The 72089-nt window shown below is 39.2% G+C and overlaps 2 protein-coding genes across 2 annotated transcripts; one reads left to right on the top strand and one right to left on the bottom strand.

Moving 5' to 3' along the window:
* Positions 1 to 18103: 18103 nt before the first annotated feature.
* Positions 18104 to 33694, bottom strand: CDNF (cerebral dopamine neurotrophic factor). The gene is made up of 4 exons (XM_029239598.1): positions 33564 to 33694; positions 23513 to 23640; positions 22304 to 22445; positions 18104 to 18282 (listed from the first exon to the last, which is right to left on the bottom strand). The coding sequence occupies exons 1-4, from the start codon at positions 33676 to 33678 to the stop codon at positions 18104 to 18106; spliced, it is 564 nt and encodes a 187-aa protein (XP_029095431.1). The 5' UTR covers positions 33679 to 33694.
* Positions 33695 to 34077: 383 nt separating this feature from the next.
* Positions 34078 to 68431, top strand: HSPA14 (heat shock protein family A (Hsp70) member 14). Its single transcript, XM_029238821.1, has 14 exons — positions 34078 to 34226; positions 35344 to 35424; positions 35501 to 35583; positions 43771 to 43819; positions 43939 to 44044; positions 45187 to 45277; positions 46206 to 46310; positions 47398 to 47559; positions 48772 to 48927; positions 50792 to 50894; positions 64474 to 64686; positions 65102 to 65275; positions 67289 to 67359; positions 68219 to 68431. The coding sequence occupies exons 1-14, from the start codon at positions 34170 to 34172 to the stop codon at positions 68295 to 68297; spliced, it is 1530 nt and encodes a 509-aa protein (XP_029094654.1). The 5' UTR covers positions 34078 to 34169; the 3' UTR covers positions 68298 to 68431.
* The last annotated feature ends 3658 nt before the right edge of the window (positions 68432 to 72089 follow it).

Raw genomic sequence — 72089 nt, 5'->3', positions numbered from 1 at the left:
TTCCCTGGAGTCTCGAGGAGGAACAGGTTAAAGACATCTTGACTTCAACCTCCTAAGTCTCATTTTGGATCTCTGGACTCCAGAACTGTAACAGAATTCAGTTGTGTTGTTTTATACCACTAGGTTTGTAGTAATTTTACAGCATCTAATATTTTGGTTCTTACTTGCATTATTCTGATCTATATCTTTCTTACTTTTAGTCTGCTGGTTTTTTTATAAATTTCTGAGATAATAATTTTAAAACCTCTAACTCTATGTATTGATTTATATATTTTCCCCCCACACTATCAATTGCTTTTTATACTTTGAGGGTATTTTGTTAGCTGCATATATATTCAAGATGATTATATCTTCTCGCTCTATTCCTTTTGTAGGAACATCCCTCTTTTTTCCTTAATATGTTTTCATGCTTTTAATACTGTTTTATTGGATATTAAAATTGTCTCCCATGTTAAAAGTTTGGCTACCCTCACTAGAACAAATTTGAGGGAGTATCTACTTCTTTACTCCACTGCCTTCCAATTCAAACTCATACATACATACAAATATACACATACATACACACAAATAGATATAGAAATAAATACATATATGTGTGTGTATGTGTGTATATATGTATATGTTTACAATAATTCATATATATACATGAGTTAGTATAAATACAAATGTTTCTTGGCTCAGCCCCTGAGAGGACCTAGAAGTAGTGACACCCTAGTGGCAATGAGTACACCTCGTTCCAGCATCCTGGTTTCTAAGTACCATTCTCCAATAAAAGGAAACAGGGCTCTTTACAGGAGTGATTGGGGCCAAGAAAATACCAGATGAGCCTAGAGCACCTCAAGGTGCTAGAAAGTAAGGAAGTACTAAAAAGGATGGTGGCGTATCAAAAAGAACACAAAAGTCAACTTGGAAAAGCGCTCAATGGCTAAAGCTGGAATAAATTAAGCAATAAAATAAATAATGATAATGTTGGATTATAATCCAAAAATAATTAAGATTAAACTAATATAAATAACTGAATAAATAAATAGAAGGAGCAACTGTTTCTTATAGAAGAACACAAATTAATAAAGATAGAAATGAGGGAAATAGAAAATTGCCATTAGAATACCACATGGATTAAGGAGAATTACTATGGAATAAAGAATTATAATTTCCCAAAGGACAGGATTGTCCACCATAACATTTACATTTTCCCAAGGCAATATATTTTGGTTACTGTATCAATCAGGGTCTAAGCAGGCAACAGATGGTATACTCACAATGTGATATTAATGGGACTGAATGAGGGACCATGTATAGAGATGGGGGCGGGTTTAACAAGGGGAAGGCAAAGCATCCTGACCCATGGATCTGAAAGGTCAAGGGAAGGGTGCCACAGGCCAGAGATAGCTAGAGCCCTGGAAGTAGGGTTACCTGACAGCAGCTGTGAGAAATGCACCCACTGCCAGCACTGCGGTGACACAGGCAGGGAACAGGGAAGATAAATACCCGACCTCTCACTCTCCTGCCCTCTGATCTCCTGCTGGTGCCTCCCATTGGCCAAACCCAAGGCCAACAGGAAGCCCAAAGGCAGACAGACCACAGAGGCCTGCCTCCTGGGATACACGACAGGGCAAGACGCATAGAGAATGGTTCTAGGAGGACAAATGGAGAATGTTTACATAGATAAGGAAAAAAATCATGAATTTTAATTTCATTAAGATGTGTATGAGTTGAATTGTGTCCCCCCCAAAAGATACGTTGAAGTCCCACCCCACCCCCAGTACCTCAGAATGTAACTTTATTGGGAAATAGGGTCATTGCAGATATAATTAGTTAAGATGTGATCATGATGAAGTAGGGTGGTCCCTTAATCCAACATGACTGGTGTCTTTAAAAGAAAAAGGAGAAGAGACACAGAAACAGACGCACAGGGAGAATGTCACGTGACCACAGAGGCAGTGATGGGAGTGATGTATCGACAAGACGAGGAACAACAAAGATTGATGGTGAATACCAGAAGCTAGAAGAGCCAAGGAAGCGTTCTCCCCAAAAGGTTTCAAAGGGAGCATGTCCCTGCCTACACCTTGATTTTGGACTTCTAGCCTCCAGAACTGTGAGACAATACATTTCTGTTGTATTTAAGCCACCCAGTTGGCAGTACTTTGTGACGGCAGCCCCAGTTAAAATACAGTGTGTTTACATGAATCAGGAAAGAAATGATTTTTAATTTTGGTCACATAGAAAACTTTTCATCTAGTGAAACCCACAATTTTCCTGATAGTCTTTCTATTTCAGTCTTGGGACAGCAGCATTTGAAAAAAATAATTTCAAAGACTTCAAGGATGTATTTTGAAAGCATATTATCATCTAGGTTTTGCATGTACATCATCAAGATTGTGCAGTGAGAATTAATATTCATATTAATCTCTGTTAGAGAATCCTTTGCTTCATATAACAAATTATACTTCACATACTTCATTTACTTGTGCAGGAAATGGACCAAAAAACACATCTAAAACATCAACAGCTAAGTTTAGGATAGAACGGCTTTTTATGTTCACTCACATTTAACCAGAAAAATTTAAATTTTAAAACGATTGCCCACGAAGTTAATAACTATTATTATATCACAGCTATCCTCACTCTTTATTTGATGAGGTGTTGCTTTTACCATCCCAAGCATCTTATTATGTCTGATAGCATAGCTGGAGAGAGGACGGGACCAACCACAGGCTGCATCTGCTATCCATGGGAAATAGAGTAACAAACTATCAACTTAGAGCAGGACCAAATACGTTTTTGAGATTTCTCAGTAGATTGCCACCTGCTGGTTGGAAGATCACATCTCTGTATGAACTTGTTCGTCTTACTACACAGATGAAAAATAAAACAAGTGTGGCTGGGGCCATAGTAATGCATTTGAAACAGCAGTGGGCTATAAGTCAGAGGTCTCACAAGGGCGTCCCAAGTCTGTCTCTGCAGAGCTACTTGACCATGAACAAGTCATGAAGTCTCTGTTGGCTTTCATTTCTTCAGGTAGAAAATAAAGGTCTAAGTGCTACTTCTGCTCTGGGACCATTCTGGGAGGGTTTCTCTGTCAGAGATCAATGAATTAACGTCCATTATTAAATAATTTTAATGAATAAGATTATATCTAAATCCCTGATCTGTAAATACACTAGCCTTCAATTGTTGTGATACATGAGAAAATCAGGGAATTATGATGTGTGTGGATTTTCAGATGCTTAAGAAATGGTTCAGACTGACCAACAGACCGTGCTCTGAGCATAGGGTCACTGAGGTCGCCTTGTCGAGGACAGCTGTGAGTTTGTCCAGGAGATTCCCCTCCTTTACCTCGGAGGTTCCCAGTTCCCCCTGCCTTTAGGAACAGTCTGTGAACTGGTTAGCCTGCTTTTCTAAGATCACTTTCATATCACCTTTAAGAGTTGAGCTCAGAAAACAATAACAGAAGCACTCTTGCTTTTTTTTTCTTTTTTTTTTTTTGGATCTCAGTATCCTTGGCTTTCTCTTCTTCCACCTGAATTAATTGTACCAGAATTAATTCTGTAACCAGAAGCATATTAGGGGGGCCTTCAGGCTTCTCAAGCAGCCTGAAGCTTGCTAACAGAGACTGTAAGTGGATGCAACGAGCATCTATTAGATTTCCTCTCACATTACTGTACTTCAAAGCCCCTTCCTCCACTGCCTTTGTAAAAGTGTCTCCCCTGCACATTGAAAGGTCATTGCATCAGTTTTCATAACCATCAGTTATAATGGTTTGGGCAGCAAGAGAAAAACAACTCAAGCCAAAATGTGTGCAGCAAAATAAGGAATTTGTTGGCTCACATAGGAGAATGTAGAACTGGCTTTGGACAAGGTTATCCACAGGGAATACACAGACGCACTCCTCTCTCCCCCGGCCATTTCCAGCCACCACTTGAAAGCTCTCAAGTCATTCCCATAAAGGAAGGAGCTCAAAACCTTATGCTTTTAGGTACTCAATAGTTTTGCGCCCTTTTCTAAACTTGTCTTGGGTATCCAGGATCTAAATACACCTTATGTCTGAAAGTTACTCGTAGAGCACTTCCCTGGTTTAGCTTTTTGGATCTTGGCCAGCTTCTCACTTCTGTCAGAGTAATCTATCTTTGCTCACACATTAGCAGACCTAGCTTCAGATATTACCAATTGTGACCAAGGTTATACTGAACTCTGTGTACTGAGAACTAATATTATTAGGAGGGAAAAGAAAAATATAACCAAAGGAAGGCTAGCAGCTCCTAGCCTTATTCTCATCTATGCTAAGAATTGTATTCCGGGGGGCGGGGTGTGGGATAAATTGGGATTGACATATATACACTACTATGTATCAAATAGCTAACTAAGAAGAACCTGCTGTATAGCACAGGGAACTCCACTTTGCTGTATAGTAGAAACTAACACAACATTGTAAAACAACTATACCCCAGTAAAAAAAATTTTTTAATTAAAAAAAAATTGTATTCAAGATACCAAAAAAAACAAAACCAAAGACTCAATAAACACCAGAGCAGAGAATGGGACTAGGAGGCAATATCTATTCATTTTGTTCTCTGATCCCAAAATATCCTGAAAATAATTTTAAATATGTATTTTTGAGTTTTAAATATACATGTACCTACATATATATATATATACACACATATCTCTACATTTTTACATGCAGAGATAGAGAAAATTCTGGAATACGTGGAACCAGAACGTGTCAGACATAGAATAAGTCACCAAAGTTCCCTTGAACTATTCCCATTCCTTTGTGATGTTATGTTGCTTAAGATGTTAACGGGATAACTCAAAATAATGCTATAGGTACCTCCCACCCTAATACAGTAGCAACTTAATTACTTTCATGATGTTGCTATATAATTTATAAAAGCACTTTTGTTTCTTAGAGCTGCCTACTTTCTTAAATATTAGATATTTCTAGGAAAGTTTTAAATTATTTATTACATATTTAATGTTACACAGTCTAGGAAAACTGGTACTCAAAACATCTATAATTTCACCACCCTACAATGAATATAAATTCTAGTCATTTTATTTGAATAATTTCTCCCATATCATAGATAATATACAATTTTATAATCCTATTTTTTCACTTGTTATAGCATATATTTCACACTGCTACAAAGTCTTGACATCATTGTTTTCAGTGGCTGCCTGTTACATGTTATATAGCTACTTTCTGCTTTTCACTATAATAAATATACTGGGAGGAGAACTTTCATGAATATCGCCTTTTCTCTATATTTTAGATTACCCCAAGATAATAGCACAAAGTCAGTTAGTCAAGATATTAGCACAAAGAATATAAATATTTTCATGGTTCTTGAAGTTGTCAAATCTTCTCCAGAAAGAATGAATTTTATTTCTTTTTAACAGTAGTCAGCGGACTCCTTGGATAAGACAAAAGCACTAAGGGGAGGGTTGCAGAACAAGATTCTGTCAGCCGATAAGGCTTTTTTCTTAATGTGACTCAAATTCTAGGTTTTGAAAATATTTTCATTTTATTAAAAATAATAAAACATGTATTAGGTGTTTAAAAAATCTTTTTTATTGAAGTATAGTTGATTTACAATGTTGTGTTAATAACTGCTGTACAGCAAAGTGATTCAGTTATACACATGTATACATTCTTTTTTTTAATTCTTTTCCATTATGGTTTATCATAGGATGTTGAATATAGTTCTCTGTGCTATACAGTAGAACCTTGTTGTTTATCCATTCTATATATAACAGTTTACATCTACTAACCCCAAACTCCCACTCTATCTCTCCCCCAACCCCTTCCCTCCCCGGCAACCACCAGTCTGTTCTCTATGTCTGTGATTCTATTTCTGTTTCATAGATAGGTTCATTTGTGTCATATTTTAGATTCCACATATAAGTGATATCATCTGGTATTTGTCTTCCTCTTTCTGGCTTACTTCACTCAGTATGATAATCTCTAGGTGCATCCATATTGTTGCAAATAGAATGATTTTGTTCTTTTTAGGGCTGAGTAGTATTCCATTGTATATATGTACCACATCTTCTTTATCCATTCATCTGTTGATGGACATTTAGGTTGTTTCCATGTCTTGGCTACTGTGAATAGTGCTGCTATGAACACAGGGGTGCACTTGTCTTTTTGAACTATAGTTTTGTCTGGATATATGCCCAGGAATGGGATTGCTGAATCATATGGTAATTCTACCTTTAGTTTTCTGAGGAACCTCCATACTGTCTTCCACAGTGGCTGCACCAAGTTACATTCCCACCAACATTGTAGGAGGGTTCCCTTTTCTCCACACCCTCTCCAGCATGTTATTTGTTGACTTTTTAATGACGGCCATTCTGAGTGGTGCGAGCTGGTATCTCAGAATTTTGATTTGCATTTCTCTAATAATTAGCGATATTGAGCATATTTTCATGTCCCTATTGCCCATCTGTATGTGTTCTTTGGAGAAATGTCTATTTAGGTCTATCTGCCCATTTTTCAATTGGATTGTTTGCTTTTATTGTTGTTGAGTTGTATGAGCTGTTTGTATATTTTGGAAATTAAGCCCTTGTGGGTTGCATCATTTGCAGGTATTTTCTCCCAGTCCATAGGTTGTCTTTTTGTTTTGTTTATGGTTTCCTTTGCTGTTCAAAAGCTTGTAAGTTTGATTAGGTCCCATTTGTTTATTTTTGTTTTTATTTCTATTGCCCTGGGAGGCTGATATTAGGTGTTGGTTTTCTTTTTTTTAATTCAGAGAAATATTAAGGGAAAACAAGCAAGCAAAATTAGACCACAGTTGACCTGCTCAGATTCCTCTTGTTGACATATTTTAATAAAAGTAATATAGGTGTTCAGTTAGAAAATGCAAAACTGCATTTTAAAAACACACACAGGGATGAGCATGGACTGATTTTCGTTTTGTTTTGTAACAAAAGAGGAAGCAAAGTGTCTGCTACAAAGGCAAGGAGGTGGGTAGATTTGGTGGGGAAAATCCAGGCTGTTCTCTTGGGATCACGTCTATTTTATCAACTGGAGTCAAGGTCATCAGCTGAGAGGGTGGACCAGTGAGGAGGTGCTAGAATTTCAGGAAAGGACAGAAGATGTGAAGTGGTCTTCTCCTTCTCGTTGACTAGGGGAATGAGGTAGGGCTGTCAGGTGTGTCGAGGGCTCCCTAAGGTTTAAAAGTCAGGCCGTTTAATGTGAAATAGTCTTCACGTTTGGGGACATCTCTGCAGCCACATTCAGTTGCTCAGGTGCAGGGGGAGAGCCCGCCAGAGAGAGATTTCATCAGGGTCTTCCAAAAGAGCACTGGGCAAAGCATCGATTATAACATTGCTAAGCTTGGGGAGAAGGGAAGTAAAGACACGGGGCACAGGTGATGGATTTGAATAAAGTAATGAGCTACATCCAAATGCTTGCTAAATGATGAAACCACACGATGCTTGGCTTTAGTTCCTCCTGGGTCCCCCTCACCGCCTCCCTTGGTGTGTTCCTCCCCTCCTTCCCTCCATGTAGGCCCTACACAGAGCTCGTATCAACTAACACACAACAATGCATTCGATGAAAAAGCTCAAGGGCTATTTATGGTTTAACCAGACACTTGCTTTTTGGCCAATAAAATCTAGACACAAAGGTCTCAGATCTCTAAGGGTGAAAATTGAAAACACTAATAGATAGTGAGGAACAAGTCTGGGTCAGAATACCTAGCACAGATTAATATGTTTATTAAATGAATCAAAATATGAAGATGTCAGTGCCAGAACAGGGCCCAGACTGGTGAGTTGTGATGGACGTAACTGCTGGGAAGATCAGTGGATCCTTAGAGGAGCTGCTTGAAGGTTCTTCAAAGCCATCTTGAACTTGGACTTCATTAGTTCATTATTCATTAGTTATATGGTAAAAATTCTGAGGGAATAAACCTCGCTTTTATAGATTCTCCCCCTTTTTCTCCCCAGGCACCAATATAGTGTTAGGCAATCTTTGAGAAAATATTGACAAAATGACCAAGCGTATGGTCAGTGGACCAGCGAGACAAGCTGACACCAACATCAAAGGAAGGGCAGAAGGGATGGGAAGCCCGTGAGTCAATGTGTGCACATCTCTCAGAACGACGACCCTCCACATCTGAATCTATCCGCTTTCCCAAACACCTCAACCCAGAGAAGCTGCCACGAGGGGTAGCCCTCGAATAGAAAAGGCTTGCGCTGCTATTTCCCCTGGAATCTGGGCTGCAGGCAGCTTCCGCATTAGATAACTCATTATGATCAAAGAGTGAGAAAACCTGTTTCCTGGCCTCCTGCACCTGGGAAGGAAGACGCGCCACCACCCACCTCCTGCCCCGCCCCGCCCCGCCCCAGACCCGCCCCAGGAGGCGTGCGTGGTGCGAGGTGCCCTGGCTGCACACGTAGACCTGGCCTTCCTGCTGCCTGCTTTGTGGGGGTGTTGTACTGCTGGGTCCAGCCAGCGAGAGGCTCAGGGGTATCCGGGAATGGTCCCCAGAAGGAATCTGGTCCTCACCTCGTACAGGGAGAAGAGAAGGGAGGAGGAACTCCATAATCTTAGTACCTTACGACGATGTGCCCAGAAATAAGACTGGAGGGACATATTCCCGAGTATAAATGGTTATATTTGCCTGATGGGGTTACCAGTGATGTTAACAGTGACAGCTAATACCTTATTTTTGCTTACATTGGTTTTCTAAATTTTCTACAGTGAAAATATTTTGGATTTAAAAGGGGGTAAAGGGTGAGAAATGTTCTTTAAACATCTCCCACTTCATGCACTGGAGAACACTAGCTCAGCTGATCCTCACACAACAATTTCCTAAGATCGGGAAGCCCACAGCACCACCCTCAGTTTGCAGGTGAAGAAACTAAGGCCACGACTGGACATGATTCTGCACTGGGTTATAGTTATCCCAAGTGGATTGATGCCGTAGGCAAGCCGTCTTGATGACACTTGGTCCACCTGGCTGGTACAGCCAGCCACCCACTCCCCTGAAGCCCTCTCACATGCTCCAGCCCCGGGGCCTGCTGAAGGCTGCTCAGCGTTCAGTCAATGGCTACTGGACCAGCGAAGGCAGAAGCCTTTATTCTGAGACTCCGGATTTGTGCCCGAGTCAGCAAGAAGCAGCAGGGTGGCCTGCGCTCTCCTGCTATGGCCTGTCTTTGAAGAGAGGGATCTTAGAGCCGAGAAGAGGTTAACTACTTTGCCCAGGATCACACAGCTCTCAAGTGGCCCAGCTGTTATGTAAACCTGACATTCTGACTGTAGAGATCTCACACGTAACCACTAGATTACAGCCCCTCAGTAAAAGAGTCAAGATTCATTCAAAACCATATGGGTGAGGGACTCTCAGCTGGCATACCACCAGGGCTGCGGGGACCTCTTGGCTTTCGCCCTGCACTGGCCAATGTGAGTCAGAAGCACTGGAGATGAGGGAATTCCCTGGCGGTCCAGTGGTTAGGACTTGGCACTTTCACTGCCGAAGGCCAGGGTTCAATCCCTGGTTGGGGAACTAAGATCCCACAAACCATGCAAAAGCGTGGCCAAAAAAAAAGAATCACTGGAGATGAGTGGGAGTTACATCTGAAAGAATTAATCAGATATGTTGAGGAAAATGGGAGCCAGCTTCTCACTGTTGGAGAGGGAGGTACAAATCTGGGAAAGGAAAGACTAGAATAACTAACTCGTGTAATGTTGGATTGTAATTGGAGGCATTGGCATGAACACAGGGTTTCCAGAATACATAGGTATAGATAATGTATGTATGTGTATGTATAGCTCTACCCATAGAGAGGACATGGAAATGATGACACCCTGGTAGCATCGAGCACTTTCAATGCCTAAATCTTGATTTCTAAGTACCATTCTCAGCTAAAAATAACTAGGGCTTCTTGCAGAAATGGATGACTCCAAGGCTGGGGCAGCAAAAGTATCAGACATGCTTGGATTTCTTGTGTGAGGAATAAGGAAGTTCTCCAAGAATGATGGAGACTGTCAAAAGTCACAGGGGCTTGAAAAGGATCTCACTGGCCAAATCTGAGCCAGCTGAAGCATCATAGCAAGTGTAATAGTAATAGCAGTAGTACCAGTAATGGATGATAAATCATTCAGTAAAACAGGAATCCATGAATCCATACTGACATAGATAAATGAGAAAGCTCTACCTTGTAGTAGGATGCCAACGAATACGTATAGAAGGAATGGTAGCATATATAATTAATTACCAACCATCTTAATAATGATCGGGTCAGGTGAAAAGCATCCCTAGATGCCAGAATTAATGGATAAAGGTTTAATGAGGGATTAGATATTTACACAGTCTTAAACTATCTCGCCACAAAATACTTATTAACATTGTAATGAATACTTATCAATACTTATTAATATCCCACCACAGAATTCTTATTAACTTTACTGTGGAGAAACCCGACAGACACCATCTTAACCAAGTGAGAAAAATTAACATCACCAATAATAGGTTAAATCAACATCACGTACCTGCTGATAATACGTACTGAGAACACAGAGTCGTTTCTGAGACATTCCTGTGATACACCTGAATGTAATCATGAGAAAACATTTTGAGGGACATTCTTCAAAGTAATTAGCTTGAACACTTCAAAAATGTCAAGATCATGGAAGATAAGAGAAGACTAAATAACTGGTTCCAGACTGAAGACGACTAAACAGACACGCCAACTTCATACAATGCATGATTCTGGACATATAAAGGACATCATGGGGACAATCAGTGAAATTTGAACGGGGACCTGGGATCCCCATTGAAGATTGTACAATATCAATGTTAATTTCCTGATTTGGATGGGTGTCCTGCGGCTATGTAGGGAATGTTCTTGTTACACATTGAAGTATTTACAGGTGTAACAGAGCATCACACCTTTTGCAACTTAATTTCAAAGGGTTGAGAAGAAATAATATGTGTATATGTAGAGAGAGAGAGACAGAAAATATGGTGGAATATTAACAAATGGTGAATCTGGGGAAGGGTATATAGGATTTGTGTACTATTCTTGAAACTGAAATTTTTCTGTGTTTAAAATTATTTCAAAGTAAAACCTACCCCCTAAAGTATATGATACTGAGTCTAAAAATATTAAATCATCAATTCATCATCATTCTTACAGCTGGGGAAAAATTCCATCTGAGTAAATTGCAATGATTAGTGGAAGCATTACGTGGCCTTTTATATATATAAAATTATGTATTTTAATTTTATATATAAAATTATTTAAATTAAATATATATAATTATATATATATAATTATTTAACTTATAATAATTTACTCATAGAAGGCCTAAGTTTAAAATTAAGGTGTAAGTAGGCTTATAACCAAAGCATATTCATAAATAATCATTTATTTTCTTGAGCACTATATTACACATTTTCCCCTCTCTCCAGCAGAGAGATATATAATTTAGAGTGCGTTCCAATAGGTGTGGGTCAGATGAAAATAGTTGATATTACTGTGAAAATAGGAAAAGGATATCAACCCTTACATTTCTAACAATTTAAACAAGTGAAAAGCAACTCTTCAAAACAGAACAATAGGCTATCACATTCTGGTATATTATCTTTTTTGTCTAATAGGAAAAGGAAGGCAGATGGGAAATTTACTGAGAGTCAAACTCGTTCAAATCAAGCACAACTCACAAAGTGCTTCATTTGAGATTGCTGAGTTTCAAAAGTTTGTATAGGCTTTCTAGAGACATGCTGAGGAATAAATTTTCCAGGTGTTTCCAGAGAACTGGTAAATGTGGCTGCAATAAAAATACCCATGAACATACTCAGACTTTTTTTTTTTTTGGACAAGACAGTTGACCTATATTTTCCTGCATCCTACAAAATGCAACAGCGTCATGGAGGGGTGTAGAATTAAAGGATGCTCCAGAAATATCGAGTTACCCCAAATAAAAGAGATAGCCCACTACTGATCACAGGTGACATCCTAGACTACATTATATTCATCATTTATCGAATTCCAACCACTTTATTTGCCATCCCTTTAAGAACTCTAAGGCATGAGGTGTGAATATTCCTTCTTCCGGACGATTAAAGTCCAAGTTTCCAAATCATCAAACTCTCTTACCCCTGAGTTTCTCAGCCTAAAAGTTACGTCCAGTCCAGAAGCCGGGTGACCTGAATTCATTTCCTGGCCTCAGTAAACAAGTTGCTAAATGTCTTCTCACTTCCTCATCTTTAAAATGTCTTTACGTACAATGCTGTGACAATAAATGAAACCTTTAAAAGTGCAATTCAGATTCAACTAATATCTACTGAGGTGTCCACCCTGAGCTAGGCACTCTGTTACATCTTTTACCTATATTTTTTTCCATTTAATCCTCACAATAATGCAATTAAGTAGATAGCTGAATCCTAAGATGAAAAACAGAGGGCCAGAAAAGTTAAATGACTCTTCTCAGGTAGCACAACCAGCCATAGGTAAACCTAGAATTCAAATTCTGATTCAATACTCTTTCCATCTTATTATTTCTATCTTTGTATAGTCAAGATGCTATTAATTACAGTAATAAGATTTTCCAATAGAATGAAATTTGGGGGAACCACCAATAAACTATATTAGAGAAAGTAAAAGAAACTGCAAAGATCATTTGCAAAGTCTGGGTCTGAACTAAGCTTTTGAGCACTTACAGCCCAAGGTCTAGGTACTATGACACTGAACTTTCCAGGGAGGCCCAAACATAATTTCTTTCTGGATTTCTTTTTTGAAAGAAACAAAGAACTTACTCATTTAGGATTCAGGAAGAACAGAGGTATATGAGAAGTGAATATCTGGCTGTCAGTGGAAGACTCAGAAATAGGGAGAAATGAATTCCTGGGCCAGGCACACACATTCTTAGATAATATCAAGCAGGTGAGCAAGTTTACCACCTGCTAGAAATTGCACGGTCCAAGATCCCTCAGAATGTATTTATAGCTGCTCTGTCACGAAGGCGCCCACATCTGATCTGTTCTTTCCAAAATAGGTTTTAAAAAATTCAAAAGGAAAAAGGCAAGAGCCTGTAAACAATGTCTCCTGCAGCTGATTTTAAGACAGGACAGTGGGTTGCAAAGTCTGAGCAGACTTTCAGTCTGAGGAAAGAGAAGGGCTCTTAAGGCAGTGGGGGGCTGCAGAAAGGAGCCCAGCTGCTCCTTTCGGCTTCTTGGCTACCATGACCTGAAGAGGAGAAACCACTGCTGACCCACCTCGTTTGGAAGGAAGACAGCCCGGTGAGCACCGGTTCCTAGGTGGGTGTTTCATGCTTACCACACACCATGCTCCTGGAAGGCGTGTGACCAAAAAAGAAAGAAAGGAGGCACTAGGAGTCCTAATTTTCTGAGGCCCCCAGGTGCTTTTCAACTCCTTTCTAGAAGAAAGAAGTTCTGTCTATGGGAGACTAGTCTATGGGCGGTAGAGGTTTTATCAAAGAAGGGCTGAAGTCTTAATTCATGATTGATAAACCCTAGATTGGAGTCACCACAGAACTACAGTGCGACGCTCTCTCATCTAAGACTCAGAAATCCGAAAAGCTCTGAAAATACCAAGTTCTTTTTTGCAACTCCTTTGACAAGCAAAACCTGGCCTGATTTCTCCTAATGACAAAACCTGACCTGGGTTTATGGAAGGGCACAGCCACAAGCCCAGAGGAGATTATGAAATATTTAGTATATGCATCATATTATCTTTCCAGCATCTGAAAAATTATGAATTCCAAGAATACCTAGCTCCAAGTATTTTTGGTGATGGGTCATGGGCCTGTATTATATATTTTTATGAGTCCTTTTTGCTTTCTTCTCTTGTTCTAAATGTGGGTTGATCCATCTCTTACACAGTATAATCGACTAGGTGTCTTCAGAAGTAGGGATACATTCACAGAAAATGCACGTGCCGTACTATGTATGTTGGCTCGCAGAGTCTGCCAGCAAACTCTGGAAGAGCTGAATGCACAGGCTGAGCTTCCCACAGCAAGGAACTATCACCATGGGCTGGCAGATGTCAGAATTATGCGCAGAGAACCTAGGACAGCCTCACGGGGAAATCACCCAAGAAGCTTAAAAAATACTGCCTTAAAGTTGATCCACTTCACGGACAGCCACCGACCTTTCCTCTCTCAACAACCACATTTAAATTTTTAATTTGTTGGTCCCACGCATTAAAAATTTAATTTAAATCCTAGTGAGCTTTAGAAATTCAGCACCAGATATGCCCACACAATCCCAAATTCTCAAAACTTTTTGCCGGTGAAAAGCATACCAAACACAAACAAACAAACTTAATCATACATACTACTCATTCCCTTTCCTACTTCTCTTTTGGTGGAATTGTTTTTCTTTCAAACACACTGTGAATGAATGGGCACCTGACAATAATTTCTTCTGGATGACACTCAGGATAAAAACTCAGATATCTGCTTAGAAAAGACTCTTAAGAAGAGCTGCTCAAACCCACAGATGGGGCCTCTGGATCACAAGATGCTCTGCTTTTTTTAGGGATCTGATAATCAAATATTTTCTTGTCCTATATGGCAAGGTAACTCGTTCTAAAGCTAACACTCTTTAGTGGAATGTAGATTACAAATATCTATACTCAAATGAATAACTACAACTTTTAAGTCGTGCTCTATCTAGCCTCTCGTGTGTAGGAACCAAATTAAAGGGTCATCTGCTTGGAGTTTTTGAAATCTAGAGTAGATTAGGAATAATGTCTGCCCCAGACCACCACTGTTTAGATGAGAATTTTTAGCCCAGAGTTTTGTCACTCTTTGAAGTCAGAATGTCTGATTTCTAACTTGTGTGCTTGTAGATTTGGGGTTAAAAACACACCCCAAAAATGCGGAGTCTCAGGTCCCACCCAGCCCTACTGAGTCAGAAGCCACATTGTAACGAGATCAAAACCAGACTAAACGTCATGGATTTGAATGACTTGCTTGGCAGTGTTCTCATTACCTAGATTTATATCCTGAAAAAATGACACAGAAATATGACCTGATTTTGAGAGCAGACATCAAACATATTATTTTCAAATGACAAGTTTCTCGATAGGTTCAAAATGCACTGAAGGAAAACAAGCATAAAGGTTGTAAATAGCCTAAATTTGGACTTTTAAAAATATAATTCATAATAAAGTAGGTGCTTTACGCACAATGACCAAGCTGCCAAAATCCAGAAACAATAACCCTTTTGCCTATTTATTACACCGAAGCTTTTTTATTCTCATTTTTAAGTTACTAACCACTAATTCTCTGACAAGTTCAGTTGTATCCCAACTGCCCAGCTGGAAATGCTTTTACCTATGCGGCATTTAAAAGTGAAAATTATACTTTCCTTGTATACTTTCAGTCTGGAAATTTTCTCCTCCACACCCCAAAAGAACTCCTAGTAAGTAAATGAACTATTTTTTATTTTATTGAAATATCGTTGATTTACAATGTTGTGTTAATTACTCCTGTACAGCAAAGTGATTCAATTATACATATATATACATTCTTTTTTTAAAAATATTCTTTTCCCTTATGGTTTATCACAGGATATTGAATATAGTTCCCTGTGCTCTACAGTAGGACCTTGTTGTTTATCCATCCTATATATACTCGATGGCATCTGCTCATCCCAAACTCCCACTCCATCCCTTCCCCACCCCCCTTCCCCTTAGCGACCACAAGTGTGTTCTCTATGTCTGTGAGTCTGTTTCTGTTTCATAGATATGTTCATTTGTGCCATATTTTAGATTCCACATATAAGTGATATCATCTGGTATTTGTCTTTCTGACTTTCTTCACTTAGTATGATCATCTCTAGGTCCATCCATGTTGCTGCAAATGGCATCATTTCATTCTTTTTACGGCCGATAATGATAACCACTAGTTTGTTCTCTGTATCTGTGAGTCTGTTTCTTTTTTGTTATATTCACTAGTTTGTTTTATTTCTTAGATTCCACATATAAGTGACAGCATACAGTATTTGTCTTTCTCTGTCTGACTTATTTCACTGAGCATAACACCCTCTAGGTCCATCCATGTGGTTGCTAATGGCAAAAATGTCCTTTTTTATGGCTGAATAGTATTCCTGTGTGTGTGTGTATATGTGTGTGTGTATGTATATATATATATATATATACACCACATCTTCTTTGTTCATTCATCTGTCAATGGACATTTAGGTTGTTTCCACATCTTGGTTATTGTAAATAGTGCTGCTATGAACATAGGGATGCACGTATCTTTTCAAATTATAGTTTTGTCTGGGTATATTCCCAGGAGGGAGATATACCCAGGAGTGGGATTGCTGGATCATATGGCAACTCTAAGCAAAAGCAATTCTTAAAGAAACAAGATGTTTTGAATCAATTGATTTTACTTAATTTTCAAATAATTTTTCTACAGCAGTATTTTAGGTATAATTTACATACAATAAAATGCCCATATCTTAATTGCACTGCTGGATGAACTGGACAGTCATATTCACGCATGTAACCATCACCCCAATCAAGATTCAGGACATTCCCATCACCCCAGAACGTTCCCTCCAGCTGCCCTGCAGTCATTCCCCACCTCCACCTGCCACAGAGAGGCAGTCATGTCTACGGTGGAGTTCTTATTCTTGTGTGGCCAGAAAATGGAACCAAAAATGATTTTACAATTTAAAGCTGATAAAATAGCATTAAGAACCATAAAGCTCCATGTTGTCCACAGGTGCTCTTAATATTCTTTAACCCTCTATCAAAAGCTTGTCTAATGTGTGATAGGAAGAAGGGCAAATGACTTTGAGCTTGGTTCAGTTAATAGTGTGAGTGTGGATACAATTTCCTAAAATGTTGGCTGTACTCGTGTGGATTCTTGATCTAATCTAAGTAGGTTTAAATAGGTTTTAAAATGGTTTTCTTCACCTGGGAAACACTAATTTCAAGTAGTGCTTCCTGCCCTCCTATTTCTGATACCAAAGAGAGCTAGAAGGTAGAGTGATTTACAGTTAAAAACACAAAGTTTACTTTTAAAAGACTTTTGATTATGCCAGGTTATCATTTGGGTTGAAGTTGGGAGTTAGATAAGCTAAACATCATTTCTTTTGTCATAATCCAACTTTTTTTTTTAATTGGAGTACAGTTGATTTACAATGTTGTGTTACTTTCAGGTGTACAGCAAAGTGAATCTGTTATACATATACATATATCCATTCTTTTTTTAGATTCTTTTCCCATATAGGTCATTACAGAGTACTGTAATGTAATTTTGTTCCTTTTTATGGCTGAGAAGAGTTCCCTGTGCTATACAGTAGGTCCTCATTAGTTATCTATTTTATATATAGTAGTGTGTTTTTGTCAATCCCAATCTCCCAATTTATCCCTCCCCCCACTTACCCCCTGGTAACCATAAGTTTGTTTTCTATGTCTTTGACTCTATTTCTGTTTTGTGGATAAGTTCATTTGTACCCTTTTTTTAGATTCCACATATAAGTGATATCATATGATATTTGTCTTTCTCTAATCCAACATATTTAATTAAAAATTAGTGCACAGGGGCTTCCCTGGTGGTGCAGTGGTTGAGAGTCCGCCTGCCAATGCAGGGGACACGGGTTCGTGCCCCGGTCCGGGAAGATCCCACATGCCGCGGAGCGGCTGGGCCCGTGAGCCATGGCCGCTGAGCCTGCGCGTCCGGAGCTTGTGCTCCGCAACGGGAAAGGCCACAACAGTGAGAGGCCCGCGTACCGCAAAAAAAAAAAAAAAATTAGTGCACAGATAGGAGCCTCTGAGCACTGTCTTCCTGCTTAGAATCAATTTACTACACCGATTTTTCAGTGGTTCACTTTTCCCCGTTTTAGGAGATAGGCAATGGTAACTCACATACAAGAAAATCATGAGAAAGGCACTTGTAGGTTTTGGTACACTGCAGATTTAAGAAACCACTAATACTAGCCGTTCTACTTATAAACCCAGGTAACCAATTCTGAGGTGTAATATCAAAACAAGAAGTCTGAGACCACACACACTGCAATTCCTGGTTCCCCTCAACAAACGCGTCCGTATCCTAGAGAGGCATTTTGTCTCTAATCACAATCAGCGGTGCACCAGCTTCCGGGGGTCAGAGTTCTGTTTTGGGGTGTGTCGCTGTGTACTTGGGTGCCAGTTCTTTGATGAGATTCACATAGTCGGTTTTTTCCGCACAGGCCCTGCACTCTTCTCCCCAGCTGTACAGTATCTGTTTCAGCTCTGCTACTCTCATCTTGGACAGGTCCACTGATGCCAAATCCAATTTTTTTTCTTCATGACAGAAAGGAAAAGCACAATTTTTTAAAAACAAAACCAACTATGAAACACTTAGAAAAGCAAATAGTGTTACTTATCTTGGTGCTGACTACCCTGTGATTCAAAGTGGGGAACAGTTCCCGTGTCTATGGAAGACAGGACATACCTAAGAAAAATGTATCATATGCAAAGCTATTGGGATAACTCATGATCCGTCGGACTTTCTTTCCATGGAATTATACTCGCTTCAAAACAGGGCCTGTGTAGCTTTGCAGTCTTTGCTACCACTCCATGGCTTCTCAAGATCAACGTTCATAAAACAAATAGCACCGCATCCTAACTGCTGCTCCTAAGGTAAGAAGAACGGAATCAATAAAAGGCGGTACCTTGGGATGGCCCTGTGTGTGCGGCCAACTGAAAGCCATAGATTGTAACTAGCTAGAAAGTTACGATTCACTTTTATATGAGATATGTCTGTGGTAAAACAGATGAGCACATATATTACAAAGCACTAATACAAATGAGTTTTTAAATACAAATTTAAAGAATTTAAATACAATCTAAAGAATTTAAACTAGTTTTTAAATACAAATTTAAAGAAACCCAAACACATGAAGAAAATTAGGAGCATTATCACTGATCCTTAATTGTTTTGGATCTCTGCTTAAACTCACCTGACCCCTCCACTGGGATTCCCAAAATCATCACAGGGTTTATTTACAGACCTTTGGGGGTACAGCCACCTCTCTAATGCTGGTGCCTCGGTACCAGCCAATCTGGCTCCTAACATTCTTGCCAATAATACCTGTCACCAACATCTAACTCCTCTAGCTAGACTATTATTTCCCTGTTTACAGATTATCTGCAAAGGCTGTCAAGAACTCAGCTACTTCTCTATTGCCAAGCCCCAAAATAGAAAAATAACTAGGCTCATCTATAATATACTTGTGATTCTGATTTCCCCATGAGAAAGGGGCAATTTTTCTCTTTCGAAGGAAAGTCTCCTTCCCCCTTCCTCACCACCAGGGGTGTGCTTGAACATAGATACAGTGTTTGAGTTGACTTATTTTACAATTAGTGGCAGCCTAGGACTTTTTCAGCTTGACCTCTTGAAGCACTCCTTTTTTTCCCTACATAGTAGAACATGGCACTTAAAAGCCTTTTAATAACCTAACATAGTTGTCAAATGATTTATCAGAACTTCCAGTCAGTGTACCCTAAGTTAAAAGTTGGATTTTAGACTTAGGAATAAATTTAATCAGGAGGTAAAAGATCTATACACAGAACACTACAAGACTTTGATGAAAGAAATTGAAGAAGACACAAACAAATGGAAAGAGATCCTGTGTTTATGGTTTGGAAGAATTCGTATTGTTAAAATGTCCATACCATCCAAAGCAATCTACAGAACCAGTGCAATCCCTACCAGAATGCCAGTGGCACTTCTTACAGAGATAGAAAGAAACAAATCCTAAAATTTGTATGGAATGACAAAGGACCCTGAATTGCCAAAGCAATCCTGAAAAAGAACAGCAAAATGGTGATTATAGTTAAGAATACTGTATTATATATTTGAAAGTTGCTAAGGAGTAGATCTTAAATATTCTCATCACAAAAAAGGAAACGGTAATTATGTGATATGATGGAGCTGTTAGCTAACATGGTAATCATATTGCAAGATAGAGGTATATCAAATCAATGCATTGTACACCTTAAACCCACACACTGTTATATGTCAATTGCATCTCAGTAAAGCTGGAAATAAATAAATAAAAGTTGGATTTTAAAGGCTTTTCTATTTGGAGGGTCAGCTACACTCTGCTCCAGAGAATCCTTACATTTTTTAATAGTGATTTCCATTCTTTTAAAAAACAGAACAAAGGGCTTCCCTGGTGGTGCAGTGGTTAAGAATCCACCTGCCAATGCAGGGGACACAGCTTTGAGCCCTGGTCCAGCAAGATCCCGCAGAGCAACTAAGCCCACGCACCACAACTACTTAGCCTGTGCTCTGGAACCCGCAAGCCACAACTACTGAGCCTGTGTGCCACAACTACTGAAGCCCATGCACGTGGAGCCCGTGCTCCACAACAAGAGAAGCCACCACAATGAGAAGCCCGTGCACTGCAACGAAGAGTAGCCCCTGCTCGCCGCAACTAGAGAAAGCCCACGTGCAACAACGAAGACCCAACACAGCCAAAAATAAATAAATAAAATAAATTTATAAAAATAAAAAACAGAGCACGCGAAAACATTCTTTCAGGTCAAAAACCAAATAACACCTTCCTAATTGAAAACATAATCCAAGTCTACACTTATCTTGTCTGTTAATTTCCTGCCTGACATGACAAAATACCTTTAGGAGTAGAAACTTTTATAGCCCAAATTATTAATACTACACAGCTCAAAAGCCCCTGTTCAGTCTCAACTTTCCTGCCAAATATAAGCTGGGAAGAATTTAGAACTAGTGGTCTATTCAAGATAAATGGTTGAAGGAAGAAAATACTTTCTTGCAAGTGTTGGTAGTTTCTTCAGGTTATTCTAGAGGATTTGGCATTTGGCATTAACTTTAAAAGGGGGAAATCCTCTATAACTCCCTAAAACTACAGGGAAAAGGTCAATACCAACAGTAAATCTAGTCCATGGCTCCCCAAGGGCCTCTAGTGGCCAGCATTGCCAAAACATTAATAAGTACTCTCTTCTTCTCAATAATATCTGATTAATTTTTCTATTATTCAAGGATCCCAGTAAGATCCCTTGCTCATAGTAAAAGCTATTCAAAAGAAATTTGTTGAATGGAAGAATCAGGACAGTTTTGTCCCTTTGGGGGCTATCATTTATATGGACTCAGTGCTTCCTGCCTCTACTTCATTACTTGAAAGCCAATAAAAAAAAAAAATCTGCCTCATCACCACCCTGGAAGTTAGGGCCTGCCCTTGGCCATTTGAGAAACAGTTTGTCTTTGGTATCTTCTGACCTTAAACCTATTTAAAGACATCTGTGTAGCTATGGTGCATAGGCTTATATTACACAGCTATGCTGGAAAATAAGACTAAAGTAATTCAGAGTTGGGTGCTAATTACTTAGGTAGTTTACAAAACTATGCCAGGTATGTAACATCAAACAATGACATAAGCAAAGGAAATGGATTTCTACTGGTGGAATTACAGGTGTTGGGAATAGGCTAAGTGGGGAATCCCCCAGCCTTTTATTTTTATTTATTTCTTTGGCTGCACCGGGTCTTAGTTGCGCACTCAGGATCTTCCTTGCAGCATGCGGGATCTTTGGTTGTGGCATGCGGGATCCAGTTCCCTGACCAGGGATTGAACCCTGGCCCCCTGCATTGGGAGCACAGAGTCTTAACCACTGGGCCACCAGGGAAGTCCCCCTCCAGCCTTTTATGATGCCTAATCAATCTACCCGAAAGACTGGCCCAGATACAAATCCTCTGTATAAGAATAGATCTATGTATGTAAAATTTATAAGGCCAAGGATAATGTTTTAAATAGGACATCTTCCTTTTCTGGCTGTTTATTTTAGGCACCCTTGATAAGGCTATTTCATCAGGTAAAACCTGCTTTGATGTGAATAACCTATTTCCTAAAAGTTGAAGCTGGCAGAATGATAGCTCTAGGAAGAACGTTAGAGTCCCATTTAAAACTTGAGTCCTTACATCACCTTTGAATAGATGCAGCTTTTGTCTTAATAGGTTACCAAGAGCTAATTCACCACGAGTAGCTGCTCCCTTGAAATTCTGAACTCTTCCTTGACATGTGTAGTTGACAACGCCTTGGTGATTTAAGAGGTTAAACTTTGCCATTTGGGTGGGCAGTTTTACCTAACGCTGACTGTGCCAGATTTCATTTCTCTTCCCCCAAGAAGTTCAGATGGCACTAGGCACCACACAGCAGTCCAGCACCCTATTAGCAAGTGTAGAGCTTCTTTCTTTCTAACACTGACTTTTTAGAAACTGGCCCTATGTTTACAGAATTGGCAATATGCTGGACATTTGGGGAAAAAACATTTGACTCCGTTATACCATATTTCAGCTCACAGATCTGACTGTCCATCCTCTTCAGCTTCTCGCAAATCTTCACTGCAGGCATGTGCACGCTCATTGGGCGAGTGACCTCGCTCAGGATCTTTGTGGCCGCATCTTTCGTCGCTCCTAGATAGTAGCACTGAAGGGGAATGAAGAGACTTTAGGGGCCCAGACACTGAAAAAAAGCAAGTAGTATAGTTTCAAGAAGTGAGAAAGAGGTTAACCTAGTTTTTGTGGCCCAGCTTTTACATTTAACCCCTGCTAAGACACCAGAAAAGCAATGGCTCCGTTCCCAGGATCAGCCTAATTAGAAGCACCCTGCAATTCACATGATGCTTAAAGACTACTGATAAGAGCTAACACTTGCTAAATGTTTTATCTGCGCCGACACACTGCTCTCGGCTTTAAAGGTATCGATGTATTTAATTCTCATAACAATCCTGTGATGTAGGTACTAGTATTTTACACCCAAGCCAACTGGAGGTCACCCAACTAGCGAGAAGAAAAGACCGAATTAACTTAAAAATCTAGCCTTTTGGCTCTGGAGTCCATGTCCTGTTCTATCATGTTCTACTGCCTTTCAAGCTCCCTGACAAGCGTTTGACATTTAAAAATATAAAGCTTAATGGTGCAGACAAATGCTGAGACTTTTATAGTGTGTCAGTGGTGAGCAGTCAACGAGGAAAATTTAACTGACAGATTCAACATGACGATTTTAGGCAAAATGAATTGGCCCAAGCTTGTCTTTAGCGCTGTAAAAACAGTATATTGAAACAGGTCATTTGTGTATACCCGGGAAACACCATTACAAGATAATAAAAGTACTTCATTAATTATGCATAAATAATGATGTAAAAATATTTTGATAGGTTTCACTAATTGTCTTGATAAGAAGTGGAAAGTCTATCCACTCTTAACTCAGGACAGTAAATTCTCATTAGGAATTCAGTTGTATAATTTCCTTTAAGAAATCATGGGATTGGTTGCCTATGGTTTTTTCAAAAAGCCAAATGAAATGAGACGTATTCTAGATGAAAATACATTGACTCCATTTCCCTGAAAGATCAATTTCTGCTTGCTTTCTGCAGTGAGCAGGCTTGAGGCAAGCATCGAAGAAGGAGAACATTAAATTCAAGATGAGAAATGAAACGATTAGCAGTTTTCTCCGAGCACAGGGAGAAAATGAAAGGTGAAAATTTACCATACCAGGCGGTTTTCTTTTCCTTTGACATCCAAGCAAAAGCTGATCAATTCTTTTTCTATGGTGTCCAGAGAAAAGTTGACTCCTCTGGCTATCAGGGAGTTGTAGAATCGGTTCAAGAATTCTTGACACACTAGAAGGAACAAATAAATTATGTATTTGTGTACAATATCACCGCTACCACACCTATGTATATGTTTCTCCCACCAAATAAAAAAGTAAGTATGATTCAACGCATTGTGACAAATTAAATTTATATCTTAAGTGAGAATGGTTTCAGGCCTGTAGCTTTTAGCTTAGTGTTGGGCCTTGAATAACATGAGCTTATTGAATCAATCCGTCAATCTGTGGAACCAAGTTCCACTTAATAGGAGAACTTTCCCACAAAATGTCACTCACCCTAAAAGAAAATATTGCCTCCTCTGGGATATGATGCTTGGGACAGCTTTGTTTAAAGCATAGAGAAAAATCAGAACATGTGTCTGGAATGAAGCCCCTTGGTAGTCTGCATCTGCCTGTATGTCCCAGTTTGAACCCCAGTTGGAACAATCATATTCAATCCCACGGTCCAGAGTCAGTGAAGAGATGACCCTCAGAAGAGGCACAGGCAATAAGAACAACCATAGTTACCATTTGTTAGCACTGTTCTGAGTACTTTATGTGGATCAACTTATTCAAGTCTCAGAACAAAACTCGGATGTAGATACATCACTAGCCTCATTTTACACATGAAGAACCTGAGTCACAGAGAGGTCAGTGAGCTTGCCCAGTAAGTGGTAGAGGGAGTTTGACCCCAGATGGTCTCCCTCTGGGCCCACATGCTTATCCACTGGGGTACTATGAATTAGAAGGAGGCTGCTTTCCCACGCTGTTGTCCCAAAGGCGAAGTGTCCAAGCAATCAGAGAAGGACATGGAGGCCAGAGCATATGCCGGAAAACAGCAGCCCTCATATCAGAAAGAATTTTAGGGAAATAGCATGAGGAAGAGTGGCGAATTCTAGGGTAACCTGGAATAAATTTAATAGTATAGCAAGAGTCTGAAGGAAAGAAATTACAAAACTTTATCAAAAGACCTAAAAGTAGGCCTAAGAAATGGGAAGATAAGCCATGCTCATGGATGGGAAGATTCAATATTATGGATGATAATTATTTTTAAGTAGATCAATAAACTCAATGCTCTTCTAATTAAAATCTCAATAGGCTTTTTTATAGATTTGATAAACTGATCCAAAAATACAGATGAAAAAACAAGAGCAAATGAAAGCCAAGAAGTACTTGAAGAAGAAGGAGGTTGGAGAGTTGACCTTATCAGATATCAAGACCTAATTCTAAAGCTATAGCATTTGAAACACTGTGGGACTGGCACAGAAATAGACCAGTGGAACAAACTAGTGAGTCTAGAAACGAATCCACAAATCTAGAGGAGCTTGGTAGAGTACAGAAGTGATGCTGAAAATCAGTGGGGGAAAAATGGGCTAGTCAATAAATGGTACTAGGACCACCTGCCATGGAAAAAGTTAAACTTAGACACCTATCCAAAACTACACATAGACGTGAATCCCAGGTGAATAAAGACATATGGGAAGAGCAACACTACAAAAGTTTTAGAAGAAACCTTGGGAAAACATCTTTATGGCATCAGGATAGAGAAGGATTTCTTAAAGAAGAGACCAAAACACGGATCATACATTTGATTATATCAAAATTAACCAGCTTTTTAATGCAAAAGAAATCATAAGCAAATGATAAGACAAGCCACAAACTGGAGGAAGATATTTACAACTTATAAACTGATGAAGGATTAATATCCAAAATACATGAAAAATCACCATGGTCATACCCTTAGGTCCAGTCATTACCAATGACTATAACCTCTATAATCTCAGTGGAAACATCCCATTGTCTGATCATCATCTCCCATCTTTCCAGCTCACATCCTCTAACACCCCAAGGTAAACAATTCCCTGACCCCGCCAGGTCATACTATTCATTGATTCTGCCACCACTTCACCCTGCTTCCCCACCCAGCTTAGATTCCGTGGTTCAACATTATAATAACTCCTTTGCACACAAATTGAACTCCCTTGCATCTCTCTCCCCTGTTGGACTCACCCAGCAAAATCCTAACCCTGGTTAAAACTTTGCACCTATATTCACTGAACATGGCTGGAGGAAATAGCACAGCCGTACTCACTGGTCTCACTGTGAATTCATGACCACTCATTTCAGCGAGCCATCAGTGCTCCCAGCAATCCTACTACATTGACCTCATTCTCACTCTCTCCCACTCCCAAGAGGACAATTGCGCAGCTGCTCTCTCAAACCTTGTGTCACACCTCCACCCCATCCTCAGCGACGGTGGTGCTTCCTATTTCTCTGAGGGAAAAAAAAAGCAACAGGAAAGAACTCTCTCTTGCTCTGCCACCACATCTACAACACGTGTATCAGCACAGTCTACCTTAATTCTATGAACGAACTGTGACAACCCTTCCACCTGCTAAAGTAGATCCTATCAACTCCCTGCTCCTGCACTTCTGCCCTCTCTCTCCTGTCTTGTTTCCATTAACATGCTGTTAATTCTTATATCTTAAAAGCAACAAAACCTCTCTCAACATCACATCCCATTTCTCCACTCCTGTTTAAGAAAAACACTCTAAAATAATTTTTATACTTGTAGTTTCCAGGTCTCTTCTCTCTCCCTCTCTGTCCCTCCCCCCCCCCACACACCAAGTTTAAAGCCAGTGAGTTATAAAATGTTCAGTTTGAAAAACAGTGTCCCTTGTCTCCCCTTCCCCATTTCCCCCAAACTCAAAGCTTTCGTTTTCAACTCTTGTAGCTGATTCCTTTGGAATTTACAAATTTTAAATAACATGTTTGTGTGGCTAATTCCTAATTTTATTTTTAGTCTTAGATATTTATTATAGTTTTTTCCCGTGGAAGAGAAAGATTTAACTCTTTTGCCCAGACCCATCTCTTGTAAAAAGCATTTGGTTGGATGTTTTTATGTAGCCTTACAATCTTTGTCTTTTAACTTGACTATTTACTACTTAACTTAGTACTTGAAAAATATAATAATGTCACCTGCAGGAAAAGAGCTACAACATTTTAGAAAAGATAATAATAAATTTAAAAATCAAGTTAGTGGAATTATTAAATTATCAGCGGGCTAGGAACATTATTTTCAGCAGTTCCATCCACACCTTCTAGAACTGAAGTCAGTCCTACATTATCTGCTCCTACTTGATTTTGGAGGGGAAAAAAAGACACCAGATTAGTCTTGCTGGTACCGGTACTAGGGGAGAATTGCTACCTAGGAATAAAATACATGTTGTAATGAGTTAAGACTTAAGAATAACCAGAAGCTCTTGAATAATTTGTATATTACTTCATTGTTCTAATTTTATTTTTAATATTGCCTTAAATAAATTAGTTCCCAACTCCACACTCAGAAAGCAGTATAGGTAGGGATTCAGTGCTTTGGCTCTGAAGCCAGACTCTCTGGGTCCAAATCCTGGCTTTACTAGTTAATATTTACTAGCTGTGGCTTTGGGCCTTTCAACGTTGAATCACCCGACAGTCTAATTGCCATTCCCTTTAAGTTCATCAGTCTTCTTTCTCTGTGTTTAAGATTTTCTCTTTTTTCCTTTTGTGTTTTGCAATTTCCTTCTGATATGGTTAGATGTGGAATTATTTTTATTTATACTGTTTGGAATATACTGGACTTCCAAACCTGTGGATTGATGACTTTCATCCGTTTGGAAAAATGAGCTATCATCTCTTTTGCTCCACCCGTACACTCTCTCTTCTCCTTCTGGAAGTCCAGTTAACATATGTGGGAATTTTTCTCTTGATCTGCATTGTACCTTTTTCTCTGTTTCATATTTTTATTCTCTTAATTGCTCAGTGATTCCTTCTTGACAATTTCTTCAGTCTTCTAACTCACTAATTCTTTTCTCAGCTGTGTCTAGTCTGCGGTTAATCTCACTAATTTCTATTTGTACATGTTTATTTGGTTCTTTTCCAAATATGTGTGGACATTTTTAATAGCCTCCTGCCCTTTATTCATATTTTCAATCCCTTCCTTTATTTCTTTAAATATAGTAAAAATATTTTATATTCAGTGCCTGATAATTGTAAAACCTGAAGCCTGTCCAGGTATGCTTCTTCTGTCTCTTGTCTCAACTGGCTGTCACTTACGGTGCTCTTCTTCCCAGGGGTTTGTGATTTTTCTGAATGTGAGCTTTCTTTCTTAGAACTTTGTGGGAATTATTAGAATTTTGTGGGACTGGATTGAAGGTGGATTCCTATGTGAGATTAACGTTTGCTGATGCTGACTTGAAATCCCTGTAAACTAAATTCTCAGTTTGAGACGTTTTGGATCACCCAGGTTGGCTGTGTCCATTTGGGCTTCAATGCATATGTGTGGTAGCTTGTGAGTATGAGTGATCAAGAGACATTTTTGTTTTACCTTTTATTCAGTAAAAAGTTCAAGTATTGCAATTTCTTTTAATCTCTAAAGAATGGTGGTAGAATTGTGGTTATTTCCAGGTCACCTTTTATAATGAAAGTCTAGCTCTCTGGGGTTCCAAACTAATTGGGGGAGGATCCAGTACTACACACCTAACTTGGGAAGGTCTGGGCTATGTCATTATTCTTTTTATTTTATTTATTCTCTTTATTTTACATCCATGAAAATCTAAGTTTAAATTGCCTGGGTGGCAAATACCCTCAAGAAAAATGCCAGCTTCAGGGGTCCCTTTACCTCTTTTGGTTTCGACTTTCACATTGTTTTTGGCCTCTGGGTATGCCTTACTAACTTACACTTAACATTTTCACATTTTTATTTTATCCAGTGTTTTCAGTTGTTTTCAGCTAGACGACCAGAAATGTCAATTTTTAGAACATGAAGTCATATTCATTCCTAATGCTATTTAATAGGAACAGAACACTAAATATAATATAGCCATGTCGTGGTTTTAACAAATATTTATTGAGCAATCAGTAAGTGCCAGACAGTATTCTATAGGAAAAACAAAGCTCTTACTCTCAGGGATTACATTCTGGTGAATAAATAAAAGTATCTTGTGGCTGTGAAGAAACATAAATTTGGTAAGGAGGATAGAGTAATAGTATAAGGTAATAGTATTATTCTAAATGGGGTGGTCAGGGAAGGTCTCTCAGATAAAGTCGTGTTTGAGCATAAAGCTTAAGGAAGTGGGAGAACACCTTAAGTGGAGTGCTTGGGAAGAACCCTCCAGGCAGAGGGAAGAACAACGTATGCATGTCCTTGGCAGGCCCAAGAACCATATGGGAGCCTCCCTCCCACCAAGAGGGAGGATGGTAGAAAATGAGGTCAAATGAACGGCAGCATGCCAGGTCATCTAGGGCTTTGAGGTCATGGTAAGGGCTCTGGGTCCTACTCTGAGAAGGCATGCCATTAAAGGTTTTGAGCAAAAGGGTGCAGTGATCTGACATTACTTTTAAATTATGCCTCTGGAGGTTCTTTGGAGAATAGACTGCAGGGTAGCCAGAATGAAAGCAGGCATAACCATTTGGAGTTTCTTAAAATAGCTGCATATCTTGGACCAGGGTGGGAGCATTGGAGGTGATGAGAATGGTTGGATTCTGGATGTATTTTGAAGGCAGAGCCAAAAGAATTTACTAATGGATTGGATGTGGCATGGGGTGGGGGTGGGGGCGGTGGCGGTGGGCGGAGACAGAAGTCAAGAATGACCCCAAGGATTTGGGCCTGAGAAACTGCAAGAGGGGAGTTGCCATTTGCTGAACTGGTAAGACTGCAGGAGAAGCAAGTTTGTGGAGACCAGCAGGAATTCAGTCTTGACACGTGAACTTTGAGATACTTCTAGACAAACGTGACAATTAATTTTATGTGTCCACTTGGGGGGTGTTTTTGAATGAGATTAACATTTAAATCAGTGAACTCTGGCTAAAACAGATTGCCCTCCATAATGTGGATAAGCCTCATCCACTCAGTTGAAGGCCTGAATAGAACACAGAGGATTGGCATGAATAGAACAAAAAAACATGAGGGAATGCTCCAGCAGACTGCTTTCTGCACCATTGGCTCTCCTGGGCCCCCAGCCTGTCGGCCCACACTGCAAATTTTAGACATTTCAGCCTCCATAATCAGGAGAGCCAATTCCTTATAATAAATCTATCTGGATGTATGTATGTATGTATGTATGTATCCTATTGGTCTGTTCCTCTGGAGACCCCTAATATAATGTCTGACACTACAAACAGTAAAGAGCTGCTGGGGATATAAATCTGGAGTTCAGGGGTGAATTCTAGGACAAATACTAAATCTGTAAGTCATCAACATTAAAATGATCTTTGTGGGATGAGACCACACAAAAGGGAGAGATCCTGGGTCTCAGTCTTGTGAAACTCCATTGTTTAGAAATTGGAAAGATGGAAAGAACCAGAAAAAGACTGAAAGGAGCAGCCAGTAAGGGAGGATGAGAACAAAGAGTGAGTGTGTCCCAGAAGACAAGCAAAGAAAGTGTTAAAAAGGAGGGACTGACTGATCAGCTGTGTGAAATGCTACTGATAGAATGAGGAAAACGAGACATTTGCCAACACGTATTTTGCTAAGTTTAATTAGCAACAGACCAAGTATGCAAGGGAGACACCTACTGTAATGATCCATGCATAAACCATCGTTAAAGCCTCCTGGTGACCTGTAATTCTCCTCTTCCTGAAAAAGAAACCCTGTGTCCTGATGCCTCAAAGCTCTTTCTCTACTCCCACGATATACCTTCAGATGATTTCTACACCTTAACTGTTGCTCTGTTGTCAATGTATTACCTAGAGGGCGGGTGTTGGGAATTCTAACTTGTACTATGAAAGATACACTTTTGACTCACTAAAAGCTATATAATATTTTATTGCAGCGTATGTGCGTACATGTATTCAACAGAATTGGGTGCCTACCTTATGCCCCGCACCATGGTAGCCACTGGAGATGATGTGGTGAGAGAAATGGTCTTGACTGTCAAGGAATGCACACATGGAGACCAAAATGATTTCTCTACTATGAGACATGTACTAGATAGTGTGGGAGAACAAAGGAGAAGCACCTCCCTGGAGGAAATTGGGAGATCACTGAAAGTTATTTAGTGAGGAAATAACATGATCACCCTGTCATGGGAAGGATGCTGTTGTGGGCTTACATGAAGAGATTAATCTCACAATAATCTCTTCAAATATTTTCTCAGGTCCTTTCTCTCTCTCTTCTCCTTCTGGGACTCCTATAACGTGAATGTTGTTTAATGTTGTCCCAGAGGTCTCTTAGGCTGTCTTCATTTCTTTTCATTCTTTTTTCTTTATTCGGTTCCAGGTCACTTATCCGTTCTTCTGCCTCAGTTATTCTGCTATTGATTGCTTCTCGTGTATTTTTCATTTCAGTTATTGTATTGTTCATCTCTGTTTGTTTGTTCTTTAATTCTTCTAGGTCTTTGTTAAACATTTCTTGCATCTTCTCGATCTTTGCCTCCATTCGTTTTCTGAGGTCCTGGATCATCTTCACTATCATTATTCTGAATTCTTTTTCTGGAAGGTTGCCTATCTCCACTTCATTTAGTTGTTTTTCTGGGGTTTTATCTTGTTCCTTCATTGGTACATAGCCCTCTGCCTTTTCATCTTGTCTATCTTTCTGTGAATGTGGTTTTCATTCCACAGGCTGTAGGATTGTAGTTCTTGCTTCTGCTGTCTGCCCTCTGGTGGATGAGGCTATCTAAGAAGCTTGTGAGATTAATTTCACTATAAATCACCTAACAAATTAGTAAGTTAAGGATCCTGGCATGCATTTATTGCTATAACCAGATAACCATAGTCTTTTTATTTATGTCATAGGGTTTTGTTTATTAAAATTAGTCCCATAAGTGAATGTATAATTATTTCAAAGTAAAAAAAAATTAATAGCCCCATAATACAATCCTTTTAAATAAATTCAGAAACGTTTACATTTTTTTTTTTTAGTAAGCTTCACATGACCTAAAGCAGTCATAAACTTGAATATTCACAGGGCCCAGGCAAGTAAAATGAATGGGTAAAGCAATCCAAGTCTAGGAAAAACAAAAACAAAAACCTAAAGAACACATGTCCTTTCTAAAAAGAGCAGCCACCATCAGTTCCCACTATATGGACATATGGGCTAGTCTTGACTGGTCACCTGGTTTTCAAGATAAGCCAGAAATCTGAACTTTTTAAAATGACATCTCCCAAGTTTAAAATATAGCCAATTAATTTAGATGTTCTTTTCAAAATACTTTGTTTACTTAATAAAATACATTAATAGGTCCCAGGTGGTTCATGGACTATCAGGGGTTTTTTTTGTTTGTTTATTTTTTTTTTGCGGTACGCGGGCCTCTCACTGTTGTGGCCTCTCCCGTTGCGGAGCACAGGCTCCGGACGCGCAGGCTCAGCGGCCATGCCTCACGGGCACAGCCGCTCTGCGGCACGTGGGATCTTCCCGGACCGGGGCACGAACCCGTGTCCCCTGCATCGGCAGGCGGACTCTCAACCACTGCGCCACCAGGGAAGCCCAACTATCAGTTTTTTACTGATAAAAGAAGTCATTGGTGTCCCGTGCCACAGAGTAGTCAAGATAAGAATGGAAATTTGCCCTACAGTATGTATAGAATTTTAATCTTATACACTGAGGGAAAATTAATTGGCTAATGATAAAGACTCATAAGCTGAAACAGAGCCAGATCTAGACTCTATTTCTTTTTGTTCTAAAACCAGTATTTCCTTCGTTGTGATTCTACAGTGTTAACAAAAGGAAATATACACCCAGGCTCTCAGACATGCAAGTTAATAATCACAATATGCTGTAATAAATTCAAGAAAGACGTTAGAAGCTTCACAATTAATCCAGATGCTCTGGCTCTTCTGAAATGTTTTTAAGTAGAAGCTCCAGCAATTAAATTACTGATGATTAAGCCAGTCAACTGTTTATGCCTCACAAATTCTGCTTTAAACGTATAGTACCCAGTTATAAGGGATCTTTAACTGAAAATTATAACTTGGCTGAACAAATATCTGTATCTAAAGTTTGACAATAACATCACGTAGGTATTTTAAATTTCTGGAGAAAAGTTTAATTATTGCAGGGCTGATAGAAAACTGGACTCCAATTGTTAAGACTTTATTCAGTTATATTACAGTCTATACTCACCCATTCATTAAACATATATTGTGAACCTACCATTTCCTGTTATGTAAGAATAGATCCGAAAGCTCAGAGAAGGGTGAAGCGGATATACATCTAAGCTAATTATTTCAATGAATGAAACACGGAGGTAAGTGCTACCGTAGTCCAGGAGGAAGGAGGTAGCACAGCTAATTATCTCCTTTGACCTCGTTACCAGCCCTCTGCTGTAGGTATTATCACGTTGATTTTGCCAGAACCGGGTACAGTGGCCTCAGAGCCAGAAGGCTGGGTGGGACGTAGACCCACCTGTTCTGAGTGCAAGTCCACAGCTGAGATTCTGTGAACAGAAAAGGAATCTTTTTTGTATTCCTCCTCTTTCTAAGGAGTTAAGGTACTCCTTTGTTAAGAAACTTTTCCCTGTAAAGTCCTAACAAATGTTAGTTATGTGCTCTGATTTAAGCCATTTCAACTCAATTACAATTTGTCATGTTTTCTCCTTTGGGGAGTTATAAACTAATTTGAACTTGAAAGGCTTCTGTGCAAGGAAAGGCAAGTCTCGCCGGTTAGGGCAGCAGAATCATTTTGGAGCCAGGGTCGTCTGCCTCTACGTGCGTTTGCACAAAATCGAATCCAAATCCAAACCCACCAGCTCTGAGGCAGTTTAATCGAGCAAGACCAAGAACGCGGCCTGAAGGTGTCACTGGGCCCGGCTCGAACTTTTGCTTAGGCTTGGGCGAAGGCGATCGGAAGCCACGGCCAGGGCCCGTATTTCCTAAGTGAAATGCTATTTATAGACAGGCCCGAGAGAAGCCAAAGCCGACAACAGCTGCACTGCGACGCGGTGTCACCGCCATGCAAGCAGGTCTCACACCGCTCACCTGCACAGTCGGCGCCCAGCCGCCCCCCGGCCTCCTGGCCCTGCGCCCGCCCCGGGTTAGAGACCCAAAGCCCGGCGCAAAAGGCCACCACTGCGGCTGGGCTCCCGCACCACATGCTGAGCCAGCTCCAAACGCCTCGCCGCCACCTGTGAAATGAACCGCCGCGCTGCTATCGCCCGGGGCTGCTCCAGGACGCAGGAGCGCAGACCCGGGGTTGGAAAATAATCTGCCTGGAGTTGCTGGGACACATGATGCAACTCAACCGTGAGTTTCCATTGGCTCTCCAAAAAAGGGCATGGAAGCGGGCGGAGCGGAGCAGCCGCTTCCTTTCCCTCCCCGACCTGCGCGTGCGCACTCTCGCTCACGCGGTGCCTCCCCAGCGGGGCGGGGAGAGACGCAGTAAAGCTATTCGCTGACTGCTCGAGGGGAAAGGCGGGACCTTCACGCTGATTGGCGGGGACGCGGGAGGCCGCGGCGGAGGGACCGGACGCAGTGGGCGGGCGGGAACGTGAAGTCTCCGCGGTGCCTGATGGGGCTGTTCCGCGGCCTGGCGCTCTTGCGGCCGGGGGCACCGCTCGTTACTGCTACCGCCGTCTCTGCCGCCTCATGGCGGCCATCGGGGTTCACCTAGGCTGCACATCAGCCTGTGTGGCCGTCTATAAGGTGAGGGACTCGGGGACTTGGGCTGCGCGTACCCAGTTCTCTGGGTGCGAGGCCAAGTCCTTTGGTCTCCTGCGGGGCTGTGAACGGCGTGTCGCCGTTCTGGGGACGTCGCGCGGAGAGGTGATTCTGTGGGGAAGTTTCGGGCTGAGAGCTGGGCGGACCCGGCCTCGTCCCCCACGGCTCCTCAAGGAAGGCCGCTGCGGACCCGGGACCTCGCGGGCGCAGGAGGCCCCGAGGGGGGGCGGACCCGGGACCTCGCGGGCGCAGGAGGCCCAGAGCGGGGGCGGACCCGGGACATCGCGGGCGCAGGAGCCCCCGAGCGGGGGCGGACCCGGGACCTTGCGGGCGCAGGAGGCCCCGAGGGGGGGCGGACCCGGGACATCGCGGGCGCAGGAGGCCCCGAGGGGAGGGCGGACCCGGGACATCGCGGGCGCAGGAGGCCCCGAGGGGGACCTGAAAGTGTGGTACCCGGAGGTTTCTGGACGTTGGCCAAGAAAGGTTTCTGGACGTTGGCCAGAACGCGGGGTGGCCGCATTCTGGAACTGGAGGTGTTGATCCCGCGAAGCGTGTGAAGCCAGATGATGGTGTGTGCTCTATTCAGTTGTCCTTTCTGGAAATGAGAGAGCCTGACTAGGAGTTAGGGGCTTCCTGTCATCAGTGGGCAGGTGGAAGGAGCAATAATGAGGGACAGCCCTGATCCTAGTCTCACGTTTAAATGTCAAATGATTTGTAAGGAAAAGCCAAAGCGTTTCATGCTACTTCATCATATGTAGAGAGTGAAGAAAGATGCATTTATAGGGAAAGGAAGAGAAATAGGAAGTTTAACGCAATAAGGCTTGTTATTGTACATAGATAGGTTGTTATTATGTCTGTTCTGTTATCCACTATGCAGAGCAGACTGAAAAAAATGAGGTAGTTCTTCATGGAATTCTGGTCTTAATTAAAATCTAGGAAATTGATAAGGACAATTAAATCTACTTGTTTAAAATAATGATAAAGCAGTTTTTCTCTCCACATATATGTCAGAGTAACACTGGCCCACCCATGTCTGAATATATCTAAAGAGACTGTATATTTCATCACAAAAGAACTAATACAGTTGCGTATTTTTCTCCAGGATGGCCGGGCTGATGTGGTCGCCAATGATGCAGGTGACAGAGTTACTCCAGCTGTTGTTGCTTACTCAGAAAATGAAGAGGTACTGTTCCCCTCATTTTTGAACTCTGAAATAAGGAAAAAATTACGTGCGTTGTTAATATATTGCTCTTTTTCAGGTTGTTGGATTGGCAGCAAAACAAAGTAGAATGAGGAATATTTCAAATACAGTAATGAAAGTAAAGCAGATCCTTGGCAGAAGGTATGGAATAAAATAATACTTTTACCCATGGTAATAAAAACGTGCTTATACATTCTAAGTGTAATGTGAAATGAAACTAGAAACGCCAGTGTGTTTTTTCGTTGTGTTTTATGACTGGGTCATTTCACAGAATACTCTAGGAGGCTGTTATCTTCTGATATTATCTTCTGCTGAGTCTTCTCAAGGATGGGATTCACTCAGACAATTGTTTCTTGCTTTCAGATCTGTTAGTATTGATAGATGCCAACATACATTTAGTTTTGATAATTTGTGTCATCCAGAGGTGGGAATTTGGACTTAGCACATTTGTACAGTACTTTTTTAACTGAGGGAACTTGAAAGATTGTGTGCGAATTTGAAGATTTCTTTGCACTGTAGTTGAATTTCGTGGAATCTATTATAATTGGTGAAATATTTATGTAGAAGCTATTGATTTTCTTCCTCAGATCTTTTTGTGACACTTTCTGGGAACTAAGTTTAACAGTTGGCTTTCAAATTTAAGCATTAGGGAAACAGCTTAATTAATGTCTTAAGAATCAGGTTAATCAGCTGTTGTAACTTTAATTAAAAGATTAAAGAGGCTCGCTTCCGCAGACTTCTGTCTCCTCAAGTTATAGATTACCATGATAATTAGGGGTTTTCATTTTCACTGGAGTTGTAATACTTGCTATAGTGTTTTTAAATTTTCAGAGTGCTTTCACATCTATTATTTTATTTAATCCTCTCAAATCCCTGTAAGGTTGTCAGGCAGGTTTTATCCCTTCCCATTTCTAGATGAGAAAATCAAGGCACACAGAAGTTAGATATCCCTAAATTAGTTAGGGGGTAAACTAGAAAGGACTGCAGTCCAGGGCGCCTAACCGTTAGCCCCAGGTTCTTTCCTTTCTACTTCGTCAATTAAGAATTTAGGTAGAAATTTCCTTGTGTTGACTTTAGGATTGGGGGATCATGGATTAAATTTAAAATTTATTTCTTTTATACATACAGATATTCTTTACTATCCCTTACCTGTGTTTAGTTAAACTGAATTTGATACTCATTTTTTTCCCTTAGGATCTTTATGCATTACATCAAAACTTGTAGTATTTCAGAGAGAATTCAAATATTCTCTGATGATACATATATTCCCATATCCATTTATCTGTTGACAAAATTTAGTACTGAGCATATTGGAAATAATTTGAGTTGGTGTCAAAAATTTTCAAATTATAGACTGAAAAAAAAATCAGGGAGTTGTAGAAGCTAGATTCACTCATTGTAAGCAGCCAACAATATTTTTTAAGTAAACTTTTTTTTTTTCTGAGATAATGGTAGATTTACATACTGTTACAAGAAATGATACAGAGAGATGGAATGTATTATTGGATTTACCATTTTCTCCCAGTGGTAACATCTTGCAAAACTATACTACAGTATCACAACCAAGGTACTGGCATTGATATAATCAAGATACAGAACAGTTCCACAGATCCATCCCCTTGGTAGCCCTGTTTGTTTTTTTGCTGCTATTTTGGGGCAGGTGGTGGAAGTAAAGACGTGGAGGTCTTCTGCCATATTATGCAAAAAGCTTTGTATTAGCAAGAACAACTTCAGCTCACTTTTCTGGCCCTGGAAGTTACCTTTTAACAAAAGAGTGCAATGGTGACAGTCAGCTGGGTAATACATAGCCACAGCATGCTACTTAGACCAAGGTTAGTAAGGAATGAGCCCCTTTAGACATGTATTGCTATGCCATGGTCCTGCTAGGACTTCTCCAGAATGAGCTGCCTCATGGTCCAGGCATTTCTCCGCCTCGGTCTGTCTGCTTAGAAGTTAATGGTGATTTTTATAGATACACAGTTGTACCAGGTCTCAGCCTTGGAAGCATTCTGCCCTTTGTGGAGGAGCCAGTCCCCTTGTTACCAAGCCAGTAAGGCCCTTTTTAGCCCTTGATCCAGTACCCATCCTGAGCGAACTCCCAAAGTTGGGCTTTCTCAGTGCTGGCATCCTGCCTCTTTGCAGCCTACTTACAGGTAGCACCGCTTAACTTGCTGCCACAATTATCCTTACCCATCCCTGTAACTTTCATTCCCCTGTGGCCTTCCAGCCAGAAATGCGGTCCTTGGACCTGGCTTCTCAGCAATTAGCCCTGAGAGGGAAGAATCGGCTGGCTCCTGGAGATAGACCTGAGCACACAGAGCCTCCCCACACCTTCAGATCGGCACCTTGCTGCCCAGGAGCCTCCTCCAGCTAGCCTTCCTTCCCAGTCCGCTATGGCCACTTCCAATAGCAGCGCAGGCATCCGGTGGTCCAGACAGGAGACACGCACGCTTCTCTCCATACTAGGTGAGGCAGAGTATATTCAGCGCCTCCAGACCGTGCATCACAATGCAGACGTCTACCAGGCTGTGTCTAAGCGGATGCAGCAGGAAGGCTTCCGCCGCACCGAGCGTCAGTGCCGCTCCAAGTTCAAAGTCCTGAAGGCATTATATTTAAAGGCCTATGTGGCCCACGCCACAAGTATGGGTGATCCACCACACTGTCCCTTTTATGATACGTTGGATCAGCTTCTCCGAAATCAGATAGTGACTGACGCAGACAGCTTAATGGAGGATGCTGCTTGGGCCAAGCACTGTGATCAGAACTTAGCGGCCCCTGACACCCCAGGAGAAGAAGGAGCCAGCATTCTGGGAGCAAAGAGGACTCGGACAGCAGATCATCAGCCTGTCGTGAAAACAGTTAAGGAATCAGATGAGGATTGTCAACTGAGGATCAGTGACCAGATGCGAGAAACCAGTGACCTTGAGGACTCCTGGGATGAATCTCCGGGTGCAGGTAACTCCCCAGCGTGTGAAGGATCAAGGTCCCAGAGTCACTTGTTTCTAATCGTTACATGTTTGGATGGTGACCTTGTAAGCATAGTCCCTATTTCTGCCCCCTGCCCTCTTTTTTAAATCTAATGGTAAGATAAAGGGCTTCAGGTTTTTAAGAGGCGTGACCCTAGGTATGTAAGATATTAGAGCTCCTTTAAACCTGGAAGCACTCCTTAGAACCAGACTAGTTTGGGCATTGTTAATAATGGAGACTTAGGAATTTGTGGCTGTAGAGTAGTTGGATAGCTATGTGGAAGGGGGCTCAGGAAGGCGAGGGGAGAGGTTTTGGATGTGTGATTGCAACAGAACAAAATGTCCAGATAAGGAAGTGAATTCTTCCCCATCCCTTGTGGAAAGAGGCCTTGCTGGGAATACCATAGCTTTGTCACTGTCCCTCAGCTCTGCTGCTGGCTCCAAGCATTCCCGTAGCAGGAATGTAATCTCTGCAACATTGTTGCTTTGTTTTTCAGGGTGCTCTCAAGGGACCCCCAGCTACAGCAGCTCCCACCACCTTTTCAGAGGTGCAGCTGCTCCCTGTCAGAGCAGCCCCGTGACCAGACTGGGGGTGTCCGGTGAGCCCAGCCCCTGCACCAGCTCCGGCCGAAACACTCCCGGGGTGGCCTCGGCACAGCGGCCTCCGGGCTCCTCCTCCAGAGTTCCTTTTGTTTCTGGTGGGGATGGACCTTTGACCAGTGAGCCCCCTCCCAGGTGGGCAAGGCGAAGAAGGCGGTCCGTGGCCAGGACTATCGCAGCCGAGTTGGCAGAAAACAGGAGGTTGGCGCGAGAACTTTCAAAGCGGGAGGAGGAAAAATTGGACCGGCTGATTGCCATTGGCGAGGAGGCCAGTGCTCAGCAGGACACAGCCAACGAGCTGCGCAGGGATGCGGTGGTCGCCGTCAGACGCTTGGCCACAGCGGTGGAAGAGGCAACCGGTGCTTTCCAGCTAGGGCTTGAAAAGTTGCTTCAGAGGTTAATTTCAAACACCAAAAGTTAGGAGCTGATCACACAAGGGTGTATTTCCTACTCTGGCAGAGGCCCGGGTCCAACGGCTGCCTTCTGGTAGCCTGCCTCCTTTTCCATGTCCTCAGGAAAAAAAAAGAGTGGATGGACCATTAATGTGCAGAAGGGTAGTAATACTAGAATATTCAAGGGTAGAATACTTGCTTCTCCCAAGCATCTCCACTAGTTGAAAGACGTTTCAGAAACGTGAGAGGTGGCCTAGTAGACAACGGAAGCAGGCAAGTCCAGAGAGCTAGTTAGCCCTGGCTTCACCACTGATGCGGGACAACTTAGTTTACCTCTCAACACCAGTTTCCTCGGCTGTTAAAAGGGGGCAGCCTGCCTACCTCACAGGGTTGTTGTGAGGATCAGATGGCTTAAATAGATGTGAAAGGGTTTAAAAGTTTAAAAGCACTATACACATGTAAGTTATTAAAGCATATGACCTTGGCTGAGGTCAGGCTAGGATGAAGCACAGTAGCTGACAAGATGTAGAATTAGGGCTGTATACCAAGACCTCATTGCTTGAATCTACTAGTTTAACTTGACTGCTTCCTGGAGTTTACAAGCTTCACTTCTTTAAATCTCTCTATAGCTCGTGAGGCTAATATAGACACAACACGTATTGGTACCTTAATCTCATATTTTCACTGCTGTGTCTGTGACATACCGACTAGCACACACTCAATAGTCAAACCATCTTTCCCTCCATTTTACTAGTCCTCAGTCTCTTAACACTATGGATATAATTCACAACTGACAGGGAGCCACAATCGTGCGTTTTGGTTCATATTGATAATCTTTGATATAATGAGAAATTGGCTGTCTTATAAAATATTACATGTAAGTAAATTCTTTGCATTCCGTATTTTTTAGGTTCCATGATTATGCATAATTATATATCTTTAGCATTGGTTTGCCATTTGGACCTCGTGGAAACAATTCAGATGATATCAGTTTCCCAAATGCTTTTAGCTAATTTTGTTCTTCTCTGTTAGCCTTTTTTCTGTCTAGTATGTTACAGAAGGCAAGCCCTAGAAAACTTTTCTTTTAGGGAACTTTCCAAAGTCACTTTTTCTCACACGTTATAGACAAAAGTTCACCCCATTAATGGCATATGATGGAATAGAACAGCTTTGGGAACAGTTGGGTGGTGTGGATAAGGACGGCCTGCAATAGCTAGCTCTCTTTAAGCACCAACCCTCCACAAATCCATCCCCTTTTCCCTCCAAAACACATACACATCCTAGAGGAGGTATGATGGTGTTGAGCCATGCTTCCGATTTACTCTAGAAAGGAAGCCATTACTGACCATCATTAACCTAATTTAAAGCTCTTAGCGGTTATTTAGTACTTTCAGAAAGTACAAAAAGGAGACTTAGAACGTAAAGAGCTTTCCTGTAATCAAGAGGCTGGAAAAAAAGTGCAGGCATGTTGGGAGAGGTTTTATTTTCTATTTTGCCAGATTGGTTGCTTACCTAAATGCTGGAAATAGCAATAGGTGGAGAAATGGTCCAGACCACAGCGGGAACATACGGGGAGCAGGAATAGATGGCAGGTTTCTCTGGGGAGTGGGCCATTCTGTAGGAAGCAGCGCGAGGTAGAACACACTGGAATCTAGCCAGAACCCCCAAATTCTAATGCTGCCACACTTCGTTACACTGAGCAGATCACTTGCCCTTTTTGTGCCTCGGTTTGTCTCTAAAATGAGAGGTTTGTACTAGGTGACATTTCTTGTACCTTCCAGTTCTAAAAAATTAGATGAATAGCATAACAAAAGGCAAAGTGAAATTCTGATTGCGATATTTTCAGACACAGCAGCGTATTAACGTATGTGAAATCCTGGTAACAATTGTGTTGTAAGGAAGCATTCTATGGCATTAATATTTATGAATGTATTTGTGAACTTCTGTAAGCACCACACCCAGACACAGATTCCGTGCTTTAAAAGAGCGTATGTTTAAGGCACGGAAATGGAGATATATAATTTTTTTTCTCAGTTTTAGGCCCTTACGTGGAGGGGTCCATGTCAGTTACAACTGGATAACACTACTGTAGATAGGTAGACTTTCTGGAAAAACAGGGAAGTACTTGAAAGAGTTAGACCTGTACTATATTAATCTATTAATGGTAGCAAAGTACATAGGGATTTATTTGAGATGAGAGAAGTGCTGAAGAGCAGAAGTCAAGGTGAACTTGGGAGGTAGTAGTGTGCAGGTCTAATGGGCAGAGTAACTTTAAGGTTAGGAATAAAACAAGGGAAAAATCTTTAAAAACAGAAAAAACAGGCCAAATCTTGTGAAGAGGAGAGAAGTCGTAATAAGGGGAGGCTGTAGAGAAACAGGCCCAGAAATCCTGTCTGAGCTGTAGGCCCAGCCGTGACTCCCTGTCAGTCTGCAGGCAGGTCACTTGACCGTTCTGTACCTCAGGCCCCTCCCCTATCCAGTGGGAGGCTATCCCTGCTACCTCACAGGAGCTGTGTGAGGGCCCAGTGGGCAGATGAATGTAAAGACAGACGTTTCCAGACCGGGTGGGCTCTGTACTGGGAGAGTGTGGGGGGAAGAAGCCCGGCAGTATGTGAGCGTTGGTGAGTGCTGGTGAGTGCAGGGCAGGGCCCTTCAGGAGGGAGGGGGAGGGGCAGGATGAAGGCCCTGGTACCCTGCTAGGAGTGATGCTCTGCCTGCCTCCTGAAGCCCTCCACGTAAATGGCGCTGTGTATGCCAGCCTGCCACCACCCTCTTGTCTCTGTTCAGTAACTCAGTCCTGGTGTGGACAAATAAAGTTGTCATCTGTACCTGGCTGTGGTCAGTCCACTACTTTCTGGCGCTACCGTGATCGTTTGTCGTCACCTCCATTCTCTGCTTTCTGCTCCTCCGCTGGTTAACCTCCAGGGTCTGGCCTCTCTGTGGCCCTCAGAGCTACGTGTGCTTCTGGCCTCACCGGAGCGAGGCCCTCTCTGCGTGGCAATTGAGAAAGACTTTTCCGTTTCTCAGAGTTCTATAAATTCCATTAAAATATCCTATTCTGGCAAGTTATCTTGTCTGAGTGATAGATAGCTATTTGGTGAAATTATCCTGGTTGACTTAAATTCTGTCCTAAAGGAAACAGAACCACTAAGTATCATGCCAAAATTACAGTATTGGTAGGAAAAAAAATTACTGTGGGCACACTTAATCTTTTTTTTCTTACCCTTAAAATATTTGTCCAGGAGCTAGTATAAATATTGGGTTTAGAAAAGGGGCAGGGGTGGGGGAAGGCTAGTGGAAAGAATATTAAACCTTGCGTTAAAGATCTGGATTCCAGCCAGTTGTTCTATTAATTAGTCATGTGACTTTGGGCATTTTCCCCTTTACAAGATTAGGGTCCTCAGATGTTCAGTTACCCTTCAGCAATTAGCCAGTGTTAATTTTCACCTGCTCTTACTAAACAGTTAAGACTGGTCTCTGGACAGAATAGCCGCTGCCCCTTGCAAGAAGGATTTAGTGAAAGGGTGTACCTCATCTTCATTTCTAGATGAAATTAAGCCAAAGATCAGACTCCTGTCCCTGCTCACGGCAAAAGTACCTTAGTCATTTAGCATCTCACCGCGAGGCAGTCTAAACCCTAGCCTGGTAGAGAAGGCCTGGGATCAAGTACTGACTCTGCCCCTTATAGTGTTGGGAAGATCAGGTAAGGTAATACATGTGAAAACATTTTGCAGTCTGCATTAATTCGTATTACTATTTTGAGCAACATAACACCCATTGTTTTAATTTTTCCATTGCCATACACAATTGTTTAGTGCCTACTTTGTATAGGATGTTATATATCTATCTACCTGCAGTAGTCTGCACTTTTACATATATAATATTCATACTTTTGCTTAGTCCTTTCAGGTTTCAGGCATTGATTCATATTCAGAAACCAAGCAGCAAAGATGGTGTTAGGTATTCTGGTTTGCCATTAGTTTGTGGTCCTTTTGTCCTTTTATCTCAGTGGTTGGGTCTTCAGGATCAAAGATACGAGTATATGTGACATAAAATCATTGATATTATGAAAATCATCCCCAAATGTTTAACACCTGTTGATAGTAAGATCAGAACAAGGAAGAGCTATTCACTTTCGAATGTGAAGTTAGCACTTCAATAGAATTACTCAACCTTGTAAATTCTGCAGCCATTCATTCCTACCGTCTAAACCTACCCTAATATTGCAAGATTTCTTTTAATATTAAGCAACTTAATTTTGTTTATATTTTTATATTTGTCAAGTGGTATTGAAGAATATAGTCTTCTTTAAAACTTATATGTCAACAATAGTGATATAAATATTTAACTATGTTTATCTCTATGGACAGCTCTGATGATCCACAGGCTCAGAAATACATCAGGGATAGTAAATGTTTAGTGAGTATGCTACTATTATTATTTCCCTATTACACAAAGTAATTGCCAATTATATTGATTTGAAACTGTATTTTTATTAAAATCATTCCTTATTTAACACACTCATATTTCCTTCATAGGTCATTGAAAAAAATGGGAAATTACGCTATGAAATAGATACTGGAGAAGAAAAGAAATTTGTCAGCCCAGAAGATGTTGCCAGACTGATATTTAGTAAAATGAAAGGTATTGAGCAAAAGAAAAGATCTTTTTAAAAACTGACCTTTAAAAAAATCTAGAGATGGTTTTTGATCTGGGGCTAATAAGCAGGGTGATTGAGTGAATGAACAGTGAGGAGACCTAAATTATGCTAGACCTGCCCCGGCCACTAACTGGCTATGTGACCGTGGTTAAATGACTTATTTTCCCTGACCTTGGTTTCCCTAGATGTAATGTAAATGGATGGGGCCAAATTAGCATTTTCAAAACTTCTTAAGATGAAGTGACCAGGTGGTCCAGTGGCTAAGACTCTGCGCTCCCAACGCAGGGGACCGAGTACAATCCCTGCTCAGGGAACTAGATCCCACACGCATGCTGCAACTAAGAGTTCGCATGCCGCAACTAAAGATCCCACATGCGGCAACTAAGACCCAGTGCAGCCAAATAAATAAATTTTTTTTTTAAAAAGATGAAGTGGCCAATAAGCTTGGCACATAGTGAATGTCGTATCTCTTTCAAGATTGACAGTGCACTCTCCACGGTAATTTAGGCAGATTAAGTAGGTCTGGTTTTATCTCCACTTCAGGTGAAGGCTTGGAGCTAGCTGAGCAGCCATCTGTGGAGCAACTTGAGGGGTTCTGGAGTAGATTACTGGCAAGGCTTACTTCAGCTCTGGAATGTATAATGGATTTGTGGGATGGAAGGCAGCCTTTCACCATGGTCATTGGTCTGCACATTAGTGCATTGGAAGCTCATTGTCTAAGAACCCGTCTAATTTGGGAGATGGTTGAAACTTGGAAGCCTAAGAGCAAGGCACTTTGGAAAGTACTTAGTTCCATGTCCACAAACTATACCAAAACCACAAAAAAGTAGTGCACAGTTTAAGAGAGCAAGAGAAGATCATTGGGGTGGAGCAGTCAAGTGAACTGGCAAATCCTTATAGTGAGAATGTCTTTGGCTCAAATTAACAAACCTCAGAGTATCGCTTGACATTTTTGTGTATCATCAGAATTTATTTTTATATATATTTTTTCTTCCCATTTTATTGAGATATCATTGACATACAGCACTGTATAAGGTGTACAGCGTAATGAGTTGACTTATGTATATCATGACATGATTACCACAGTACGTTTCGTGAACTTTTAAAATATTTTTTTCACGTACAGAAACAGCACATTCTGTCTTGGGCTCAGATGCAAATGATGTAGTTATTACTGTTCCATTTGATTTTGGAGAAAAACAAAAAAATGCTCTTGGGTAAGTATAATATGGGGTTTCTTTTACTTGCTTAGTTAAAGGAAATAACAGATTTCACAGTATCACTATATAGTGAAAGGTAAAATTGCATTTGAAAATAACTTACACAATAAAGTTGTATTTGTAAATACATGTATATTTACATATGTAAATCGTGTGGTAAAAAGTTATGGTAGTAATCATTAATAGTTCCTTTATTTTATGAAATGTCAAAAGAACATAAAATTAAATGTACTTTCTTAGCTATTTTGATTGGAAATGTTGTTGATTACCAGGTTAAGTTGATGTTTATGAATCACTTTGCCTTAGTGTCATGTAATTAAGGCTTACGTGGGAATTATATAAAAATAAGCAATTTTAGAAAATATTTGCGATTATTTTTTCACCTTCGGTTAACATCTAAACAAAAAGTTATATTTAGTTTTTATAGGTTGTTATGCAAATGTAATTGGCAAGCACCCAGTCTTTTGCTCTGTGGATAGAGTTGCCTATGGGGCTTTGCTGAACACCTGAGTTGCTTCTGGGGCAGAGAATTGCTTTATTTACTTGCACTTGTGGGGTGTTAAATGACCCTAAATTAAAGAAGTTGGAAAATGCTAAAATGTATGATAAATATGTCCTAATCTCTTTCTAAAGTTTGTAAGCTTGAGCACTTGGAGAGCTTTCTCTTCCTTACTCAGTATAAGCACGTTATTTTCTTTGTCAGGGAAATAGACTCTGAACATTATTATTTTAAACAGGAAGTGATCTACGCTTAAAGACTTAGGTCTGTTTCTTATGTTCTGTTATCTTCTAAAGATCATTACCCTTCATGTTCTACTTACAAAGTCTTATATGCTATTGCATAAAATCTTCAGCAGAGCATTTCTAAAAATGTAGACTTCAACATGTTGTGATACTAAATGTATTAAAAGTAAATTGTCCACAGGGAAGCAGCCAGAGCTGCTGGGTTCAATGTTTTGCGGTTAATCCACGAACCTTCTGCAGCTCTTTTGGCTTATGGAATTGGACAAGACTCCCCCACTGGAAAAAGGTAAAAACCATATTTGCAGCTTTAAGTTTTTCACTGCAGAAAACATTTTAGATTATAGCAATTATTTCAGTAGAGATTGTTACATAGCACAGTGGTTCCAAGCCTTTATGGATGGAAAGACATCGAAACTCTCACCTAGAGTTTTTCAAATAGATGAGAAAGATGTCCTAGGAAAGCAGTGAAAGGGTATAACAGGCAGGAGGGAAGGTTGAGCTTTTCCGCCCTTCTCTTATCACCTACACTTTGTCCCCTTAGTGGAGGAAGATTTGAAATTTATAAGCCCAGCCAAGTTCCAACTGAAGCTCTAGGGCACCGTTAATTTTACTACCAATTCTAATTATTAAACATGCTTAGAAACAGTGAGGTCTTTTATGTACATTTGTCTTGGCAGGAGATGGGGGAAAAGCCAGTATGGGGATTTAAGACTTCATTTGATAATGAAATAGTAAGACATACTCCTAATTTAATTATAAAACTTGTCTTAATAGATCTGACACATCGTGTAATTTTAGGGAAATCAATTCAGATGTGTTAATTTCCCCTAATTGTGTCATTTCATTCATATCTCACAATTAAACTAATATGTATAAATTACTAGCAGATGTTTTTTTAGGTAAACTAAAATATAGAATATAAATTACAATATCAGAAATTTTGGATTTTGATACATAGGAAATTAGCTCCTAGTTTTGCATATGTTTTACTTTTGTAGAACATGTTATTGCAGTAGTAACAAGGACAATATTAACATAAAATTTCTATGTTTAATTCTCTTAAAATTCACTTTAATTACAAATCTCTTCTTTATTTACTTTGAAAAGTTAGTGTTTTGAACTCCAGTTAGTCAGAAGAATGCAGTTTTACCAGTACAACTAAATGAAAAAGAGCTTTGACTTAAAATCAGAAGATCTGGTTTCTAGGCTTAAGTCATCACTGAGTGATGACCATGGACAACTTAGTTACTCATGTGAGATTTTCAGTTTCCTCATATGTGATTTATAGTGACTTGTTAGTTTAAGAAGTCGAACCTGGCTTTACAATGCTGTGATTCTCTCATAACTTACTCATGTTATCTTTTTTTTTTAAGCAACATTTTGGTATTCAAACTTGGAGGAACATCCTTATCTATCAGTGTCATGGAAGTTAACAGTGGAATATATCGTGTTCTTTCAACAAACACTGATAATAACATTGGAGGTACACATTTCACAGAAACCTTAGCACAGTACCTAGCTTCTGAGTTTCAGAGGTGAGTATAAAGGGACTTGATGATATATTTCGATTGAAGTTTCACTTCAGGTTTAATTTTTTCCTAATTTATTTGAAATTGCCCTTCAAAGGAGGACATGTTTTTTCCAGTGCGCTGGATATTTTTGTGTCTAAAGTTCTAAGGTCTGTTCTGGTAAACAGGGGGAAGCAGAGGCCAAGCTGCCCAGTGCAGTGTACTTGGATTTTTCCCTCAATTCTTCAGTGGTTGCTTTTATGTCTGGATGAAGGAGGGTAAAAGCACTGAGGCCTCACTACCTTCTGAACAGTTTTTACAGGTGTAGAAGATTATGTTATAGTTACATTCCAGTAAGTGAATGTCTTGCAGAGTGTTTATTTTATTACTAATCTACTACCACAAGGAATATTTTAGTTTTGTTGCTGGGTATAATTATTCCATTCAAAATTCTAATCCCGTTTGGCACATCATGAGTCAAATATATAAAGGTTATATTTGGGACATTCCTGCTGTAAAAAGAAGCTGAAATAGCATTTTCATCAGTTTGACTAAACTGGGTAAAAAAAAGTCTTGAAAAAGTGGTAATTTCTCATTTCTTTAATAAAGACCTATACTGTTTTTTGTTGTAAAGGAGTTCCAATTCAAGGAAGGGCTGTGTTAATTTTACTATGGATTTCAGTTTTTCAACATGTTTAAAAACAGGGCCATCAACATCACCACTTAGCAAGCAGTTTTAACAATTAACTCCCTTTGGAGGTAGAGGAACTAAAATTTTACGTATTTCGTTATGTTTCAGATTTCTCTGAAGAAGCACTTTTAGTTCTTTTTTTTTTTTTTTGCTGGACAGATAATTTTGTGCCATCAAACAATAATCATGCTGTGGTTGTAAGGGGTGAGGTGTGAGACTTGACCCAGTTGCATGAATCTCCTTCAACCTCCTTTTGTCTCATCTGCAAAAAGATGATGGCTCCTGTACTTCTTCAAAGCACAGTCCATTATTGTGATTACAGAAACCAGCAATTCAAAGTGTTAAGTATATTGATTATTCATGTTTCTTGAGACACTTCTTTAAATGCAGAGAATTTCCTTCGGATATTTTGGAGCTACTAAAATCTGGTATTAATATTGATTCATGAGCTTATAGTTATCCTAATAAGGATTATCCAGATTTTAGTTACAATAAATTGTAAATGACCTAGTAATTTTTAAACTTCAAAGATCGTATTTTTAATTTAGATCCTTCAGACATGACGTGAGAGGAAATGCCCGTGCCATGGTGAAACTGATGAACAGCGCTGACACTGCAAAACATTCTTTGTCAACCTTGGGAAGTGCCAATTGTTTCCTTGACTCATTGTATAAAGGTCAAGATTTTGACTGCAATGTGTCCAGGTAAAACTGCAGTTCAAAAAACTTTCAAGTGTATTCACATTTAGGTGTAATTTTCTCACTTTGGGTTTTTCGTTTGCTCATTTGAGGTTTATTAGCCCTCTATAAAAGGGGAGTTTTCCTGTCTTTACTTCTGGGGTCCAACTCTTGTCAGACTAAATAACTGTTCTCAAAGTAATCTTGTCAGCTGTGATTGCCCTGTTATTTTACAGCTACAAAGAGCAGTGTGTGAAAAGGGCTTCCTAGATCTTTGAAAGAAAGATGAGAGAAGACTTGAAGTTTGAGATTTGCGAGTTTCTCTTACTGAATAGCAGTCCCACCTGTATAGTCCCTAGTTCTCTCTGGGGCTTGCACATGTATCAGTGGTTGTTACTATACTTGATCGTTACCCCTGTGTGGCAGGCTGTATTCTAAGTACTTTCTAGGTATTAACTCTCAAATTCTCCTAGCAACCCGATGAGGTAAGTACTGTTATTTTCCTTACTTTACACAGGAGGAAGCTGAAACACAGGTTTCATTTCTTGTCCGAGGTTATCCAGCTAGTAAGTGACAGACCTTGGACTCAAACCCAGCTAGTTTTGACTCCAGAGTTCCGTTACCTATCACAATACTTTGAGGATTGATCCCTTTCTTGGTTTTATTTGATCTGTCATCCATTGGCAGCATTGTAAATTTTAATAGCTTTTATGACATTTAGTAAACACAGGTTTAATGTGCATAAAATTGTTTTTAATGCTCATATCTTTTACGTAATCCAAAACATTGCTTACAAATGATTGCACCTTCACCCAGGAAGTCCAAGGGAGGCCGTTGTCCTATCATCCTATCATTTTGCATTGCGTATTACTCACAATAATAATAGCTACCGTTAGCACAATTTAAACCTCCCAACAAGATAATGGATGACTTGGAAGCATAGTGAAGTTGTCCAGAATTACAGTATTATATTATTTTTAGGCTTTTACTGAGTCTGTGTGGTTAAATTCTCTCTTCATCTGGCCCTTGTAGTTTAGTTTCCTCATCTCCCTGGGCTTTCTCGAAGACTCCAGGTCAGCACTGCCACCTGTGGCTGTTTAAACTTTTAAATTAATTACAGGTAAATAACATTAAAAATTCGATTCCTCAGTAGCATTAGCCACAGTTCAAGTGCTCAGTAGTCTCATGTAGCCAGTGGCTCCAGAAAGTTCTCTAGATCTTTTAAGAGAGATTTCAAGCTACCATCTAAAAGAAAGTTGTTAAATTGAATTTAAATCTCTTTTGTGGCAACAGAGTCTTTATGTTAACTTAGTACTAAGTTTGTCCAAGTACTCAGTATATGTTTGCTTATTAATAAGGAAATAGAAGGAAATAGAATTTATTAAGAAGGAAATAGAATTCGTAATTTTATTTGCTAGCATGTAAGCTTCTCAGTTGGTGCAAAAGAACTAAACCTATGTGCAGCATAGGCTCAGACTATAAAGAAAAGTAGTGAGAAACAATTTTTAAAATTTTAACACATAAAAATAGCAAAAATTTCCAAATGATGGTTTGATTTGGATCAATAGATTTATTGTCAGAAATGCCATACACTGAGTATTTATTTTTAGGTGTTTTGAAAGCTTACAAGCAGGCTATGGGTAAGATAATCTTCCATCTGAATTTAATACTAAACATCTCCATACATTTGTAGATGGATAACCTAGACCTTTTCACACCATGATATTGCACTGCTGGGTGTTTAACATCCTGTTCTGATCATAAACCTATTCTAAAGAGATTCATCACAGTAGGTTTTGTCATTAACCTTCACAAGAAAAAGATGTCTTGTTTGACTTTTTTCTGTGTCTTCTCTGTGTGTATGTGTATTTGTGTATGTGTGTGTGTACAGAGCAAGATTTGAACTTCTCTGTTCTCCACTTTTTAATAAATGTGTAGAAGCAATCAGAGAACTCTTAGAACAAAGTGGATTTACAGCGGATGATATCAACAAGGTAACACTTTTGTATTTTCTTATTTATGTTGGGAGTAATTTTCAATATGGAATTTAGGAAGCAGCCCCTTGGTACTGAAAGAATATTTTTATACATTTAAATATCTTCTTAGCTTATATTAGGAAGGACATTGATTAAATTTTGATTAATGGCTCTAATGAACTCATAGTTCTGTATGTTCATTTTCTTAGCAAAAAAGACTAATTCCTTTTCAGTATATTTTTTTTATATGTAAGCAAAAACTGACAGATATTAGAACCTTTGCCATGTGTCAAGCACTGTTTCTAAGCGTTTTACATGTATTAACTTGCTGATTGCTCACCAACAGCTCCATGAAGTAGGTGTTATTATTTATCCCCATTTTAGAATTGGAGGCACAGAGGTTCACAGGTATAAGTAACTTCATGGTAATTGTGTGTTTAGTGGTAGAGCTAGGATTTAACTCAGTGTGGTTCCCAAGTCTGCTCTTAACCAGTACACCAAACTGCTTCTCTCTGCTTGCTGAGAAATATTGCATATTTGCTTGCATAAGAAAAGATTTTGAGACTTTCAAAAATATTCCAACTGTTTACTGTTCTCTTTCTCCCAAGATTATTTCTACTCATTTAAAATACATATACATTTTTTTCATTTTTGTTAATAAAGGAATTTTCATACAAGAAAACTCAGAAAATAGGTAGTGTTTTATTTTATAATAAACTAGTCTAATTTGTATGCACAATTTTGAATCCTATGTTCCTTAAATAATAATATAATCAATTTCTTTGCCCATATTACTGTGTAGTCTTCATCAACACAATTTTAAATAGGCTCAATATCCTAGAAAAGGAAGAGCACCGTAGATTATTTCATTGTTCTGTTTGGACTCCTAGATCGGGTCTTCCCCTCCCCAGAACAGTGATACCCATCTTTTCCCATATTTAAGGTTGCTCCTTGGGATAGATTCCCATAGTAAAATCATTGGGTCAAAGAGTATAAATAGCTTAAACCTATTTTTACCTTCAGTTACCTTCCAAGAGAGTTGAATTAACTTATACTTTCATCAGCAATATATGAGAACAGACATTTTACTGTAACCTTGCTGACACTGAGTTTTATCATTTAAAGATAAATTTTCCATTAGGTAGTTGAAAAAAAGATATTTTTTACTTTATATTTTATTGGGTACTATAGGATTCTTTAAAAATATTTATTATTAATATTATTAAATAATGTTTAATCTTGTGTTTCCTTATGTGTAAATATTTCATATTCTTTGCCTGTTTGATCAATTAAATCTTAGTATTTTTTAAAATGTATTTGTGTAAATGCTTTATATAATCAGAAAATTAACTGCTGTTTACTGTAGTCTTCTTTTGAGGCATGCAGTTTACTGTTTAACTTTGGTCCTGTTATGGAGGAGGGTATTTGATACACTGAGGTTTCATTTATTTATCTATTTAAATCTGTTGGTCTGTTACTCTGATTTCTTCAGCTGCTTCTAAGTTTATAAATTCCATCTTTGTTCAGGTGTATTTAATACTATTTTCTTTTTGCTATAGTTTGAAAGTTTTTATATTTTCACTATTTTGCTGTATGCTGTAAGATGGAAATTGCATTTTTTTGTCTTTTGGTGGAGGTTTTCCCTTCAGTCTAGTTCAGTAAGTATTTTTTTTGAACACTTATAACATGCCATGCGTTGTGCTAGGTGATTGGGGGTGTGTGTGCAGGGGGGTGAAGGTGGCTTACAAAGATTAAGGCACATGGAAGAGTGGTACAAGGCAGGGGTGGAAGGGAATGAGCTTGGAGACAGACCCACCTGAACTGGAAGGCTCACACTGCTGATTGTTCCAGAACAGACAAATCACTTAATTTCCTGAGCCTTACTTGTCTCTTCTTATTAAGGAGGGTGATAATACTTAACTTATAAGTATATAAGTATAACTTACTCTATAAGGTTGTTATGAGGATTAAATGAAATATCATGTATGGCACAGGGTGTGGTGTATTGTAGATGATCAGTTAATGTGAGTTCTCTTCCTTCATTAACTGGTCATACAGCCCTCACATTAGATACCACAAATGGTACGATCCTCAGTTGCTTGACTAGAGGTCAAGTACATTCTTAGGATTAAGAATATTGTTAAAAATTCACTCTCCAGATACTTCTAAAATACAAGCTTTTGAGAACTTAAAAATATAGAGTTGTCTCTGTAGTTTGTTGACCTTGCAGCGGTAACAAACAACCCCCAAGTCTCACTGGTTTTCTACTGTAGACAGTTTTTTCTTGCTAGTGTTTCACGTGGGCAGCTGAAGGTGGCCGTAGGTCTACTGCTATGGCTCTTTTCCGTGCTTCTCCTTCTACGACCCAGGCTAAAGGAGCAGCTCTCTGGGACGTGCGGTTCTCACTGTGGAGGGCAAAGAGGAAGAGAGCTGGCGGAACGTGCAGGGCTTTTAAAGCTTCTGCTTAGATACGTTGTACTTCAGTGTAGTCACATTCATTTGGCCAAAGCTAGACATGGCCAGGCCTGAGTGTGGGCAGGGAAATCTCCACCTGCACGGAGGGGTTGCCAATTCCGGGCAGTGGCAATGGGCAGGTAAGTATAATCCTCTTATGGGGATGGAGGGAGGGCTTTACAGTCATTCACACATTTAATCCTCACAAAGGCATCAGGAGATAGGCACCGCTATCTCCATTGCCAGAAGAGGAAACTAAAAAGGTTCCAAAGAGGTTAAGTGCTTTGCTTAAAGTAACGCTGGCACGCACGTGCCGGCGCTGGGATTGGAGCTCACAGTCTGCCCCCGCAGTTCGTGCTCGCTCTTTACTCTTAACGCCCATCGCCTTTCCCACTCTAGTATCGGGCAGTCTAGTCTTAGGAGTATTTGGTTTTTCCCGAAGGAATCCTCTCATCGAGTGCTTGAGAAGGACACGGCTGATCTCTGAGGACAGGGAGCGTCAGGGTTCCTACTCTTCATTACGGTAGACTTCCTTTATCTCCGTGTGTTCAGCACCGTGCTCCCCTCTCTCCCCTGCTGTCCCCAAGCTGGGCCGAAGCCCCGTGTCTGAGGGGGCAGGAGGCGCTGATGGGTCAGGGCCGAGGTCTGGGGGTCTGCTGGCCCCGTGCGCGTGCTGGCGGGGCTGCTCTCCACCCGGTGTCCCGCTTTCACCCCTCGGCTTGGCCCTTGCTTCATGTGGCCTTTGGTGCTTCGCAGTCCCAAGCCGCTCTGGGTTCTGTGATGCAAACCATCTTGCTTCCCCTTTGGTTATCTCAGGCCACGTCAGCTTTAAGACAGTTACTTCTCTCCGTTTCAGCTTCCAAAATTTGCTGAAATCTCAAGCTCAAGTTTTCTCCTGCATTTATTCTGCCATTTATATCTTCTTAAATTCCCTTATTGTCTACAAGTGGGCTTGTAGAAGGGTACGTAGATATACCAATGCAGTTAATTCTCGCCGTTTTTACCAAGCATCCAGACTCTTCAGCTGCAATTTTAATACCTGCATAGTATTTTGTTGCACTGATGTATCATAATTTACACAGCCAATTATTTGTGTTGAGTGTGTACGTTATTTTGGTTTTATAAATAGGAGTCTTTGTGGCTTTGTTAATATCCTTAATTTCCTTGGAATAAGATTTGTGAGTAGAATCCCAAATTTTAAGACTTTTAGTATTTATCAGATTGCTCACCAAAAGCAATTTACTTTCTGAGTAGGTGTAAACCCTCATTATTAACGTTGCAATTTTTAAAAATTCTTTTTATTCATATTGGTTTTTCTCAGGGCGCTTTAGAATTATTTTTTCAACTTCTTAGATAAAAATCCCATTGTGATTTTGATGCAGTTGTATTAAGCCAATAAAATTTTGGGGATTGATATATTATCTTTACAGTATTTAGTTTTCCTAACCACAAAGTTGGTATCTCTCTGTGTTCAAATCTTCTTTAATACTTTATTGAGTTATGTGTTTTCTTAATTGTGGGATCTCTGGCTGTTGTGAATGAGATATTTTTATGCTTTTATTTATCAATACTAATTTGGTTTTGCTGATAGAATACTTACTGGTTTTGCCTCTTTATCTGATACTCTGCCACTTCACGAATTCTTGGTATTAATAATTTTTCAAGGAGTCTTCTGAATTTCCTAGGCATGCATTCAGATCCATTTACTAGTTAACACACAACTAATTATTGAGCACACCTGCTCCGTTCCAAGCGGGTTCTAGGCACTTGGGACACAGCAGTAAACATAAAGTCTTTGCCGTCAAGAAACAGTTAAAATAATGCCCAGTTGTGATAACTGCTATGAAGAAAAATAAAGCAGGATAAGGGCATAGCTAGTGACAGAGGGTGATTTTGCAGATAAGAATCCCATCTAAGGAGATGGCTTTTGATCAGAGCCCTGCAGGGACTGAAATGAAGGAACAGACTGGGTGAATTTCTGCTGCTTTTCCAGGCAGAGGGAACAGCCAGAGGGGAGCAAGCTTGGTATGTTTAAGGGGCAGCAGTGGGGATGGGACTGAGTGAGCCAGAGGGGGTGGGAGGAGGGAGCAAGGGACCAGATCACTGGGAAAAGCAGTTGCAGTGGAGTTACGGAGGGAGACACCTTACTGGAGTGGGTTTAAATAGAAAAGAAGGTGAGTCCATGGACATGATACATATAAATAACTCTTGAGAAGTTCTGCTAAAAGGGCAGAAGGGAAATGGGGTGGTAGCTGGAGTGGGCTGTGGGCGTTGGGAGAGGGTTTTATCCGTGTTTGGTGATACTTTTATCTTGCATCTCTGTACCCCTCGCTGCTGCTGCTTTTTTTTTTTTTTTTTTTGCGGTACGTGGGCCTCTCACTGTTGTGGCCTCTCCCATTGCGGACGCGCAGGCTCAGCAGCCATGGCTCACAGGCCCAGCCGCTCCGCGGCATGTGGGATCTTCCCGGACAGGGGCACGAACCCGTGTCCCCTGCATCGGCAGGCGGACTCTCAACCACTGCGCCACCAGGGAAGCCCTTTTTTTCATTTTTATTGGGGCTTAGTTGATTTACAATGTTGTGTTAGTTTCCGGTATACAGCAAAGTGACTCAGCTATACATATACATATATCCACTCTTCTTTAGATTCTTTTCCCACACAGGCCATTACAGAGTATTGAGTAGAGTTCCCTGTTCTCGCTTCTTGTTTATATTTGATTGCCTTGGTCAGGCCTTGAATATTTTAGTTGACACTGGACCTCTTTCTTTTGTTCTCTTTATTAGGGGAATAGTGTTAGTTGTTTACCAACAGATTTAATTACTGGTAACTGGTTTGAAATAGATTCTCTTTATAATATTGAGCATTTCTCTTTTTTTCTTTTTAAAGGTGTTTTAATATGAAATAGGTGTTGAGTCATTACAATTGCTTTCGGACACCTGCAAGACAGCCTTATGGTTTTCTTTATATTTGTCTTCAAATTATTTGATGAATTATTGATAATTTCCTAATATGGAACTATCATTGTATTCCTGGGATAGATCTTATTTGGTTATGAGGAATATTCTTTTGATATATTACTTAATTTTCTGTGATAATTCATGTATCATTTTCATGCTGTTCATGCTAAGTTAGCAGAAATGAGATGGGCTATTTCGAACTTTCCTGCCTTATGCATATTGTCTGAATAACGTAACCCCTTTTAACATCAGACACTGAAAAGGGGAATGGTCCTGTGATTTGGGTTGCGTTGGTGTAAAGAAGTGCCTTAGCTTCTTGCCTCCAGCTCATTCTCTTCTTCCTGGATGATGAGATGGACCATGGCTTATCAGTATGTCCCCAAGGCTCCCGTTTAGGGAGAGTCAGAGGCACATGGTTGAGTCTCAAGCAATGAGCGAGTGAGAAGCTGGAGCCAATGCTCAGACCTTTGCTAACCCTTCCTCTCCCCACCTCCCTTTTTTTTTTCTGTCCACACAGCATGACCTGCTCTTTAAGGTTGTATAACTTTGTAAGCAGAGACTGCTTTTCTCTTTTAAAAGCTCCTGAGACATACTCAAGAAATAGGGGATTTTAAAGTGCTTGAACTTACCTAGAATGACAAAATATCACAATATATCTAATTCGTTTACTCAGAACAGTACCTTCTAAACCAAGACATCCGGTGCTTTAATTGCCTTTTATTCCAAGGTAACATAATCATGCACGATGTTCTTCAGGAAGTAGGCTGATAGTACCTTCCTTTTCTTCATAACCCAAGGCAGAGTGTGAGAGAGGGTCCAAGCTCATTTCCTTTCGTCATGAAAAATATCAACTCACAGAATAGGTTCGCATGACTACTCCAAAGATAGATGTACAATTCTCAAGTCAGCCTTCAGTTCCACAATGTGGGAATATGATTTTAAGTTATCACTTTCATAGCTGTAAATTAAGTTCAACATAAGAAAGTGTGCCAGATCCCTTGCCTTGTGAGTTTTCCAAAATACTCATTTCTCTAGGAATAAGCAAATCAAACCCTTTACGGGGACCAAAGTATCAGTAGTGTTTATATGGAATTCAGTGTCAGTCATAAGCACATCGTTGGCCCCAATCTTATCCAGCGCACTGATGCTGGGATTTTTCCCAAAGATGATATGAAAGAAGGTCAGTTTCTTTCCGCACATAAAAATACAGTATGTGTATCTTAGGCTCTACACCACAGTTAAGCTGCCCAGATGCCATGTAGTACAGTAGACTCACTGTACCATACCATTCTTCCAAAGAGAAGTATGTCCCCCAACCATTGTTCCTGAGACACACAGTCCTGGCGATCTTCCTTTCATTCTCCTACTAGTTTGAGAACTGGGTTTAGAGAGTAAAGAGTTTCACGTTGAACTCTTTGCTGTAAGAAAAGTAAGAGCACAAATAGGATTGTAATTGGCAAGGACCAGTAGCTGGTGGGAGGGCCACGGGCGGTAGTGGTGGGCTGGCCACACACACCAGGAGCTGTTCTAGCCCAGAAGGGGCAGCTGCTGCTCCCCACCAGTCACTGCCATCCAGCGATGCAGGCCAGTGCTGTTGGAGCCTGGGACGTTTTAACAGACTCTCAGAACTAGGGCTTACCATCAGACTTTTTAATGTTTCAATGTTAGTAGCTAATGCAGAACCTTTGAAAACACTATGTGAAGAGAGAAAATATAGCTTGCCTGATAGAATTTGCAAGTTGCTACTTGGCAACCTCTACTTCAGAACGTGTTGTTTTATTGCTGTTTGTTTTTACTGTTTTGTTCCTAGGCTATCAGGTGCTTATAAAATGGAATTTAATACGTTTTCATCTTTTTAAGTATTCCAGGTTAGTGCATAATACATAAATTCTCTGTTCCTCAAGAATTGTAAAGAATTTGCCTATAAACACATTTTGTCTGAAACTAATTTTTGAAGTATATTTATAACTTTCATAATTTCTTTTTATTGCTTCAATTTTGTTTTTTTGTTTTTTGTTTTGTTTTTTTTTGTGGTACGTGGGCCTCTCACTGTTTCGGCCTCTCCCATTGCGGAGCACGGGCTCCGGACGTGCAGGCTCAGCAGCCATGGCTCACGGGCCCAGCTGCTCCGCGGCACGTGGGATCTTCCCAGACCGGGGCACGAACCCGTGTCCCCTGCATTGGCAGGCGGACTCTCAACCACTGCGCCACCAGGGAAGCCCCTGCTTCAATTTTGAATTAAAGTATTTTATAGATCTATTTCATAGTGATTTAAACTTTTAACATACAACTTTGCATAATGTTCTTGTAATTTTTAATTTTATGTAGCTTTTGATATTAAATTTTTAAAGTATAAGGAAGTTATTTAAATTAAAACTGGCCGATTTTTCTCTTTTTATTTATTTATCTTTTTCTTTTTGAGTTTATCTATTTTTTTTCTTTCCCTAGGTTTTGTAGATATTTGTTTTATTCTTTTTTTTGCTCCCAACTCCTGGTACTACAACCCAAAAAAAACTTTCTTAGATTTTTTTTCCCAGGTGATAAATTTCTCTTTTCTAATTGTTTTATTTCTGGTTTGCACTTTATTTCTTCCAGTCTTTCCAGGATACTTTTATTATTTTTATAAATGTTTATTTTGAACATTAATTAATTTATTTCATTTTTTCCCTAACTAAAAAATTAACTGCCGGGTTTTCCTGGTGGCGCAGTGGTTGAGAGTCCGCCTGCCGATGCAGGGGACACGGGTTCGTGCCCTGGTCCGGGAAGATCCCACATGCCGCGGAATGGCTGGGCCCGTGAGCCATGACTGCTGAGCCTGCATGTCCGGAGCCTGTGCTCCGCAACGGGAGAGGCCACAACAGTGAGGGGCCCGTGTACCACACACACAAAAAAAATTAACTACCATTTTACTCATTAGCAGCTTGGTTTTATTCCACAGGCTCTGATAGATTTTATTATTTTCTTTATTTTCAGAATAATCTATAATATTTTCAGTTTTCCTCTAAGTTTGCAAAAGAAATCTCAGACTACAGAGTAAATGTTTAAAGAATTTATTTAAATTAAAATTTTCCGGTTACTGCCAGCATTAATAATGACACACTATTAGTACTTTTTACCCTTTAAATGAGAATACCAAAAAACAAGATTTTCCAGGGTTTTTTTTTGTTTTTTGTTTTAACACAGCACCACTTATTGCTTATTTATAAAGCATTTCGATGTTGACTATAAGAAGTTCATGAAAAGGCATAACCTCCATTTTTATTCTCATGGTATTTACCTGGTGTCAGACATTTTAGAGAAGACTTTCCTTTTAACTTACCTCCAAAGCAGACTTTTGGGAGAACTCTGCCGAGGCAAACCTGCTTTTCTTTTTTCTTTGTAACCCTGAGTTGATGTTCCTCATGCCCTTACCTGCGGAGGAACGTGGTCTCCCTCCTCGTTTCACGGCTGATGTGAGCGGGGCCTCATTTTCATCAGTTGCTCATCTTCTCCACCACCTGGAGCTTTGAGAACATCCGTATATAGACTGAAATTAGTGTGATTATCGATGATTTCCCTCCTTGAGAGAACATAGTCAATATTCTGCATACCCATGGACTTACAAGTGTTAAACGTGTTAATTAAGGAGGAAATTAAAATATTTATAAAGGAGCAATTTTATTTTATTCAGCTTTATTGAGGTATAATTAACAAATAAAATTGTAAGGTATTTAAAGTATACAACATGAGATTTAGTATATGTATTGTACAGGGATTATTATTACCATCGAGTTAATTAACACATCTATCACCTTATATATTAACCTTTTCTGCAGGAGGTGAAAACACTTAAGTTTTACTCTCTTAGCAAATCTCAAATATACTACACAATATTATCAACTGTAATCACCATGTTATACATTAGATCCTCAGACCTTATTCATCTTATAACTAAAAGTTTGTATGTACCCTTTTACCATCCCCTCCCTGTTTTCCCTACCCCCTCAACCCCAACCATTTTTCTGCTTTATGTTTCTATGATTTGTTTTGTTTGTTTTGTTTTAATTTAGACTCTACGTATAAGTGATACCGTGCAGTTTTTGTCTCTCTGTCTGGCTCATTTCACTTAGTGTAATGCCCTCCAGGTTCTTTCAAGTTGTTACAAATGGCAGGACTTCCTTCTTTAAACTGAATAATATTGCATTGTATACCTGTACCACATCTTCTTTATCCATTCATCCACTGACACACACTTATGATCTTTCCATAGTATGTTTCCAAATACCTTGGCTATTGTGAATAACGCTGCAGTGAACATGAGAGTACAGATATCTCTATGAGATAGTGATTGTTTCCTTTGTGTATATACTCAGAAGTGGGATTGCTGGATCATAAGGTAATTCTACTTTTAATTTCATGAAGAGTTTCCATACTGTTTTCCATAGTGGCTATACCAGTTTACATTCCCAACAGTGTATAAGTGTTCTCCTTTCTGTTCATCTTCACCAATATTTGTTATCTCTTGTCTTTTTAGTAATAGACGTCCTAACAGGTATGAAGTGATGTCTCATTGTGATCTTTATTTCCATTTCCCTAATGATTAGTGATGTTGAGCACCCTTTCAGGTACCTTCGGCTACTTGTAAGTCTTCTTTGGAAAAATGTCTATTCAGGTCCCTTGCTCGTTTTTAAATTGTGCTATTTGGTTTTTTGCTATTGAGTTAATGAGATTCTTGTGTATTTTGGATATTCACCCCTTTTTAGATATATGATTTACAAATATTTTCTCTCATTCAATAGGTTGCCATTTCATTTTGTTGATGGTTTCCTTTGCTGTGCATGCTTTTTAGTTTGATAAGTCCCACTTGTTTGTTTTTGCTTTCCTTTGCTTTGGGTGTCAAATCCAAAAAGCATTGCCAAGACCATTGTCAAGGAGCTTACCCCTTATGTTTTCTTCTAGGAGTTTTATCGTTTTAGGTTTTACTCCAAGTCTTTAATCCATTTTGAGTTGATTTTTATGTGTGGTGTAAGATAGTGGTCCAGTTTCATTCTTTTGCATGTAGATATCCAGTTTTCCCCACCCCATTTATTAAGTAGACTCTTCTTTCTTTGTTGTATATTCTTGGCTCCTTTATTGAAAATTAATTGACCCTATATATGTGGGTTTATTTCTGGGCTCTCTGTTCTGTTCCATTGATCTTTTTGACTTGTTTTATGCAAATACCTTACTGTTTTGATTACTACAGCTTGTAATATAGTTTGAAATCAGGAAGTGTGATGCCTCCAGCTTTGCTCTTCTTTCTCAAGATTGTTTTGGCTATTTGGGGTCTCTTGTGGTTCCACACAAATTTCAGGATTGTTTTTTCTATTTCTATGAAAAATGCCATTGGAATTTTGATAGGGATTACATTGAATATTTGGAGTAGTAAGGACATTTTGACAATATTAATTCTTCCAATCCATAAACCCGGAATATCTTTCCATGTATTTGTGTCTTCAGTTTCTTTCATCAAAGTCTTGCAGTTTTCAGGGTACAGATATTCCACCTTCTTAGTTAAATTTATTTAAGTATTTTATTCTTTTTGATAGTCCTGTAAATGGGATTGTCTTCTTAATTTCTTCATCCAATAATTTGTAGTGTGTAGAAAGTAATTTAAAGTAATTTTTGATAGGTATGACCTTACTATTGCCATTTTGTTAATCATTTTCTGTCTGTTTTGTAGTTCATTTCTTTCTTTCCTGTCCTCTTCTTTCATGATTTGATGACTTTCTGTAGTGGTTTGCTTTAATTCTTTTCTCTTTACCTTTTGTGTGTCTACTATAGATTTTTCTTTTGTGGTTACCCTGAAGCTTATATAAAACATCTTACACAGTTAAAATAACATGTTTTAAGCTGACAACAACTTAACTTCAAACGCATACAAAAGCTCTACATTTTTACACTCCTTCTCCCCACATTTTATGTTTTTGATGTCACAGTTTACATCTTTTGTGTATCCATTAACAAGTTATTGTAATTACAGTTATTTTTAATGCCTTTGTCTTTTAACCTTTGTACTAAGGTTATAAGTGATTTACCCACTACCATTACAATATTGGAGTATTCTGAATCTAACTATATTTATCTTTACCAGTGAGTTTTATACTTTTATATGTTTTCATGTTTATTAATTAGCATTTTGTTTAAACTCGAACAACTCCATTTGACATCTTTTGTAAGGCCAGTCTAGTAGTGGTGAACTCCTTCAGCTTTTGTTTGTGTAAAAACACTCATCTCTCCTTCAGTTTTGGAGAGCACCTTTGCTGAATTGGGTGTTCTTGGCTGACGGTTTTTTTCTTATGGCACTTTGAATATCTCCCTTCTGGCTTGCAAGATTTCTGTTGCAAGACCCACTTATAGTTTTAAGGGTGTTCCCTTGTATCTAACCAAGTTGCTTTTCTCTTGCTGCTTTTAAGTCTTTCTGTCTTTAACTTTTGGCAATTTGATTGTGATGTGTCTCAGTGTGGGTCACTTTAGATTCATCTTATTTGGTACTTTTTGGGCTTACTGGATCTGGCTGTTTCTTTCCCCAGATTAGGGAAGTTTTCAGCTGTAATTTCTTCGAGTAAGTTTTCTGCCCCCCTCTCCCCCCACTTATCCTTCTGAGACCCTTATATTTGCATATATTGGTCCACTTACTGGTGTTCTGTAAGTCCCTGAATGCATCTTCATTCTTCTTCCTTTTTGCTCCTCTGAATAAATTCCTCTGCCCTGTCTTCAAATTCACTGGCCCTTTCTTTCACTTTATTTAGTGTGCTGTTGAGAGCCTCTACTGAGTTTTTAAGTTCAGTTATTGGATTCATCAGCTCTATGATTTCCCTTTGGTACTTCATATTTTCCATCTCTGTTGAAATTCATACTTCGTTCATGCATTACTCTCCTGACTTCATTGAACATCTTTATTACTGTTGTTTTTAACTCTATCAAGTAAATCACTTATCTTTGTTTCATTAAGATCAGTTTCTGGAAATTTATCTTGTTATTTTGTTTGGAACATATTTTTCTGTATCTGCATTTTCCTAGACTCTCTGTGTTGGTTTCTGGGCTTTACATAAAACTGCTACCTCAAAAAAAAAACAAAAAACAAAAAACTGCTACCTCTTCCAGTTTTGACAGACTGGTCCTGTGTAGGAGATGAACCTTGTTAGTCAGCCGTACCTGAGTTCCTGGTAGCTTCTCAAAACTTTGTGCCCGTCTAAGCTGCCATTTGTGTTCTTGGTGGCTCTCAGTATTTGAGGGTGTGCCAAGACCATCATGAGTGATGATGATCAAAAAAAGAGGAAGATCAAAGGCAGCACCTAGATATAGGCTGATTAGAAACTGGACCCTCAGGCAGCAGCAGCTGGGAAAGCACGCAGTCACACCCTTCCAGGGAGAAGCTGGGAGATGGGCATGCTTGCCTTCTCCCTCTGTGCTGAACCCTGGTGTATAGCCACAGGGCAAGAGTTGCTCCTTTGCCCATTTAAAAACTGCTTCTTTGTTTGCTCTCATCCTATGGGACTCATGAATGCAAGCCCTGTTGGCTCTCAGAGCTGGAGATCTGGGGGGCCATCCTTTGGGTGGCAGCTATAAAAGTTGGGGCACTAGATGTGTGGGCAGGCTCATAAAGGGACAATTTTATATGGAGTTTTTGTGCATATTTAATCAAGTGGTACCTAGAGCTTAAAAACATCTTTTTCCTCAAGAAAATTATTATTCCACAGTGAAGACAAAATCTATGGCATAGTTTTCACATAGAGGAGATTGCCACTGTTTATTTTGCCACAGAAATGCTGTGATTTATGTAAACACTTCTTTTAGATAATGCTTGAACAGTACGAAATATTAAGTACAGTATTTCCTATACAAATGTGTATCTATGGTTAAGCCTCATATGCCCAGTACTCATCATGAGCCATATATATCTTATTATATTATATTTTCTAATATGTGGTGAGATCTCATTTTAAATTTTGTTGCTATGGGTAAACAGTACGTTAAATATTTATAATGTATTAAATACATATTTATATGTATATATGGTAAGTATAACGTAAAATAATATGTTAAAATAGGGCTTCTTATATTTTACCTTTTCATGTGATGAAGATGACTTGTCCTGTTACACTTAATTTTGAGAAACAATCATTGTTCTAAAAGTAAAAAACAAAATTATTTTTATTTTCTAGGTTGTCCTTTGTGGAGGGTCTTCTCGAATCCCAAGGCTACAGCAAATGATTAAAGATCTTTTCCCAGCTGTTGAGCTTCTCAATTCTGTCCCTCCTGATGAAGTTATCCCTATTGGCGCAGCTATGGAAGCAGGAATCCTTATTGGGAAAGAAAACCTTTTAGTGGAGGACGCTCTTAAGATAGAGTGTTCAGCCAAAGATATTTTAGTTAAGGTATGTTGACCTTTTCTTCACTTTTCCGTAGTAGTATAAATTTATTGCCACAGGTTTACATACGTACTGTTTTTAAAATAAAACCTTGTGTACTGGTAAAAATTTTAAATTTCGAGTTATAAATTTACTTTTAATGAGTTTCTGATATTCTTTTAGTTAGTATTAATCTAATATGTTAATTTCTTTATTAACTGTGTTTTTAAGCTTAAGATTCTAATACAAGTAGAGAGGTGTATGTTTCAATTTATTTTTAAATAAAGTGGGTCGGAATGAAGGATCATTTCTATTGTCTTCTCTTTGCCACTGTGTAGTTTCCAGATTATCAACAAGGAATATATATCAATTTATAATAGGAGTGATTTTTTATCATTGTAATGATATCAAAGGATGTGCATATTATTTTCCTGCTTATTAGGGAGTCGATGAATCAGGAGCCAACAGTTTCAAAGTACTGTTTCCATCAGGAACGCCTTTGCCAGCTCGAAGACAACACACATTACAGGCTCCTGGAAGTATATCCTCAGTATGTCTTGAACTCTATGAGTCTGAGGGGAAAAACTCTGCAAAAGAGGAAAACAAGTTTGCACAGGTGACTACATCAGATTGGACTATGAATTAATCACTTGAAACTGTTTAGTTTTTCCTTCTGGATTAGACTCAGTTTAATATCAATATATGCATATAGGACTTTTAACACATTTTTATGAATGGATTACTTGTACTTATTTATTTTTGAAATAGAGGAGAAATAGGCAATTGCATTTGAAAGAGTTAGAGGAAAATAAAGTACAGTTGTATTTCTACTGCTTGCCTTTGTGCTCTTAACCCTCCTTGGTAATAAGGTCAGTGGCAGTGGAAATGACATTTCTTTGTTTGCTAAATGCCAGGTGTGCTGTACTAGGCAGTTTACAAACATAATCTCAAAATGCTGTGAGATAGACATTATTATGTGCATTTTATAGATGATTAAGAAACAGGCTCATGGTAGTAAATACCTTGTTATTTTCTTGACTGAGCTGAGATTTAGCCTCAGGTTGGTTTTACTCCTGGGCCCATGCTTTTGCCATTATACCATGCTGCCTCTGACATAGGATAAGTTTGTTTTTTCAAATACCACATGCATATATCATAGGATATGGTCCTCCACATCCTTTAAAAGGAATGAGGTGGAGCCATGTTATTTGCTTAGAAACATGCCCAAGAAATATAGTTTCATTAAAGCGCACACACAAGGACTGCAGAACTGTATTTACAGCATGGTACCATTGTGTTTAAGTAAAACGATTGAGAGTGTGGGTGTGTGTGAAGGAGTGGTGTTTGGATAGGTGTGTGTATTTAGATACCCACGCGTGGATACAGAAAGTAACTGTAGGTATTTGAACTGTACTGAGGAAACTTAACAGTGGGTAGATTTGAAGGTACCAAGAAGGTTTTTTTTTTACTTTTTAACACTTCATGCTGAATTTTTTACAGACAGAACAGAACATGAAGATTAATTACTTTTACAGTAAAAATAAAACAAATGTAGGTAACAAAAGAGAATGTATAGTATCTTTAGCTTTATATCTGTTTTCTAATTTCAACAAAAGGATAATGAAAACACACACACATAATATGTCTGGGCTCCACCTCAGAATTAACATCTTAGGATCTGCTGGAGAAGGGCTCTTTCAACTAGTAAAGGTTTCAAAGCTCCACCAGATGTTTCTGTGGTATATCACTATAAAAGCATTTTCCTGTGCACCAGATTTCTAAACTCAGGTGGAAGTCTTAGTATTCCTCTCTGGTACATTTCTTACCTTTTCTCTCCACATACTACTCTTGAGACACTACAGCTACCGTCACTACATCCTAACTTACAGATGCTGGAAAGAGAAAAATTAGTCACATAATACTTTATTTGGAAGAGAATCTTCTAGAGATTCCATCTCTTCTCACCTCCTCATTCTACAAAGGAGTAGACTTAGTACTTACCTAAGGTCATAAAACTTGATTTTGGCAAAATCTGAAAAGTCACTTTCAAACTTGGTCTATTGGTATACCTTCCTTTAGGAAACCAAGGAGTTTTATAGTAAATTCATTAGTATCTCTTACTTACAAGTGTAATCTTAGCTGTACAAAAGAAATTGACATGTATTTCTTTTAAATAGGTTTTCCAAGTGCATTTAAAATATTTGAATTTTTTAAGGTATATATAAAAGGCTTACCAAAATGTAATTTACATGTTACTGTAATGGTGCAATTACCAAAAAGAAAAGCAGTCTTTATTTTGTTTTTTTTTTTTTTTTTAGTCTTTATTTTCTGAGACAAACAGTACTTCATATAAATAATCATCTTAATCTAGGACATGACATTTAAGAGGGACAAATATATTAAATATATTAGTTATCTTACATGCCCTCTTTTTAGAAGAGACATGTCAGTTAAGAAAGCTTAATTCTATTTTCCAAATTATGATAAATGGTAGGAGAATTGAAAACTGCCCTGTTTTAAAAGGTTCATTTCAGTAATGAGTAAGATTTAGTCCATTGGAAAATTGATGCATCAGTTTATTAGTATGTCAAAGTACTAAATCATCTTTGTATTATTTTTGCCTAAACAGGTTGTACTCCAGGATTTAGATAAAAAAGAAAATGGATTACGTGACATATTAGCTGTTCTTACTATGAAAAGGTAAAAAACTACTTCTGATGTTAAGAAAATTCGCTTTGAGACTTGACCTTTTTTATTAGTTTATTGATTCTTAACCTGTTGTCATTCTGGGAAAATCATTAATTAAAAACTTACAAAGATCTTATCAGTAACTTAAATTTTTGCCCTGTAAAATTACTATATTTACAAAGAAAAGTATATCTCAGGTCATTTGCACTCTGAATTTTTTATGAACTCTTTTATTATTATGGTTGTAGTCAACCTAAAAAACTGGTCCATGCAAGTTTGAGATATAATTTTCATCAACATTAAATATAATTTTCTGAGATTTACATAATTGATTTTTTGTCCTATGAAAGGGTAAGTTTATTTCAATATTGCAACAGGAAATCTGTAGAAAATAAATTACTAATTAAATCCAGCTATTAACATTTCCTTAACAACAGTCCATCCATAATACTATGTGTTACAAGTAAATCAGTTCCAAATTAACATTCAGGACAATTCATTCCATAAACCATAATTAGCCAAAATGTAGAATTCATTAGGGTAGGTCTGCCATGGCCTGGGCTTGAAAACAGCTTGATACATCTTGATCTTGCATAAAGTTTTCAACTTAAGGTATTTATCATCATGGGTTCTCAAGGAATACAACTTTTCATCACAGTGATCTAGGAGGAAATTTTTAAGAACAACTACCTAATTATGGCATACGGTTCTAAATGTAAAGACATAAAGTTGTGTCTCTTCTTTATCTCTTAATGCTCTTCTTTCAAAAAGTAAAATGATCTATTGTTTACTCAAAGTCCTCAAGTAATTTCTTAAGGACTATCTGTTTTTATATATTGAGCTTATGAATTGTTATTTTTTGTTTGCTTAGGGATGGATCTTTACACGTGACGTGCACAGATCAAGAGACCGGAAAATGTGAGGCAATCACTATTGAGGTGGCATCTTAGTGTTTGAGAGAAACCATGAATTTTTTAGAACTAAAATATCAACATTATTTGTTTTTGTTTATAAATGATGTTTATATTAAAATACTTTTTGAATGAACTGTATGATTTATGTTTCTATTTTAACTACAGTATATTGCTAAGTGTTGCAACCTTTTTTTGTTGTTTTCCATTAAAGATTTCCTTTATTAGTGAGAAATACAAGGAACTTTTTCTACCATGGAGCTATTTAGAATTAAATTGTTTGAGTGGATTAAAGGAAACTTTACCAGAAATTTAACGTTGCATTTTAAAATTGTTTCTGTCTTTAGAACTTCTGATTTTAAGAAGTCGTTTGTTAATTCTTATTAGATAACTAAGAACAATTTAAAAGTCTTTGATATTAAATGAAACAAAATTGCAGAGCCATATGCAAAGTAAGGTACCATTTTTGCTTAAAAGAAAAAATTAAACTCATAAACTCAATAATTGTTTATAAATATGCATGTGACATATGTAGAGAAAAGTATAGAAGACTAAACACCAGACTCTTTTAACAGTGGCTTCTTTTGTGGAGGGAAATAGGGGAGAGGCACTTTTTCTTTTTACAATTATGTTAAGTTTGATTTTTCCCTGTAACAGATATGTTTCTCATTTGAAATTGAAAGATTTTTTTATTTTGAAGGGAGGACTAGCCACATTCTGTTCACCAGAAAATGTTGACTAGTGCATTGAGAATACTCAGTGGGTTACTAAGGAAAAAGATTATTCTCTTAGTAAAACAAGACAAGTAATCTGCCTGTATTGAGGGGAGAGCTTGAAGGTGAGCTGTGTACATCAGACTCTAGATTTTATTACCAAGAGAGGATTTCCATTCATTTCTCTCCTTGGTTCCCAGCAGACTGAGAAGAAATATCTTTACTCAGTAAAATTTTAAAACTGTGCTATTTTCCACCTGTTCAAGCTTTGGGATGTGCTTTATTATTATAGCTGCTTTTTATGGAGTTAGATGGCAGTAATCTTCTATTTCTAAAGATGTAGAAACCAAACTTAAAATTTTTATTATTATTCTGCATCAAATTATTGACAGAAACACAAGGAAAATTCAGGTATGAGTCTAAGTCCACAAAGAGGCAGCCTCAAAGGTATATATATCCTTTTGACTAAGGCTGAGTACTTAGTTATCTTTTATGATCTTTTCCCAGGTTACAAAAACTTTGAAATAAAATAATTATATATAAGCCATTAAGTATTTTCAGAAAATAGGAAGATACCAGCTGAACTAGTTGAACTGCTACATCTAAATGCTTTCAGTTATGCTTTGGAAAAGTGCTGTAGGATTTATTTTGTAGTTACTGTTAGCTCTTTAGACCAGGGGTTGGCAAACTATTGGCAATGTGTCTGTCCTACCCCACGCCTACCTTTGTAAATAAAATTTTACCAGAACATAGCCACACTCAATCGTGTATGTGTTGTTTGTGGTTGTTTGCCACTCTAATGGCAACGTTGAATGGTTGCAACAGACTGTGTGACCCCCAGAGCTTTAAATATTTGCTGTCTGGCCCTTTACAGAAAAAGTTTGTCAACCCCTGAAATAGATTATCGAAACTTATAGAATAAAATATCATAAGGATTTATTCAAGATTTCTCTTTCCTTCCATATCCATGTAATAATTTACTTATTTGACTGCTTATTTACTTATTTCTCCACTGGATTATTAAGCATTGTGAAAGCAAGAGACTCCTAAGTTTTAGGCACCATCATGTCCTAGCCCCTAGAATAATCCCTGAACGTCGGTGTTCAGTAAATGTCTATTGAATAAATGAATTACATGGAAGAAAAAATAACAATGTCATCTTTGTATCCTACAGGACAATGGCCAGTAAATACAACTTTTGCATATTTTATGGTTTGTTTAGAAATACAGTAGAAAAAGAAAGGAATACCACTGCTTCTTTATTGGTCATCTTTGCACGTTTTTTTTCCCCCAAACATACCAAATTTGAAATTGTCATCAAAAGTGCTCTGTTGCTTAGTGAAATATAAAGTTGATCCTTGAACAACTTGGGGGTTGGGGTGCCGACCCACCACGCAGTTGAAAGTCCACACATAGCTTTACAGTCAGCCCTCCATATCTCTGGTTACACGTCCATAGGTTTAACCAACCGCAGAGCTCTTGTAGTACCTATTTATTTTAAAAAATCCGCCTGTTAGTGGACCTGCACAGTTCCAAACTGTGTTGCTCAAGAGTCAACTGTACTCCCAAATTTTCTTGTATCCACAAATAACAAGTTTTCTTTTTTTTCTTCTAAATTTACGGAAGATTTGCCAATTAAATTTTCTAGTTTTTTTTTTTAAGGTGAGAATACCTTTAACATTTTTCTGATTATACATGTTCATTATAAAATTAAAATTTAAAAAGAAGATAATATAAAACATCCTATATTCTACCACCCAGAGTAACAACTGCTAAGATATTTTTGGTGAGCATCTTGATAATCTTTTCAATCACTTTCTAATTATCTTTGCAGTATCTCATATATGTTTAAACACCTGAGTGCTTTTACCAGCAGAATGTTATGTCAAATTATAATTTTGCCTATTTACATATCTGACATTGTCTAAAGGACGGAGCCAAATATAAATACAGAAAGAAATGCCTGTATACAATATGATATATAATAATACATAATATATTCACAGTATATGTAATGCTATGAAAGTCTTGGGAAGCCAAAAAATATTTCATCGCAAAGAGTTTTTAAAGATTGAGGGACTTCCCTGGTGGCGCAGTGGTTAAGAATCCGCCTGCCAATGCAGGGGACACGGGTTTGAGCCCTGGTCCAGGAAGATCCCACATGCCGCGGAGCAACTAAGCCTGTGCGCCACAGCTACTGAGGCTGCGCTCTAGAGCCCATGAGCCACAACTGCTGAGCCCACGTGCCACAACTACTGAAGCCCATGCACCTAGAGCCCATGCTCCGCAACAAGAGAAGCCACCGCAATGAGAAGCCCGCACACCACAACAAAGAGTAGCCTCCACTCTCCGCATCTAGAGAAAGCCTGCGTGCAGTAGCAAAGACCCAATGCAACCCAAAAAATTAACTAATTAATTAATTTTTTAAAATTAAAAAAAGAAAGATTGAAAAAAGTATCAGAGCACAGAAACAAGTCCTATGGGAAAATGCCAGGATTTCTAAAATAACTGCGAGTGACCATGTAACATTTATAATAATACTGCTGTTAATTTGCTTTAATTCATTTTTCCTTTTTAAATTGTGGTTTTACCACATGAGTAGTTACAATAGAGAGAGTACTGTGGCATGTATGATTTCTGTGTTCTACTTTTTTTGTTTGTTTGTTTTTGGCTGCACTGCGTGGCTTGCAGGATCTTAGTTCCTGACCAGGGACTGAACCCCCAGGCCCTTGGCAGTGAAAGCCCAGAGTACTAACCACTGGACTGCCCGGGAGTTCCCTATTTCTGTGTTCTAGATATGGAAATAGATTCAGAGAAGTTAAATAACTTCCCAAGGTCTCACAGCAAATAAATGGTGGATTTTGAAGTAATATTCAGGTGCTTTTTTGGTAAACTTAATTTTTTCTGATTGCTTACTCTCCTAAGCACATTATGTGCCCCCCCCCTTTTTTTTATTTAAATTCACATTTTCTGGTGTCTGTTCTACTATTCTTCTCTGCCTCTCGAAGAAGAAACTCTATTTAAATGGAAAAGGAGACATTCCATATCCCTCCAGAAATATATTTTCAGTGGTCTTTATGAAAAAAAACTGGGATATGGAGGCATAATCCTGTACGTT

This window comes from Monodon monoceros, unplaced genomic scaffold (genome assembly GCF_005190385.1).
Source record: "Monodon monoceros isolate NGI ecotype Baffin Bay Population unplaced genomic scaffold, NGI_Narwhal_1 Super_Scaffold_21, whole genome shotgun sequence".
NCBI lineage: Eukaryota > Metazoa > Chordata > Mammalia > Artiodactyla > Monodontidae > Monodon > Monodon monoceros.
The sequence above is the reverse complement of the archived record's forward strand: the minus strand, read 5'-3'. Positions and strand labels throughout refer to the sequence as shown.

Bases quoted from the DNA above. Each gene is read 5' to 3' on its own strand.
- CDNF (XM_029239598.1), bottom strand. From the start codon at position 33,678: ATGTGGTGCGGGAGCCCAGCCGCAGTGGTGGCCTTTTGCGCCGGGCTT. The intron at 22,446-23,512 runs GTATGGTAAATT...ATTCCCCTTCAG, and splicing joins AAGGAAAAGAAAACCGCCTG to TGCTACTATCTAGGAGCGAC. The intron at 18,283-22,303 runs GTATAACGGAGT...TCTGTCATGAAG, and splicing joins GATCTGTGAGCTGAAATATG to AAAAAAAATTGGATTTGGCA.
- HSPA14 (XM_029238821.1), top strand. From the start codon at position 34,170: ATGGCGGCCATCGGGGTTCACCTAGGCTGCACATCAGCCTGTGTGGCC. The intron at 35,584-43,770 runs GTATGGAATAAA...CTCTATGGACAG, and splicing joins AAGCAGATCCTTGGCAGAAG to CTCTGATGATCCACAGGCTC. The intron at 64,687-65,101 runs GTATGTTGACCT...CCTGCTTATTAG, and splicing joins CCAAAGATATTTTAGTTAAG to GGAGTCGATGAATCAGGAGC.